The sequence below is a fragment of the Hibiscus syriacus genome, unplaced genomic scaffold, assembly GCF_006381635.1.
Source record: "Hibiscus syriacus cultivar Baekdansim isolate YM2019G1 unplaced genomic scaffold, ASM638163v2 tig00111569_pilon, whole genome shotgun sequence".
In the NCBI taxonomy this organism is placed as follows: Eukaryota; Viridiplantae; Streptophyta; class Magnoliopsida; order Malvales; family Malvaceae; genus Hibiscus; species Hibiscus syriacus.
The window spans coordinates 544,299-616,387 of NW_024063123.1; the positions used below are offsets into that span (position 1 = coordinate 544,299).

Below are 72,089 nucleotides of genomic sequence, written 5' to 3' on the forward strand. Positions count from 1 at the left end.
CCTTACTTTAAAACTCCTTTGCCATCTTTTTTTCTCCGCATCGGATCTAAAGTTGTCAGTTTCGAACGACCTGATTTCCTCAGAATAGGCGATTGTTTGAGAATGAGGTTGTGGTTGAGAAGAGGTGGGTTGAGAAGAGGTGGGTTGAGAAGAGCTTTGAGACCCCGCTTCTGACGGTGACGTTTTAGGGCCATTTTGGGTGTGGATGTTGTTACATTGGAACAAAAACACATTAAGGAAAAAGAGACCAATATGTAAATCAAACAAACCCTAATTTATGGTAAAATATCGAAAAATCTACCTGAATATCTGATCGTAACAGTTATGAATGTTGGTATTCGTCGGAGTCTATGAGTTCTCTTCTTCCTTTAGGTTTAGGGTTTTCCGATTTGGAGTTTGTATCATATAAATAATGAATGAAAAAAACGAGTAATTTAAATGGTATCGACACAAGTTAATAATGTGTCGATACATTATGGTGACCTGTTTTCAAATTAAACTGGTATATTTATACCAGTTACATTGCAAAATGACCTATTACATTAAAATTTTGGGTTTCGATGTTCTTAGGATCGATACTTGTTATAAATGTATCGACACTTTTTCTTGCACTTGGTTTTTAAAATACACTCTGGACAAAAAGTATCGACACTTGTTGGATTTGTGTCGATACTTTATGTATACCTGTTTTCTCATAAACCGGTATATTAAGACCGGTTACATTGTTAATTTACCTATTACATTATAATTATGGGTTTCGATGTTTTTGGGATCGACACTTATTATAAATGTATTGACACTTTTCCGTGCACTTGGTTTATAAATACATTCTGGACCAAAAGTATCGACAATTGTTTTATTTGTGTCGATACTTTTTGTACACTTGTTCTCTCAAAAACCGATATATTTAGACTGGTTACATTGCTAATTTACTTATTACATTCTAATTATGGGTTTCGATGTTTTTGGGATCGATACTTTTTATAAATGTATTGACACTTTTCCGTGCACTTGGTTTGGAAAATACATTCTGGACCAAAAGTATCGACATTTGTTTTATTTGTGTCGATACTTTTTGTACACATGTTTTCTCAAAAACTGGTATATTTAGATCGGTTACATTGTTAATTTATCTATTACATTATAATTATGGGTTTCGATGTTTTTGGGATCGACACTTGTTATAAATGTATCGACATTTTTTAGTGCACTTGGTTTTGAAATACATTATGGACCAAAAGTATCGACACTTGTTTTATTTGTGTCGATACTTGTTGTACACCTATTTTCTCAAAAACTGGTACATTTAGACCGTTTACATTGTTAATTTACCTATTTCGATGTTTTTGGGATCGACACTTGTTATAAATGTATCAACACTTTTTAGTGCACTTGGTTTTGAAATACATTCTGGACCAAAAGTATCGACACTTGTTTTATTTGTGTCAATACTTGTTGTACACCTATTTTCTAAAAAACTGGTACATTTAGACCGTTTACATTGTTAATTTACCTATTACATTATAAATATGTGTTTCAATGTTTTTGGGATCGACACTTGTTATAAATGTATCGACACTTTTTAGTGCACTTGGTTTTGAAATACATTCTGGACCAAAAGTATCGACACTTGTTTTATTTGTGTCGATACTTTTTGTACACCTGTTTTCTAAAAAACCGGTATATTTAGATATGTTACATTGTTAATTTACCTATTACATTATAATTATGGGTTTCGATGTTTTTGGGATCGATACTTGTTATAAATGTATCGACACATAAGTTTACCTATTCTCTCATTAAACCGGTATATTTTACCTATTAAGTTTAGGAACCATACTTGGACAAAATGTTGGAATCAAATCTTTGTGTTTATTAATTTTATCATTATTATATTTTATTTTTACCACATACATTGTAAATTTACCTATTACTTTAAAGTTATTACATTTTGTAGTTATTGAACATACCTAAATATGGAATGGCCATTCAGTCCTGCAAATGATGACAATTATGTTAGTGACATTTGGAATAATGCAGACAACGATCTCCATATATCGTAACTATTAACATGACTCCTACTGTGTATAAGAAACATGTACAAAAAACATTTGGATAACTTTTCTCATCTCATACATAATTACATTCACATACAAAATTATAAATCGTATACAAAATTATAAATCTTATACAAAATTAACCCTACATTTACATCATCCCTTTCTTTTGTTATTCTTGTGTAGCATGGCAGCTTTTGTCATCTTCTCTTTTAGTTGATTTTGATTGTGGCTTACGAGAACGTTTAATATTCGCATACGATCTCATTCTCCAACAACCTATATTCAAATTGTCAGTACGTTAAGTATTGTAGACCACATCATTCAATCTATGACTTTTAACAATTTAACCGCAAACTAATTTTTAATTCTACTTACAAAATCACTAGTAGTCCCTCTAGAACTGATCGATTCAATCCACATCATCACATAAATGCCGCAATTATATCTATTCGATTGCTCGTTCATCTTATGCTCCGCGAATTTGAATCTTTGCAAGGGGAAATTTCGTAGAGATCCACATGCTTCTACCCAAATGCGTTTCTTATTATAATTATATAATATTTTCATCTGCATTAAAAAATATGAAGTTATGATCCAAACAAATTATGCATTATAATTTACATAATTTCCTTTCATACATACCAATCTCTTAGCATCATTTATTCTCTGTTTAGCTGCTTCAGATGTAAACAGACTATCATATACAGTTGCAACACGGTCTACCATATCCAACACCAACAGATACCGATGTGAATTATTGTGGTTTATTGTGATCATGATCTGCAACAAATTTCATACCCAATTTGACAAAATTCAACATTATATATCCAAAAACATCATTTATGCCTATTCGTATGGTGTCTTACCTTCTCACAGTTGGTGAATTTCACATAGTTATGCAATATAGAACCCCAAAAACTCACAATACCCTCAACATTACAGATGTTGTCCAACGCATGTTGTTGCAATTACGTGACAATCATTATTAATTTACAGTCTATAACATTACTTTTCAACATTTATTAATTTAACTCACCGCTAAGTGGTATGGAATGTACCCAATCATCCGGCCTGACTTTTTAGAATCGTAGCATACTGTCCAGGCGATCAAATCAATAACCTAACAAAATTAATTTCACAATCAGAATATATTCAATAGGTTTTAACTTTTAATCGATTTCTACTTACCACACCACCAACTCATTCACTAGGCTTCAACGTTGCAACGTCGGATACACTAATGTATTGATTTCCCATTGAGATTACAGAATATATGTATGAATCATTAGGATTAATATATTGCCATGAAATATTTAAATATCACTCGCAAAGAAATATATTTAACTTACCCCGATTCTAACCCTTATTCCATAAATAATCACAAATTGTAGCTTCGACCGGTTCAATTCCGCTTGGAATAACCACTTTTTCAACCTACATTTTTGCATACAAATTTTTGTCACAACAACATGATAAAAATCAAATTAAGTTTTCTTTTATTCAACTTACCTTCTGCTTCTTCTTCTGGGGTGCAGGACATTTCGAATCCAAATCTGCATCTATAACACTCTCTGGTGTATAGATGTTAGTGACATCCTTTCTCCCCATTTCCTCCATCTTTTGTACTTCTTCCATATTCTCTTCTTCAAAAAATTTCAGTTCATCATGTTTTTGCTCTACATAGCTCTTCATCTCTTTTATTTCACCCTTTATTTTTTCCCCTTCATCCAAGTTTTTCTCAACTACCTCCTTCACCCCCGTAAGTTAACTCCTCAATTCCACAACCTCCTTGACAACTACATCAATTTTTCCACCTGTCAACAAATTAAGTTCCCTCAACACCTCAACTTCATTCACCACTACATCTATCTTTCTTTCCACTTCCCCCTTATGCCTCTCAAGTGTCTCTTCGACTCTTGATTGTCTTTGATGATTATCAAAAAGGATTTTTTAATAATATCCACCAATTCAGACATCAAAATGTCGAATTTACTCTTTTTTCCCTCACCGTAATCCCCCTGACCATCATCCACCCCTCCAACCATCTCTTCTTTATTCTCCACTGCCTCCTCTGCTTCCTCTGCCTCCTCGGCAATAACCTTCAAAATTAAATTTGTATTAAGGCATTGATTATATTCTTAATATTATTTAATTACATTTATTACCATTTCTAGCTTCCTCGGTCTATCCAACTTCAACTTCGCCATCACTCTAATCACATCTTCCTTCCCCCATGCACGGATGCGTGCCACTCCGTTTCTTTCATAAGCCGACAAACTATCATAGCCCGACCAAAAATTGAACAGTGCAACCTGCATTTATAATAATAGTTATCATTTTATATAATAACTATACTATCATTTTATATAAAAAAAACAAAAACATTCTTCAACTCAGTTACCTCTAAGATTGCTATACACCCTTTTAGGTATCTCTGGTTGCCCTTTTGAAAGGTGATTATTGATTCAATCAATCTCGAATGGACATATTCAGCCTAATTGAATTCACCCTTCAAGCCTTCATCGCAAATGAGCTTCATATTGTCCTTGTTCGTTGACGTATCACCCATTGGAAAAAGAAATATCCCGACAAGGTACAATAGAACTCGGGCCTTCAGGTCATCCTCCCCGTAAGATCCACTTTTGATATCCTCTTCAACTTTAGCATATGTCACATTCTGATTCAAACCATATTTGGAGGCAAGTGCTTTCCAGTTCTTACTCCTACAGACTTCTACAACACTTTTGCATTTGTTTTGTACCCCCAAGACGGCTGCAACAGTCGATACCCCCATAAGGAATGAATAATCACCATATTTAGCAATACATTGTTTGACATCAAATTGCTCCATCAAAGATCGACACAATTCCCTCCGAATTGGTCGATCCCCTACTCCTATCAACGATCCAAACCCTATTTCCCTCAGCACATTCAACTAATCCTTCTCTTTAAGGTGTTCAATTAATGAATTCACCCTTTTTATACTGCACCTTGTCGACACTTCCTACATTTTTTAACAATATATAATGTTATTGTTCTTATATATCTTGTATCAACGTATTTACAAGTTTAATGAATACCTTCTTTTCATGTGCTTTCATCCGTTCTTTGTATTCTTTACTATCATTCATTGATTGTGTGATGTAAGGTTCCTTTTCAGCATCACTCATCGAATTCCATTTCAACCTCACATCTTTTTGTCACCTAATATTAAGCATAAATGTTTCTTAAATCAATACATTAACGCTAAACAATACTCAATGTCAATTTCATTTTACATACCGAACCGCTGTGTGTGTCATCTTCCTTCATCCTTTTTGCATTCGGCCATACTGTCAACATTTAAAATTTGTAATCAATTTAAAGTTCTTAATTACTTTAATTCAATTACCATTTCAACAATAATAACAAAAAGACATTGATACTTACTAGAAGTACATATATCTACCCTTTGGTTGCTTTCCACCCATTGACTTCATTTTTCCTTCATATATCAGTTTGCGCAAATCAAATCAAATACTGCTTACATATACTTTATTCAATATACAAAAATCAATAACCACTCTTTGTGGTAAAACGATTGGTCTTCAAAAGAATTTGAATGACCACTACAATAAGTGTCGGCACATTTATACAACATAAAATATCATTTTCTACCTATAATATTAAATAAAAGTATCGATATTTATCATCTACCTAGAATATCACTTTCTACATGTAATCGGTCTCAAATGTTTCTTTACTTAAAAAACCCCAAACAACAACACATAAAAACCCATTTCCGATTACTGTAATAATAAAAAAATTAGGATTTCAACAACGTACCTTTCGATTCGATTGCAACAACAAACAAACAAAACTTCGCCGTAGAAACGCCTTCTGAAATGCAACAACAATTACGCTTCGATTTCAAAACATCTATCTATTTTCAGAAGAAATTTAGCTATGCCTTTATATTTACACCGGATATGTTATTTATATTTAATCGATACAACTACCTAAGTGTCGATACTTTTATGTCAAGTGTCGATACTTTTCGATAGGATATTTACCTATTTCTTTGAAATTATCAATAATTTATTACGCATACTTATTAAAGTATCGACACTTTCAACATATCCGGTAGCGTTTTACCGGTTTTGTCATTTTGAGATCGGTTTTATCATATTTTTACATGTTATATTGTTATGGATCGATATATTTTTTAAAAGTATCGACACTTTATAGGCGTTATAACTTCTTCTCTTTTAAATTCCAAAAATGTCGATACTTATATTAAATTATCGACACTTTTAACATATCCGATATAGTTTTACCGGTTTTGTCATTTTTGAAACATGTTTTGTCATATTTTTACCTGTTATATTATTATAGATTAATACATTTTTTAAAAGTATCGACACTTTATAGGTGCTATAAATTCTTCTCTTTTAAATTCCAAAAGTGTCGATACTTATATTAAAGTATCGACACTTTCAACATATTCGGTAGCGCTTTACCGGTTTTGTCATTTTGAGACCAGTTTTGTCATATTTTTAGCTGTTATATTGTTATGGATCGATACATTTTCATAGAGTGTCGACACTTTTTAGGCACTATAACTTATTCTCTTTTAAATTACAAAAGTGTCGATACTTATATTAAGTTATCGACACTTTCAACATATCTGGTAGTTATTTACCTGTTTTGTCATTTTGAGACCGGTTTTATCAAATTTTTAGCTGTTATATTATTATGGATCGATACATTTTCATAAAGTGTCGACACTTTTTAGGCGCTATACCTTCTCTTTTAAATTCAGAAAGTGTCGATACTTATATTCAATTATCGACACTTTCAACATATACGGTAACATTTTACCGGTTTTGTTATTTCGAGACCCGTTTTGTCATATTTTTACCTGTAATATTGCTATGGAGCGATACATTTTTCATTTGTATCGACACAAATCGACAAACTAAGTTTACCGGTTGTCAAATTTTTTAATATTTCTTTATGATTTAGACCTACTATATTAATATTACTCAATATTTCCAGTAACGCTAAACTAAATTTATTAAATATATTATAATGTATCCGATAACACCGTATATTAGATGTATATTAGCCTGCGTTTCCTACAATCCCCATTCGCACGACCTTCGTTCTTCTTCCCGTTCTCCCATATCTTTCAATTTCTCTGTATTTTCCAAAATTCAAATCCCACTGATCTTATCCATCCCCAAAAGGAAAACCTTCCTAAATGAAATTTTGGCTGCAGGATAACCCAATTTGCCAACGCCACCCTTCATCTCCCATGGAATCTTCATCCTCTATCGAAATTTCGCCATTGCCGTCCCCAATGACACGGTCACGGGTCATCATCGCCGTCTCCTCTATCCTGAACAGAATCCTCGTGATATCCCCTAATTCAAGGTCACAAGCTACCTATTTTTGACTAAGAATCTAAAATAGTCGCCATTAATGAAGGCTAATCAACCATATCAATCGATGAACACCCAAAACGGCACCATTCGTTGGCTTCAGGACTTCATCAAAAAATAAAGATTGCGACTTTCACGACCAATAAGGTTTAACTCATAATCATAGAGCTGGAAAGGGGAGAATCGAATGACGCGATCTCCATATTTAACTATAAGAGAGAGAGGGTTTCACATGTCTGATTGAAATGGCAAGCCCAAAATGCTTAGATGCACTTTCTCTCGACACTGGTATGTTTAAATTTTGGAATGGCTCCTTGCTGGCATCGGCTAAGAACCCGAATCCACTTGTTTGTCTTACTGAAACCGTCAATCTCTGTGAAGATAAACATCGATGCAGGGTTTTCCCATGCAAATAAAAAGGCAAGATCAAGAGTAGTCATAGAAGACAGCACGAGTGAAATATTTGGGGCCTATTGGAGGATTACTTACCGGATCGAGTGGGCTTTTGAGACAGAAGCACTGGCCGCGATCCATGGCCTCCAGTTTGCCCTCGATATGGATCTTCCAAAGTCATTCTGGAAAGTGACTCCTTTTAAGACAAAAAAATCATGCTTAAATGTGAAACTCTTCACTGAACAATACAATGACACCATGGGGAGATCATTCAACCAAAAACAGAGTTTCATAGCTGCAAGATGTTAAGCCTGCGTTTAAAATTGGTGATAATCGGGGCAGGCAATGGCGATGATTCTGCTTCAGATATATTTTTTTTATAAGAAAGGAATGTCTGATTATAAAAACCCTTCATAACCGTCAAAATACAAGAGTATATTGATGGACATTGGTGGAAAACTCAGATATTCTCACGTCCGATAAAAGAACACTCAACCAAGTGGCACTCGTAACATAAATTGGTGGATAAACAGCGTATATGGTAAATATACAATTAATTTCAAAGGGTATCCATATTGCTAATTAAAATACACATTTCGCCGATAATTTGCTTAACTATAAAAAGGGTATCACGAGGAATCTTCGAAACTAGATCACCTGCAAAGCTCAAACTATACCTGACCCAATAAAGAATGCTTTTGGCTTGTATTTCACGGGTAGGTTGGATAATTCTTTCATCTTTGATCATGCAGGTAACTGAACAGAGATGACGATTGCTCGCTGGAAACAGAATCTAGCCCAAATTCAACCCGATACCACTGATACGTGGTGATATCATACCGCAACAGAGGTTAAAGAACTTCACTTCCCGAGATCCAAACATCCATCAGATATTCTACTGCCTGCACGTTCTTGCAATGCCTTAGCATTAAGTTCTCTCCCATGTCTCCAGACATAATTAAGGCCAACAAGAATCTCAATGATTGCTGCTTCCGTCTTTTCCCGATTTGCAAAGTAGAGTGTCTGCACCAGAAGCATATTAGTTCGGGAAACAAAGTTCTGCTGCTCAAAACTCCGTTCAGATTGCCATCTAATCATGTTATGAGCTAGTGGTGCCAACCACTCTAATATGGAAGACATTGCGTCAGTCCATTCTCCAGCAAGCTCCATATCATAAACCGATGACGCTAAGCTCTTTGCATATGGCTTTAGTCTCACCCTCAGAGCCGCTCTTGCACTTGCTGGTAACATGTTGTACAGATCCTCTCGTGCATCATGACCAATCAAATGAGGAGATGCTGCTAACTTCTCGATTACAATGATAACATTCGCATAGTGCAATGCTAAAGCAGAAGCACCGAGAGTTTCAGCAGGAGCATCCAACAACCGGCATTGAGATCTGAACACCGATGAACTACTCTGAGCAGCATTTCTTTCAGTAAGATTAAGATTTCCATCTTTGGTTCCATTCAGAATTCCCGAATGAATGCCATTTGAACTTACATAACAATTTCCAATGGCACCACTGTCAACAGCTACCATGCATCCTTTAAAAGGTCCCACTTGAGTCAATCTATTGTTTTTCAAATGCGATTTCCTTCTGATAGCAGCAGCCGAGTGGCTATTAGTCTGCCAAATCTGGCTTAATTTATTCATTCCAAAAAGTTGTCCAGACCTTCCTGCAGGCCTCCCAAGCGGACCTGAATGGAAGTTGAAATTTCCATTCTTTCCAGAAATAGAGCCTGATTTTGTGGTTGAGCCACCAAGAGGTCCCAAATGGAAATAATTTGTTTTATTTGGTGTTGGTATCGGTCCTGATTTAGTGCTATAAGTCCCTAAAGGGCCTGAAGAAAATCTAGGAAGGCCAGTGTTTTCCATTGGATGAACCAAAGAATGCATTACGGCAGAAACTGATTGGCTGCGATGCATAAAATCCGAACTCATCACCTTCGAATCCCCAACATCTACACTGTGTTCAACTCCGAAGACATGTTTGATCCTGCCGAATATTGTGAATATTGATCTTGCTAAAAGGCAAATCGTATAATCATAAGTCTTGTTCCAAAGAGAGTTCGCCCGTAGGTTCTTCACTTCGTGCTGCTTCCACATAACCTTCCTCTGAAATTCGAGCAAATTCTCCGGTGCTGAATCACTGCTTTTCATCCTCCTTAGTGTTTGCTCAAGATCCGCAAGCAGTTCCATCTCTTGATACAAAGTTGCATTCACTGAAATGAAGCGTTCCATCTTCTTAACCTTCTTGTCCATCTTCTTTGACGAAAATATCCAACCGTAAGGGTCGACACACATCTGGACCAACTCGGTGAAGACAAGTTCAAAACTCTTCAACCCCGGTTCACGACATTTCTTCGCAAGCCTAGATACAGACTTCGACACATGAGTAATATTTTCAACCATTTCCGCACATATCAGGCGTCCGATATATTCCTCGTCTTCGGACACAAGCTTTTTAATCCCCACAGAATTTGTTATTTCCTCTCTCAACCTAACAACCTGTTTATCACTCAAACACTGCCAGAGATGCACAAGCTTAGACATCAAGCTCGCAACTTCGAATGCTAATACTCCGATTTCGACTTTCTCGGAAATTCCCTCATGCCTCCGCGGAATTTTCCAAATACTACGAAACCAAGACTCTGCCACCATCTTTTAGTCCCAAAAGAATCTATCATAAAAACACAATTGAATATCAGAATTACCAAAAAAACACTAGAAATTCAACATTTTCATAGATTTTTTGTTCTTTAAATTCTCAAACCAACTAAAGCTCAAACAATCAGATTAGAAACTAATCAAACTAAATCATCAACGTGAAAATTGAAAAAAAAATCACATTAATTTTTAATGGTTTAATAGCTAGATAGAGCCCTAAAAAGCTACAAATTTCGATCTAAACAGCTGAATTGAACAATGTTATTACTCTCTACAGAGAAATTTCAAGAAATTTCATTTCGAATATAAAAGGTAATAAGCTCAAAAAGGGGTTTATAATGATTAATTAAACAACAAAAATTAAAATAAGATTCAAGATCAACCAAGCTAAACAAAGAAAGAAAATAAAAAAATTATACAATCCAAAGAAAAAAAATAGCAACACAAGACACCCATAGATTCCAACCATCAAAGCACAGTAACAAAGAATTCCAAAACCCAGAAAGAAAATCCAACAAAAATCCAAAACCTTCAAGTAAAAAATGTTGCAAAAAATAAACACTTACCGATCACATGAAGAGGAAAAGACAGCACTCGATTTCAGAAGCTGTCGAAAGGGGAAAAAATAAAGAAAAAAATGGGAAATTATGAAGAGATGAGATGCTGTTGCAAGGAAGTTGCAGTGAAGGGTAAAGAAGCCCAATGCCTTCACTTCAATTGGCTTTTCTGATTAATAAATGTAGTTGGAAACAAATATAAAAACAAAACCGAGTGAACATTAAAGCTCATAATTTTCCTTTTCTTGATAACCCTTTACTTTTTCATATTTATTCTAAAGGCCCCAATATTTACACGTTTTCTGACTTCTACTCCTCCAGATAGTGGAATTTTGGTTGCAATTCAAACTACTTTACAAACTTCCTAATTATGACTTCTCTTTTTGCATTTTTGTCTACTTAGTATTTTCACCTTTATTTTTCAAAAGTAATTATGAGGATAAATAAGTAGGAGTATTATTCATTCCGTCCTTAATTAATAATACAAATTACCTTAAAATTTTTGTAACAATTAAAGTTTTCACTATACTAATATTTGTGTAACTAGATGAAAAATATTAAATGTATAACCTTGTCTATTTCTGTTGTTTAAAATATTTTGTATTTAATCCATTATTTTTACCTAATTTAGGAATCGGTACCACTTTTTACTATCACCTTGATAAAAATATAATTAAAAGTTTTAGAATAAAAGATTCTGTATATATAATTGAAATCCAAATGTAAAAATTTTCAATTTTATACTGAATTGAAATCATTAAATGAATGAAAATAAACTATCATGATTAACTTCTTGAATTTTTTCAATAATTATTTTCTTATTTTGTATCGTTAATTTCAACAGTGTATTTGAATACTCAAAGAGAAAGATATCAAAGGATTGGATAGTCGTCCATCTGCTTGCTCGTCGCAACCGAGATCATTCTAATGCAGCAGATGCATACCCGTTTATGAGATTTTGGTGGCCCGGACAAATTTAAAAATGTGACCTCTAATAATAAATATTAAAAAAAAATTAAGAGTATACAAAAATTTATTTAAAGCTCCCTTTGTAATTGTACTAATTTTTTAGTTCATTTTTTTCACTATAGAAAGCATGTTTTCACTATCTTAGTCCTCGTTGTTGAATTTTACCTCGCTTTTAAATAAATTAACCGACGATGTAATTCACTCTCGCCTACATTTCATAGTTAACAAAAAATAAAAAAAAATATAATTGACAAGTATAAACAGTGTTTTTCCCGAAAAATCATCGATGACCGGTATATTTATCGATCTAACACTGGTCAGACTATATTTCTCGATCTAACACCCTTAGTAGTAAAGCGCGCCCCTGCACCATGCTATATGCTGATTTGGCGCCACGTGAGGTAAGGCGCGCCCCCTGAAGCGCGCCTTATGCTGACATGGATACACGTGTGTAAAGCGCGGCTCCTGGGGCGCGCCTTACGCCACGTAGGGGTATAGCGCGAGGCAGGGGCCGCGCCTTACCTTTAATTCTGATTTATATATAACGAGGGTGAGGGGCCGCGCCATACCTCTAACTGATATAATTATATAAGGCGCAGTGCAGGTACCGCGCCTTGTAACTTTTCCCGGCTATAAATACCCTTCTCCCCAATTAAGTTCCTCACATCTCCTAATATCTCTCCTCTCAACTTATATATTAATACAACAATTCCGTCAACGAGTCAATAATTCTGACAATTTTCTCTTATTTTATTAAGAAGTTCGTTCGATTTTTCGTTATAAGGTAATTTTGTGATAATTTTTTTATTATATTTATTGTTTATTATGATTATTTAAAAAAATATTATACTAATTGTTGTCAATTAATTTATGTGTTTGTAAAATTAGAAAGCGAGAATATACGTCGAAATAGGTTTGCGGTACATGTAATAATATAAAATTATATTATTTAAATTATTTACGTTTATGTGTAAAAAATTTATTCTGTTATATTTTCGTTCATATATTATTTATTTAATCAACATTGTTTCAGTTGTTTTTTTGCAGATATAATATTGTCGCACTTTTAAACTCAAAGAATAATGCGACTTTCAGCTATTGTTTATTATGATGGTGAAATTCGAGAAGATGAAACCGATATTGTTTTCCTATCAAATGAGCATGTTAAAATATCATTGAAGAGAAACAAAACTCTTGAGGAGCTGATAACGAAGATTTCGAGGAAGATTCATGTTGGAAATAGTAGAAGAATGTCGTCGTTACAATACAGATTTCCAACATCATTGTTGTCATTAACTTATACAGCGTTCGAACTTTTGAACAATGATGATGTTGAAATGATGGTTGAAGCTCAAAGTAATTATTCAGACGCCGATATTGAGATGTATGCAAATTTTATTCAAGTGCGTGCCGTTCGGGGTTAATCATTAAGCTCCTACTATGGGATGGCTGAACAAGTTGACATCCCGACGACAGTAATGTGTAATGATTTTAATGCCATAATGGGGAGACATTCATCCGCAACTCCTTACGATATGTACCGAGGTGGGTTGATGAGCAATCCGTATGGCAACATCGCGTCCAGTTCAAGGGGAAGGCATTCATTTGCAAATCCGTTTGACCTTAATATGGAGATATCATCGACGCAACCATCTGTGCAGTTTCTATTTGACACGATGGCTTCAAGCTCCAGAGAGAGGCATTCGACTTCCAGTTCAAAGGGAAGGTGTGCAAGTAATAGGTTCTTCGACCTAAATATGGATAGCATGGAGGAACCATCATCTCCACCAGAAGAACCGTTTCGTGAGCCTGGTGCGGATGGTGCTGAGACTGGACTATTCATTCACCCAGAATCACCGCAATTCAACTCCGATGATGATGATGATGTGGATGAAGTTCCAGCAAATGTGACACAAACTGACCCTCCAGCACACATGTATGAAACTGATTATGGTGCAATGTATGGGCCAGAATTTGCGGATATGCCTCATCTCGGTGACTATAGATATTACTCATCAATAAATAATGGTGAGTTATATTTAGGCATGGAGTTTTCAAGCAAAGAAGAAGCGATGATGGCTATAAAAAAATTACAATATCCGTAATTCAGTTCAATCGAGAGTCGGTTGCTCCACGACAGAAAAATATGTATGCTATTGTGCCCGACGTGAAAACGGATGTAATTGGATGGTTCACGTATCGAAAAGGAAGAGGAAAAACAACAGATGGGAACTAATATCTGTCAGTTGTCCAAGATGACAATCGCAACATTCTTTCAGTTGCTTTTGCTCTTGTAGAAGGAGAATATACAGATTCTTGGGCTTTTTTCTTCCGAAATTTACATGCACATGTTATCACGAGGGAAAACATCTGTGTCATTTCAGATCGCGGAGCTGGGATCAAAGCAGTAATGGAGTCTTTGGGTCCAATGTGACAACCACCCTTTGTCCAACATAGGTATTGTCTCAGACACATTGTTGACAACTACCATGGAAAGTACAAGAAGAATGATGAGCGTCAATTAATTGTGCGCATGGGTAAGTGAAACTGATGTAGTTTGTTTTCTTTCGATCGTTTTAATTTTGCAAAGAAAGCAAGTTAGTAAGTTATACATTTTTTGATCAGGTTACGAACTACTTCCTCGAACGTTTGAATCAATGCTTCAAGATTTGCGGGCAAATGAGAAAGGATACGATTACATCAGCCTCATCGATAAAGAAATATGGACGAACGCATATGATGGTGGATATCGATATGGACATATGACGACCAACTTGGCAGAGGCAATCAATTCGACCTTAAAGGGTGCACGTCACTTACCAGTAGCGACTTTGGTAAAGACTACATATTTTCGTTTGGGGGCACTTTTTGTGAAGCTCGGGGGACAAGCTCAAACCTGGATGCAAGGTGGTCATGTCTATCACCCTAGATTAGTTACAGATATACAGAAAAAAGTTTCTGCATCAAATGGAATGTTTGTAACAAGCTTCTCTAGAAGGAATGAAATGTTTCGTGTCACAGAGTTGCCGCGACCTCTTCAAGGGATTGAAGTTGTGTCGTTAAGAGTAAATCTAAGGGACAGAACGTGCGACTGCGGGTTTTTTCAAGCTCTGAAGTATCCATGCTCTCATGTGACATCAGCTTGCTCTCATTTGAGAGCAGCTTGCTCTCATGTGATAGCAGCTTGCTCGCATATACGTCAAGACTATAACCATTTTGTGGATCTCGTATACCTACTATCTGAAGTTTTTAAGGTATACGAATTTGAGTTTTCCCCCATAGGTAATGATAAAGACCCTGATGAGGTTCAAGATTGGCTTCCGATTGTACCAAATCCGAGTTTATTGAGAGAGCGTGGTCGTCCAAAATCCAATCGAATTCATTGCGATATGGACATTTGAGAAAGATCTAGACAAGACAGAAGATGTGGGCATTGTAGAAACCCAGGACACACTAGAAAAACATGTCCACTTCTGTTGCCATCAAGTAACAATTGATGAGGAAATGATATATTTGTTTATCAAATAATAATTCTTGTACTTCAATTTACATTTACTTCAAGTTAATGTCATTCGATAATCACTGATGAAGATTAAAAAAACGATACAATAATACGAGATTGAACGTTTGCATTATATGTGATTATAATAAAAGAGATAATAAGTGACAAACTTAAGAAAGTTATCAAACACAATCATTATATTTTATCAAACTGATAACAATTTGGTATTTCAAAATAATTTTAAATACAACAAACTTACAATAAGTATTAAATGGTAAATGATAACCAAATTACAATAACTGATATTAAATGATAATAATAAAAATTAACTGAAATACATTAAAAAAAGTCCAACAAATTTAACAAAATAAAGTAAGTATTGAATCAGAAATAATAAAAAATTACAATTAAAAAGTCCAATAAACTAAATACAAATATAATAAAAAATAAAATCTATCGATGCCTACGACGCGAATGTGTTCCGTAGGGCGGTGGCTGTCGGTCTTGAGGAGGATTTCTTCGTATCACTGGTTGTGACTCATCGCTGTCATCATTATCACCATCGTCGTCGTCGTTGTCGTCGTCGTCGTCCTGAGTAGGTACATGAGGAGCTGATGAAGATGAAACACCTCCATAGAATAAGGACCCTGGAGGTGTATGACTGACTATCCCACCGGCCTACGAAAACTGGAAAAACTCATAAAACCCAGACATCGCTGAGTGTGAAAACTGTACAGGAAGTGTCTGTGCTGCGGCCATGGGTGATGAAGTTGAACCCGCCAAATATCCAACATATAAACCCCAAGTCAGATCTGCAAACATAGACCCATAATAGCCTCCAAGAGGGGTCATCTGTGACGGTGGCGGCGGCGACATCAGGTAAGGGAATGGCGACGGTGGTATCTGGTAATGAAAAGGCGGTGGCGGCATCATATATGACTGCGGTGGCTGCTGTGAAGGTCCTGCTGGTGCAGTTGAGGATGAACCGAAAGCACCTGCTCTCCGTCCACGAGTCGGGGGATGATGGTGTTGTGTCGGTGAATGTCTCTGTCGATGTCGCGGAAAGGTCTTCCCTCGTGCATCCTCGGGAAGCAGAAACGGTTTCCCGTTACTATTGAACCACTCGTAATAACCCTCAGCAACCATCAAGAGGTTATCAAAAATGAGCTCTCTACGTGAAAGGCGCCGATGTCGATCATCCCACACACGACCCACGCATGATGCCTCACCAGCCAATCTGTATCTGTCTTGTCGCGTCTATCTGTGCTATGTAACTCGTCCATATTATGAGGTGCTTCCAGAATTTGTTGAAAAAAAACCAAATTGCCGGAGCACACGATCAGTGGAGTGACACTCGATAGTCGCATAACAGATCAAGGGGACCATCGCCATCCAAACATCTGATGAGCCCCTCAACTCAGGTGGGATCACCGCCCTCACATCATCAGTAGAATATGACACCCATTCAAACTAAAATAAATATATATAATTTTTATTAAAATAATAATCTAATTATATAACTATAATCTAAAATCGATTTTTAAACATTAAAATTCATACCTGTGTGTCAGTCTGCTGATCGATGAGCACCATAATTTTTTTCTAAATCATCAGGTAGCTCTTGATGATTTTTCCTATCAGTAGACCACCTATTTGAGGAAAAAAAATATTATACGTTGTATAAAATGATTAATATACGAAATTAGTTTTACAATTACCTCAATAGTAGTGAAAATACGAATGGGTTCTTGACAACGGGACATAAAAGGGCAATCGATACCATGCCCAAGACTGCAGCAGCAGGAGACATCCGCCAATAGCATTACGCCTGTAGTTAGTGGCTCGACACATCTCTCTATACAGGAAAGCCAAAACTGTCGAGCCCCAACTGAGTGATCTGACCAGATGAAAGTTGCCAAGGTGTCGCAACCACATGCAGTGAACTTGGTTGTGCTATTTGTCCGACATCAACAACCCTCCTATCAGTTGCAGTATGCATGCTCGTGCATACATTTTAACTTCATCCTCAGACGCGTCATCGCTCAAATGACGAAAATTGACATCTAACCAATTTAACGGTATCCGACCACCGTTAAAATTTTCTAGGACACGTCCTAGATTATCCCGACACAAAGTAGTCCAGAAACCATGCGTGATCCCCGATATCACATCTCCATCCACCGGAAGCCCCAGGTGCATAGAAACATCATCAAGTGTAATCGTGCACTCTCCACACGGAAGATGGAATGTATGGGTCTCCGGCCTCCACCGCTCTACTAAGGCAGAAATCAGGTCTGACTCTATCTTACAGTGACCCTGATATCTACCTATGTAACTGAATCCAGCCTCTACTAAATACGGCAAGATATGGCTAGGTATCACTAACTTAAGATTCCTAATAAAAGGATCTAATACACGGTCCTTCTCCTAAAATTAAATAATTACAAAAATTAATTCTTAATCTAATAATCATGCATTAAATAAATCAACAAATTATTACTAATAATTTAAATTAAATTAAAACGTTAAAATGTTACCGTATCAGCAAAGTGTCGAGATATATGATTTGCATCCAAGCGAAGTAGATCATCTGCCATTTTATATCTGCAAAAATAAATAAATAAGTAAAAATATTAAATAAATTAAATACTTAAATAAATTAAATACAAAATATTAAAAATATAATAAAATATACCTTAGAAGAGATTATAAGAGTATTTGAGAGAAGTTGAGAGAATTTGGTGTGATGAAAGTGATTGAGGATGGAGGTATTTATAGGGAGGTTTTGGGGTATTGAAGTCGGGGTAGTTGTGTAATTACACCTAAGGCGCGCCGCAGGGGGCGCGCCTTCCTGATGCGTGTCAGATTCACAGGGAAGGCGCAGCCCCTGTCCCGCACCTTAGGTGTAATTACACACCTACCCCGTGCTTTATCCACGTGTATCCATGTCAGCATAAGGCGCGCTTCAGGGGCGCCTTACCCCACGTGGCGCCAAATCAGCATATAGCTCAGTGCAGGGGGCGCGCTTTACTACTAAGGGTGTTAGATCGGGAAATATAATCTGACCGGTGTTAGATCGGTAAATATACCGGTCATCAGTGATTTTTCGAGAAAAACGCCAGTATAAACATAACAAAAAATTCATAATATACATAAATAAAATCAAAACACAATCATAAATTAATAAAATATATTTAATTTAGTTTGAGTGGATTTTAATTTTTGTATCTTAATTGACCACCACATTTCAATCCTAATATAAGAAAATACCAAAAAGAGAATTGCCATCTTTAAAAAATATATAATCTAAACAAAATAATTATTTTGGAGAACATACTACTCATTACATAAACAGAAGGAAAAACAACCGATGAACATAAACATGGTTTATTGGTTACATCAAAAGGAGCAAAGGAAAACTAAGGCAATAATCCATTAATAATGGCTCTCTTAAATAAAACAAAATTTTGAATTAATATTCATTTTTAAAATTTTACTGCTGTTATTCTTGATCTTAAATAAAAACAAATCAGGTGGGCGAGTGAAGGTTTGAAAACCAAACGGGAGATTCGCTAAATTAGTCATACCAGCCGGTACTGTATATTGTCATATTTATCATATTTTTTTTCATGTTAATCGTGTTGTTATTACGGGTACGAACTAGACTAACATAAAATTTTACGTTAAAACGGGATAAACTTGGGAATAGATTCATAAAATTTCAATAGACAAAAATATGTTATCAATTGAAAATTATATATATATATATATATATATATATATATATATGTGACCAACCCGTCTCCTTCTGTCCATCTTGGGTACAAAGATAAATCTTCTAAATAAAGATGACCTGTAAATAGGGTCATTGATACTAGGATAGTTCTGCGGTGCGACGGCTTAGTATACTGTTAAAATAAGATGCTACCGATTTTATTATTATTTTAAATAAAAAAATTAGTAAAAATGATCGAAAACATCATTATTTTGACCGGTTATAATTACCTATATAGGTAAATGCGGTAAAAAAAATCCTTTCTACCACGTTTACCTATATAAGTAATTATAACCAGTCAAAATAATGATGCTTTAAATCATTCTTTACCGATTTTATTATTTAAAATAATAATAAAATCGGTAGCGCCTTATTTTAGCCGTATACTAAGACGCCGCACGTGACCATTTCCCTTGATACTGGAAAAATTACAATAGTATATTTGTAATATTAAAAGATGGCATAATTGGAGAATCGAACTATTATTGCCATATCCAACGTTAAAACCACATAAAAGTCTTAAAGAAAGACGAGGCTGCAACTAAGCTAATAATAATCTATGAAACCACTAAACCATACCTCTCTTAAAAATTACGATAGTCGAACCCATCAAGTAGTTTCAGTCGTTAATGGAAGTGTTATTCTCCCATTGAATCTTGGGTTCGAACAATTGTGTTTGCTAGCTGTATGAACGTTGTGTATGGTTAAGAAAAATTCTTAATAGATACTGCCCTCGTAATCATCTCAAACTAAGAAAAAAAACTACGATACTCAGACTAACCACTTCAGGCACATAAAATTATAGTCTAACAGTGCATCAAATATTAACCCTTTATACACGCTACGTCTATTCACTCACCGACCACTCCTCTCTTTTTTGGCTTCAAGAGCATCCACGTCTTCATTCGATAAAACATCAAGAACGGGTTTATAATTGTCCCACTCCTTTCTTTTCATGAAACGGCAGAAACAAATGGCTAACCATAAGCATCTTTCTTTACAAGTTTTCTGAAGTGACAGAGCAAGCAACTAAGAGATCAAACAACAAGTGTAATTATAACATAAAGAGCATTTATCAAACGAATATAGAAACTAGAAATGCAACAGAAGGTTACATCGATGCTTTCAAATTGATAAAAGGTTTCAATGGTTAGGTTGAGATTTCAATCAATCTGCCAAGAACACAACTCAATTACTTTACATTCCTAGGAGATATGGTATAATGGAAGGCATAATTTGAATGTTTCAACAAGGTGGACTTTATCTTTTAGGTCTTTTAATGGAACCATTAATGATAGTGCCATCCATAAGCACGAGTGGAAGACGAGAGTTCGACAAAAGGTGATGTTAATGTTACACTTCAATTTAAAAAGTTCATTACCTTATTTTGAAGAAACTCAATTCAAAAGTGTTTATTCACGGTATTAGATGCTCAAAATACAGAGTATGATTTCACTCAAGACATGGAGGTGTCATGCAACATAAACTACCATGCCAGCAGAATCTAGGGTTTGGGTTTGGCAGCCTAAATATATGAATTCTTTAATCTGGATTCAAGTTCAATATTTTAACTAATCTAAAATATGTGATGTTTTCTAAATTCTAATATGGGAACACGTAAGAGAGTCATGTTTGTGCTGACTTTTAAAAGTACATAGCACAAGAAGTATTTTGAAATCCTATTGGACCTTTTAAATTTGACCTAAATCCAAATAAAACCATTTACAAACAATGAATTTGGATCTAGACATCCAAACCTCACCCCTTGAATACGGTTTCCAAATGGACCATAACAATTTTTCAAGGCTCAATAGAGAATTTTTTTTCTGCATGAGAATTGATCTAGAGGGCATACCGAATAACACTTGATCTGAAACTGAATAACTTCATCAGGTCCAATGCAGCACCACTAGCTTTACTGTGAGAGAATGAAAACAGAGTGTAATTTCATCAACATGCACACAACATTGAGGCTTGATGACTATATTGAAAGGAAACAACACAAAAACCTGATAGGGAAATGTTCAGCTGCCCGGCGACCCTTTTTGTTTATTCTGTTCTCTCTTGCTGAAGCTACATTTTGAATCGCAATCTAAAATACAAACCATTACAACGATTTAAGAACAGCCAGATCATACAATACGTAACATCAATGACTAGGATAAGTTAGAAACCTTGATACCTACCTCGTAAAGTTGCTCCCTGATTGCTAAGGCGATTGCATGCTGCAAAGAATAAAGATATTGTATACATAAGAAATGTTTTGAAGGCAGAAAAATAGAATGAAACAGGGTAGATGAATATTTGATAAGCCCAGAAGATCATGTCGGACCCCGAGACCCAACTCACACTATATAGACTGATGTCCATGTCGGAAGCCAAGCCATTTATTCTACTTTAGCCTCATTTCTTTTTATTGCATTGACTGGTTTAATATTTGCTGGTTTACTTTTGTTTTAGGGCAGTTACTAGCACGACTGTAATTCATGGGTAGTGGGTGGATGAGTCTCCTACAGACTCGGACACCATTAGCTTCATTTCAGTTGTTTCTTTGATGTATACATTTGGAAAGAAGACATTGGAAAAAAGGGAGATGAGAAGTTAATGGATTTGTGGTTCATTCTCACTCAAAGAGAATTCTTTCTTATGGTTGTTGTGCTTGTACTGGTTGGGACCTATCATTGGTATCAGAGCCAGGTTCATGACAACAAACAAAGAACTGATCGAGCGTCTAGAGGAGGGGCTTGGAGGAGTTCAACCAGGAATGCAGCGCATGGAGGTGAGAATCACCGACAAGAACCAACGATTAGAAGACACTATTGCAAAACTATCGGGAGCATTCTCCGCAAGCAGCGGATCACCTAGCCATAATAATTATCAGAATGAAGGAGCCCACCGAACCAACCGAGATACCGGCGATAACATCCGGCCATTTTCTTCCAAGATTGCAAAGTTGGAATTCCCAAGATTTTCTGGAGATGACCCGACAGAATGGCTCAATCGTGTGGACCAGTTCTTCGAGTTTCAAGAGATAGACGCTGATCAAAAGGTGCATCTAGCTTCGTTCCACCTTGAAGGCGAGGCGAATCAATGGTGATAGTGGTTTCGAAAAGCATTCACTGACGGACAGGGGAACATCTCGTGGGAAGCCTTCGAAGATGAAGTGAGGGCTCGATTTGGACCCCCTGATTCTGAAGACTTCGACGAAGCACTATCCCGAGTGAGACAAACGGGAACATTGCAAGACTATCAACGGGAATTTGAACGGCTTGGGAATCGAGTTCGTGGATGGACCCAAAAGGCTCTAGTGGGTAAGTTCATGGGGGGCTTAAAACCAGAGGTGGCTGATGGAATAAGAATGTTCAAGCCTCAATCTGTGAAGGAGGCAATTAGCTTGGCGAAAATAAAGGACGATCAGCTTACGAGACAGAGTTGATTCGCACGGCTAGGTGCCTTACGAGCTTCTTTTCCTGTAAATAACACCAGTCCTCCCAAGGGTTCCACACAAGTGGCAATCAAAAGGCTGTCATGGGATAAGATGCAGAAACGTAGAGCTCAAGGATTATGTTCTAACTGCAATGATAGGTTCACCCCTAGACACAAGTGTCAAGCACCATAGTTGATGCTCCTTGAGGGTTGTATACAGGAAGATGAAACACTAGAAGAAATGGTAGGGGTAAACATGATAAGGGAAATGTCTGAGATTGAGGAAGATGACAACGGAAATGAGCCCGAGATCACCCTACATGCACTAACTGGATGGACTGTACCGAGAACAATACGAATTAAGGCAATTATTGGAGCACATGAGGTGGTTGCTTTAATCGATAGTGGATCCACTCATAATTTCATCAGTGATCGAGTAGCCGAAATGCTTCGTTTGCCCGTGAAGCCCACAACATCGTTTACTGTCCGAGTTTCCAATGGGGAAAGATTTGTAAAGGGAAATATGAGAAGCTCATGGTTCATTTACAAGGTAATGAGTTCCACCTTGACTTCTTTTCTCTGCCCTTAAATGGTTTGGATATGGTGCTAGGAATTTAGTGGTTAGAGACATTGGGTTCAGTAATTTGTGATTGGAAAAAACGAACCATGGACTTCATTTGGGAGCAACAGCCTAAGAAACTCCAGGGGATTGAAATTCCACCAATCCAAGACACCACATTGCAAGGCTTCACCAAGGACTTTCGACAACGACAAGCGGTGTTTGCTTTATATTTTCAGCTCGAAGGACAGCAAAACAATGAGGAACTCTCATCAGATATGCAGGCATTGCTGGAGTAATATTCAGATGTCTTTACTGCGCCTACCAGCTTACCACCAGCACGTGAAATTGATCATAAAATACTACTCCAAGATGGAACTAAAGCTATTAATGTGTGGCCATATAGGTATGCATATTTCCAAAAATCTGAGATTGAAAATCAGGTTCAAGACATGCTCAGTGCAGGGTTGATTCAACCAAGCACCAGCCCCTTTTCCTCTCCAGTACTGCTAGTGAAGAAAAAAGATGGCACATGGCGATTCTGCACAGACTATCGAGCATTAAACGCTGCCACCGTAAAAGATCGTTTCCAATTCCAACAGTATATAATATGCTTGATGAGTTACACGGAGCTGCTTTTTTTTTACTAAGTTGGATCTCAAGGCAGGATACCACCAAATACGAGTTAGCACCCCTGATATTCCTAAGACTGCTTTCCGCACTCACAATGGCCACTATGAGTACTTGGTTATGCCATTTGGGCTATGCAATGCACCATCTACCTTCCAAGCAATAATGAACTCGATTTTTCGACCGTATTTGCGGAAGTTTATCTTGGTGTTTTTTGATGACATTTTAATTTACAGTCCGACATGGGAGCAGCACTTGGAGCATGTCAAACTTGCATTCTCCATCATTCGGCAACATCATTTCTATGTCAAGATGAGTAAATGTGCATTCGGCAAACAAGAGCTAGAGACCATATTTACTTGGCCGCAAATTATACATCATAATCGATCAATGCAGCCTCAAATTTTTCTTAGATCAGCGTGTTTCAACTCCAGAACATCAAAAATGGGTGGCCAGATTATTGGGGTACGATTATGAAATCATCTTCCGACCGGGTCGTGACAACTCTACAGTAGATGCTTTATCTAGGCGGCAAGAAAGCCCATTATTGCCTGCTCTTCATTTTTCAGATGTGGATATTTGGAAACATATCCACGAGGCCTCTAAATCAGATTCTTATGTGTAGTTTTTGGGTAAAAAGGCTGGTGACCCTCCTCGTGACAACTTGACTTGGCGTGATGGATTTTTGCTTTACAAAGGAAAGGTTCTGGTGCCTGCTGATCACTCCTTACGGGATAAACTGTTGTATGAAGTTTATGATTCTAAAGTTGGAGGGCACTCAGGGATCCTTCGAACTTATAGAAGATTGCAACAATAATTTTATTGGCCAAAGATGCATAAATCTGTTCAGGAGTATGTCAACGCATTAAGCCAGAGACCAAGGCACCAACGGGATTATTACAGCCATTACCAATTCCTGCACAGGTTTGGGAGGACATCACTCTCGACTTCATTGAAGGGTTGCCCAATTCTCATGGCAAAGACACAATTCTGGTGGTCGTCGATAGGCTCAGTAAGTTTGCCCACTTTATTCCCTTAACTCACCCATTTACGGCCAAAGTTGTTGCAGAAAAATTTATTGAGAGAGTTGTCAAACTACATGGGATGACACGCTCCATCATCAGTGATCACGACCCAATCTTCATCAGCAAATTCTGGCAAGAATTCTTCAAACTATCCGGCTCCAAACTCATGCTCAGTTCAGCTTACCATCCCCAAACAGATGGCCAAACTGAAGTTGTTAATCATTGTGTTGAACAATATTTGCGTTGCTTCGTTCACCAATGGTCGCGCGAATGGAGTAATTATATCACTTGGGCAGAGTATTGGTACAATACCACCTACCACGCCTCAATAAAAATGACACCGTACCAAGCTCTTTATGGCCGCCTTCCACCACTTCTCCCCGCCTATCCAGAGGGTCTTTCCCCAGTTCATGAAGTGGATCAAATGCTCCTGCATCATGACGAGCTGCTCCACCAACTCAAGACAAATTTAGAGATTTCCATGAACCGAATGAGGCAACAAGCTGACTCCAACCGAAGAGATATCCAATTCAAAGTTGGTGATCGAGTCCTATTAAAGCTCCATCCATATCGCTAGCAAACAGTCTTCAAACGGGCTCGTTAAAAATTATCCAGCCGCTACTATGGACCCTATCCTATTTTGGAGAAAATTGGAGCAGTAGCATACCGCCTACAATTGCCACCTACAGCTCGAATTCACCCCGTGTTTCTTGTCTCTTTGTTTAAACCATACAATGACACTCCAGCTGTCACTCCACTTGACTTACCTCCACTTGTAGATGATAGCGTCATAACCCTTGAACCTTAACAAATACTTGATACATGATGGATTAAGCGTGGTGACACCTTCATGGAAGAAAGCTTGGAGCATTGGAAGCATCTACCCCACGAAGAAGCCACCTGGGAGTCCACGGATACTATTTGCCACCAGTTTCCTCATTTGATGCTTGAGGACAAGCATCCTCTTCATGGGGTGGGCAATGATAAGCCCAGAAGATCTTGTCAGACCCCGAGACCCAAATCACGCTATATAGACTGATGTCCATGTCGGAAGCCAAGCCATTTATTCTACTTCAGCCTCATTTCTTTTTATTGCATTGACTGGTTTAATATTTGCTGGTTTACTTTTGTTTTAGGGCAGTTACTAGCACGACTGCAATTCATGGGTAGTGGGTGGATGAGTCTCCTACAGACTCGGACACCATTAGCTTCATTTCAGTTGTTTCTTTGATGTATAAATTTGGAAAGAAGACATCGGAAAAAAAGGAGATGAGAAGTTAATGAATTTGTGGTTTATTCTCACCCAAAGAGAATACTTTCTTGTGGTTTCTGTGCTTGAACTGGTTGGGACCTATCAATATTTTATGAGTTTCCTTCTAAAATGAATTGTTTACCCTAACTGCAGGGTCTTCAATGCCTAAATCTTTGTAGAGAGTTCTAGCAAATTCTTCAGGCCATCAAAGTTGTTAAAGTCCTACAACAAATTAAGATAATAGATTCAAACACCTCATTGAGAAATAATTACAAAGTTCATAAAAGATAAATGATGAGCAAGCATGCGAAAACTCAAAAACATGTATATGATAATGATATGATATAAAATCATTTTTTAATTCTCACATGTCGGAACCGCTTTTCGGGTGGGCCCAGAATTGGGTTTCGACTTAAATAAATGGGTTAGAGTCTCCACCGATCTTTTATTTTAAAACATATCGGTAGATCGGATACCTTATTCCTTACCTGGTCTGCATCTTACCAATGATATGTCGGATTTGGGAGTCGCTTACAGCCAAGGAAGGGTTAGCACCCTTGAACTGCCCTTTCGATGCTACGCAATTTCCAGTTGTCTTTAATTAAGAAAATTTTAATTTTAAATTAAAATGTAAAATTTGATCCGAATTACTTACCTCAGATTATTTTAGAACATCCTTAAAAAGCCAGGACAAGGGTTAGTTTAAAAAAATAGTAAAAATAAATAAAAGGAAAAAGGAAAACAAGATACATAAAATGTGTAAAAAAAGAAATATAATAATAAATATAAAGAAATATATATATATATATATATATATATATATATATATATATATAAAATAAAATATATATAAATAATAGTAATGATGAGGACTTGGAAAACGATATAGTAGAAATAAAAAAAATGTAATGTAATAGCAATAAATGAAAAAAATAGAAAAATAATAAATAATTAAATATATATGTATACATATAAAAATGATAAAAGGAATATATGTTAGAATATAATACTAAAAAATAATAGTAAATGGAATTAAAAAAAGGAAAATAATAATAAAGAAATAATTAAATGTATATACATATATAAATACTAATGAAAAATTAGAAAAACAAAAAAAATGTAATATTTAAATAGACAAAAATAAGAAATTAAAAAAATTACCTGTAAGGGGATTAAATTGAAAGAAAGATAAATTGAGTGTCAAAATTACAAGCATTTCGAAGCAAAAATCGGGTTTTTGGGGCAAAAATGAGTAAATTGTAACTCAAAGGGACTAAAAACACAGTTTACCCTATTTACATTTAAAAACACGTGGATCTTCATGCGGGGAATGGATCGGGCCACGGGTCGTACGGGTTTAGTATTTAAATCAATTTTTTAAAAGTTATCATTTCTTTTCTTCTCGCTCGAAATCCCCTCCTATCTCTTTCATTTTCTCTCAAGTGTTCTTGAGATATCAAGAATGCGACCGTGGATTCCAGAATCTGGCCATCGTGCCGCCTCATCTGCCACCGTTGAACGGCACCAGCCACCGTTCATCGGTGATGATATTAAAAAAATATTTTTTGAAAGCTCTTTGGATTCTCTTTTTAAAACTCAAAACCATTTTTCAAAAACCGCTCTAGAAAGGCATAAATCTGGAAAAAAGAGTTTCGAATAATGAAGGCCTCGCTTCGTTCATCGGCCAAAAGAACTTGTTTGGGATTTTTTCGGAAACTCAAACACAGAGAACAGAAAAGAAAACGTATTCAAGCCTTGAAACTGAAACGAAAAAAGGTGAGATTTTTACCCTTATACTTCTTCTTTAATAATCGCAAAAATGCTTCGAATATTACAGATTCTTTGTGGAAATTTTGTGATTGTCGAATGCACTGCTTGAAGATTTGTGTAGAATAATTGTAAAAGTTTATTTGTATTTCATCCGAAATCGTGTGTTACAAATGAATGGATTACATGCTTATTTATACTCCAAAAAATGCTATTTTTAGTTCCGAAAATCTTGAGTCCTAAGCAGATTGTTACTCTTATTTTGTTGGTTGTTGTGTTTCATATATGCACGTCGTTGGTGATGGCCGAGAAATTCGGTGCTGTTGAAAGGCGTGTGGCTGTGGGATCTCTCGTTGAAGGAGAGAACGGTGTCGTGGAGCAAAGGTTGAAACCCTAAGGTGGGGTCTACTGTGGACTGTTGGATCACATCCCGATCCAACGGTCGAGGCACTTAGCGGCTGGGGGAAGAAGATGAGAGAAGATATATCTAGGGTTTCATATAAACCCTAATCCAGTTGGGTTGCATTTGGGCCACTACTGGGTCATGTCGTTTTGTAACTTGTTCATTGGGCCTGTATTATACATAAATAAATGAATGAATATGTATTTTATATAATAATAAGAAATATATTATATAAAATAATATCCACGGTCGAAATTTGATGTCTTCAGCTGCCCCTCTTTGCTCATTATCGTGTAACGACAATAGAACAAAGATTAAAGACACAAATTTCGTCAAATGTAATGGTTGATCTGTCAATTCAAATTGAATAAAAAAATGACTCCCTTATCGTGAGGTTGAGTTGAAATGAAAGTTTTTGAGCACGATATCCCTCGTTGTGAAGTTGAAATTGAACTCAAAGCTCTTAGTGAGCGGCCTCTGAATCGTCTTCTGACTCCAGATACTTCGTCGTGAAGGTGAAACTTGGCCTTAAGACTTTGGTGTTGTTGTGTTACAGATGACTCCTTTGTTGTGAAGTTGGGTCAATCTGTTTATGAATTTGGGGTTGTATAGCCCCTTCATCATGAAGTTGAGCCCCTGAATTAGATATCCTTCATCGCGAAGTTGAAATCTAATGTAAGTTACGTTGTTTCGAGGCCAATATCATTCGTTGTGAAGTTGAAATTGACTCTGAAACTATAACGTTTATTGACAGACACTCCTTCTTTGAGTTGAATAGCATTCGTCGTGAAGTTGAAATCAAATTCGAAGATGGATGTTGTTTGTGTGCACGATTCCCTTCGTCGTGAAGTTGAAACCACGGGTGGCCCTTTCGTCGTGAAGTTGAGCCTAGTAATTGGATATCCTTCGTCGTGAAGTTGAAATTGGCTATGGAACTGGGAAATTGTTTATTGACAGCCAGTCACCCCTTCGCTGTGAAGTTGAGCTTGTGTTGTCTCGAGTCTAATATCCTTCGCTGTGAAGTTGAAATTAACTCTGATAAAATTGAAAAGTTATTTGTTGACAATCAGTCGCCCCTTCGTCGTGAAGTTGAGCTTGTGTTGTCTTGGGTCCAATATCATTCACTGTGAAGTTGAAATTGGCTCTGAAATTAGGGAGCCCCTTCGTCGTGAAGTTGAGCCTCGAACGGCATGATATCCTCTGTCGTGGAGTTGAAATCGTGGATGTGTGGGTACGATATCCTTCGTTGTGGAGTTAAAATCACGGATGGCCCCTTCATCGTGAAGTTGAGCCTTGACTTGAATATCCTTCGTCGTGAAGTTGAAATCCAAGTATCGTATGTTGCTGGTAAACATGATTCTCTTCGTTGTGAAGTTAAACCCGTGGATGACCCATTTGTTGTAAAGTTTGGCTTCGTGTCAGATATCCTTCGTCGTGAAGTTGAAATCTACTCGCGAGCAAATTGTGTCGGATTTTAGTCCAATATCCTTCGCTGCGAAGTTAAAATTGGCTGTAGATAAAACCTACAAAGATATGCATATATGCGATGTTATGGATGCAATGCTCTTAGGTATGCCTAAAATACATATGCAACATATGTTATTATGGGTTCTGGAGAGAAATCTCGATCTCCGGTTGCATGTATGAAATCTTGACTCTTGATTTTGGAATCTTGAAGTTTTGATCCTTGATCTTGAATTCTTCAAATGTTCAAATCTGATGTGCACATTCTATTTGTTTTTTGATTTGAAAAATGCTTCTCGACCATTTCAAGTATGTGCCTGAGCCTTGATCGGCTTCCGGGTACCTGTATTTTTCAAAGAATCTTTGTACAGTAATATGCGATTATCTTTTACAGAAGTAAACAAATGAATGTCTTTACATTCAAGATGAAATGAATGTCTTAGATCTCGATAATGTACAATAATATTCAATCCAAGATGCTCAAAAAGGAATTGATTTAGAGAAAAAAGATTGTCTTTATTTATAAGGGAAAAAGAACAAATAGTACATGACAAACACTTTGGAGAATGAATACATGGTGAAGTATGAAATGAATATCTTAGATCTCGATAATGTTGGCACTTCTAAGTTGAAAAGCCATTAGGTGGTCTTCAACGCAACCCTTGCCAAGAGATATTCGAAAAATGCGACAACATTCTGGAGAGTGCAATATTTCTCCGATTTGTTCAGTTTGTAGAAGATTCATATGTCGGGATGCTTCCACTATCTGGATTTCTTGAGTCAATATCCAAATCACCCTTTCGGGTTTTCAACTTGGACCCATCCTTGGTTGCAAAACGCCATTTGCGGGTTTTCATCTTGAACCCTCCTTATTTTTCTTCTCTTTTTTCTTTTGTTCTTTTTCTCTTTTCCTCTTTTTTCTTTTTCTTTTTTTAATTTAGGGCACCCTTTCGGGTTTTCACCCTAAACGTTTTTCTCTTTTTTGTTTTTTTGTTCTTTTTTCTTTTTCCGACTTAGGACGCCCTTTCGGGTTTTTATCCTAAGCGACGTATTTCTTGACTGCATTCGAGTTGACATGTTGTGACATTTTAGGTCCGTCCATTTCAGCTATGACAAGGGCTCCTCTGGAGAATTTCTTTTTCACGACATAAAGTCCTTCCCAATTTGGTGTCCATTTTCCTCGGAAATCTTTATGGACTGGCCAAATTCTTTTTAGCACCAGATCTCCTTCGCAGAATATTCTTGGGTGCACCTTTTTGTCATATGCTCGGATCATTCGTTTCTGATAGATTTGACCATGATGAATGGCTTTCAGTCTCTTTTCATCTATCAGATTAAGTTGATCATATCTGGATTGTACCCATTTTGCATCATCCAATTTGACTTCTATCAACACTTGGAGTGACGGAATCTCTACTTCAATGGGTACCACTGCTTCCATTCCAAAAGCTAGTGAAAATGGAGTTGCCCCAGTCGATGTTCGTACTGAGGTTCGATAAGCGAACAAAGCAAAAGGAAACTTCTCATGACAGTCTTTGTTTGTTTCAGTCATTTTCCCCACTATCTTCTTAATGTTTTTGTTTGCTGCTTCTACTTCTCCATTCATCTTTGGTCTGTAAGCAATGAAATTGTGATGTTTTATGTTGAACTATTCACAAGCAGCATTCATCATCTTGTTGTTCAAGTTTGTAGCATTATCGGTAATGATCCTTTCAGGTAGACCATACCGACATATAATCTCTTTCTTTAGAAACTTACAAATAGTGGATTGAGTAACACTGACATATGATGTAGCCTCTACCCATTTCGTGAAGTAATCAATTGCCACGAGAATGAAACAGTGACCATTGGAAGCCTTTGGATGGATTTGCCCGATAACGTCCATGCCCCACTTAGAGAAAGGTCAGGTCGATGTCATTACATGAAGTGGATGACGTGGAACATTGATTTTATCTCCGTAAATCTGACATTTATGACATCTCCTAGCATAGTTGATGCAATCACTTTCCAGTGTGGACCAAAAATATTCGCATCTCATTATTTGTCTTGACATCATATTTCCATTTGCATGTGCTCCACAAACTCCATCATGTACTTCTTCCACTATCATTTTTGCCTCTTCAGTATCAATTTACCTTAACAGGACTTGATTATGGCTTTTCTTATATAAAACCTCTCCGTCAAGGACGTATCCAACACCATCCTTCTAAGGGTTCTCTTATCGGTTTCGGTGGCTTCTTCTTGATAACTCTGATGCTTGATATACTGCAGAATGTCATAGTACAAAGGCTTAGTGTCTTTTACTTCTTCAATTTGATAACAATGAGTCGAGTACTCATACGACTGCATGTTAATTGACATCATTTCAGAATCCCCGCCAGCCTTGAATGCGGCTGCCAAGGTAGCTAAAGCGTCAGCCATTTGATTTTCTTCTCTAGGCACGTAGTGGAAGGTGACTTCATCGAATTCTTCGAGCAGATCCAGATTTAGTCTCCGGTATTCCATCAGCTTTGTATCCTTGGTTTCCTATTCTCTACGAAGCTGATAGATTACTAATGCTGAATCTCCGTATATCTGCAAGGTCTTTATGCTTTGCCCCAGTGCAGCTCGAATTCCCAAGATATATACTTCATACTCTTCTATGTTATTGGTACAATCGAAGTTCAGTCTGCTGGTAAATGGGTAGTGATTCCCTTCTGGAGAGATCAGGATTGCCCCGATACCATGTCCTAATGCATTTGATGCACCATCGAAATGCATTCTCCAGGAGCTGTCCATTGAAGTACTTACTTCTTCTAAGGATATAACCATCAAGTCTTCATCTGAAAAATCAAAGTCCAATGGCTCATAATTATCATCGGTTCTACTAGCCAAGAACTCCGATATGACACTTCTTTTGATTGCTTTTTGGCTCACGTACTCGATGTCAAATTCAGATAAGAGTATCTGTCATCGGGCTAACCTTCCAGAATAGCAGGTACACCCATCATGTACTTCAGGGGATCTAACTTGGAAATCAGCCACGTAGTGTGGTACAACATATATTGTCGAAGTCTTTTTGTAGCCCAGACTAAATCACAACAAATCTTCTCAATAGGAGGATATCTGACCTCGCAATCGGTGAACTTCTTGCTTAAATAGTAGATATCTCTTTCATTCTTCCCGTATTCATCATGTTGACCTAGGACACACCCCATAGAGTTCTCGAATATGGAGAGATACAAGAACAGAGTTTTTCCCGGGATAGGGGATATCAGGACATGAGAGTGAGAAAAATACTCTTTTACTTTCTCGAATGCAATCTGACATTTTTCATCCCATGCTCCAACGTTGTTCTTTCGGAGAAGATGGAAGATTGGGTCACACTTGTCGGTTAACTAAGATATGAACTGTGCTATGTAGTTCAATCTGCTCAGAAAACCTCTGACCTCTTTTTGTGTTCGTGGTGGAGGTAGACTTTGAATAGCCTAAACTTTATCGGGATCGACCTTGATGTCTTTTCTACTGACCACAAAGCCTAATAGTTTTCCGGATATTACCCCGAAGGTGCACTTGCTAGGGTTCAATCTCAGTTTGAACTTTCTCAATCTCTGGAAGAGCTTCTTCAAATTCTCGACATGTTCATTCTCGGTTTGTGCCTTGATAATCAAGTCATCGATATAAACTTCAATTTCTTTGTGAATCATGTCGTGGAATAAGGTCACTATAGCTCTCTGATATGTTACCCCGGTAATCTTCAATCCGAAGGGCATCACCTTATAGCAGAAGGTTCCCCACATTGTGACAAATATGGTTTTCTCCATGTATTTAGGATGCATCTTGATCTGGTTATATCCCGAAAATCCATCTATGAATGAAAAGAAAGTGTTCCCGCCTGTATTATCTACCAACCTGTCAATGTGAGACAGAGGAAAGTTGTCTTTAGGGCTCGCCTTATTAAGATCCCAGTAATCGACGCACATGCGAACCTTCCCGTCTTTCTTCGGAACTGGCACTATGTTGGCCACCCACTCTAGATACTTGGCCACTTGAAGGAAACTGGTATCGAATTGTTTCTTGACTTATTCTTTAATTTTAAGGAGCATCTCAGGTCGCATCATTCTCAGTTTCTGTTGCACGGGTTTGCACTCTGGCTTGATTGGCAGTTTATAAACTACCATATCTGTGTCTAGCCCCGGCATGTCTTGATACGACTAGGTAAACACATCTATGTATTCCTGAAGTAAGGATATCAGGTTTTGCCTTGCTTCAGCTGAAAGAGTTGTGCCAATTTTAACCTCCTTTCTATCCACTTCAATACCTATATTCAAGACTTCGTTTGTCTCCTCATGTGGCAGTATTTGTTTATCTTCTCTTTCTACCATTCTCAATAATTCGGCGGGTAAGTTGCACTCCTCTTCAGTGTCGCATTCATCAAATTCCCCGAGACAAATGGTCGATTCAAAATCCACTTTCGGGTCAGGATCATCAGTGCCTACATTATTGTTATCTGCGGTCCTGAAGGAACAAATAATATATGTGTGTGTGAGAGGAAATATCCCACACGAAACAGTCAAAGAATTAAATTTGAAAGAGAATAGAATAGAGTACTGGAATGAAGAAAATAAATAATGAATTCAAAAAGAAATAAAAATAAGGAAACTTGTTTGTCATGGACAGGAAAAAATGCATCTTTTAATGAACTTAAACAAAATGTTTATTCACCCTTACAAAAGAACACCTATTACCCCAGGTATAGGCAAATAAGGATAGTTCAAATATTACTCTGAAAGACTCTTGTAAACAACATGTAGTTCTTCCACCGACCAACTGCTAGGCACGAACCCATGTGGCAGAGGGCATATCTTGGATCTATCTTCGTTGTTAATATCTTCTGTGGTCACAACATTAATGTTCAGATCTTCCAGAGCCGCTTCTAGATCGAATGAGGTGGTCTCGAACACATAACCACCCGACTTGAATGTATTGTAAAGAGGCGGGAATACTATGGGTTCCCGTTGAAGTTCACCTCCAGTTAACCTGGCTAGTCTTCTTTCTCGGTTCTTCTGGACTTCCTTCCTCTTTTTATGGTAACTGAGCTGAAAACCGAGCCCAAACTGATCTAACTTCAAAACAGGAAGGATTGGATTTATCATTCATTGTAGAAACTTCCCAAACCCTCTTCCGGTCTTGACGTCTCGTCCCAAGGTTTGCTTGATCTCCATCTTGGTATACTGGGAGAGTCGGGGTTTAGGAATCCTTCTTCCTTCTGCCACGAATGTGGCATTCACGAATTCTAAGGAGCGGAATGAGCACTCCATCGCTTCCTCATATACTTCGACGTATGGGGCCTCCGTGGTCACACTTGCCACGATATCTTCCTCAGCATTGATAATGACTAAGGCCCCATCAATAACAAATTTAACTTTTTGGTGCAGCGTGGAGGGTACTACACATGCTTGATGAATCCATGGCCTTCCCAAAAGACAGCTATAGGACGACATGATATCCATCACAAGGAACTCAATATCATAGGTGGTTGGTATGATGATTAACGGTATCTCGATCTTACCGACTACCTCTCTTTTGGTCCCGTCAAATGCTCGGACCACGTTCTGACATACTCTCATATGAGAGGTATTTATTGGCAGCCTCTTCAATGTCACCAAAGGCATCACATTTAAGGCCGAGCCGTTTTTAATTAATACACTCGGTAAAGCGTGCCCCTTGCAATACGTAGTGATATGCAGTGCCCTTGTTCGGCCTCTTCCTCCGGATGAAATATCATCATATGAAAACGAGATGAGATTATCAGCTGGAATATTATTCACCAGTCAATCCATCTTGCTGACTGGTATGTCTTGTGGCACGAACGTTTGATTAAGGACTTTCAACAGTGCTTCTCGGTATGCCTCCGAGTTTAAAAATAGTGATAGCATTGAAGTACGCGTAGGTAAACTGTAGAGCTATTTTACAATGTTGTACTTGTCGTTCTTCAAGATCTTGAGGAACTCTTTAGCTTCTTCCTCCTTTATAGGTTCATTGATAACTAGCACATCTTCTTTGAATGGCTCAAGTGGTCTTTGCCCCACTTTGCTATCACATCCTTTGGAAGTTCTCACCTGGCATTCGTACTTCCATGGTACTTGCCGATTGTCCTTGTATTGAAAAGGTCAAGGTGCTATGATCACCACCTTGGCTGGTATTGTTACTGTCATATTTGCCTTAGGGGTAATTATCAAAGGACTACCTCTACCGAATCTTTTGTCTTATGATTCTCCGGTGGCATAAACATCTGCTTCCAAAGAGTCTTGAATTTCTTCGTAAAATTCCAGCTCTTTCCGGTCCATCATGGGCAGGACTATCGATCTGAATTCTGGGAACTCTTTTACATTATGCCCTTTTTCGTTGTGGTAACAACAATGGTTGTCATCTTCAATCCTTGTTGCACGTGAATGGGGTGTAAGAAGCCCCGCCTTTACCATTTGGCTCCATACCCAAGCCAAATGAGTGTTAACTTCTGAAATACAAGTTTTGATTTTTCTGCCATTCTTGGTGGTGATTGTGTTGATTCCTGTCTCTTGATGATTGGGCAAGGGATTCTGGGCGACGTTCGGTGTTCCAGAGTTGAAATGGATCCAGTTCTTGTTCCGCATTCGTTGTACAAGCCTCTTGAATGCGAGACAATTTTCGATTGAATGCCCCTGCACACCGCCATGATATTCACAGTGGGAGTTCTCCTTAAACCATTTCGAATATGGGGGTTTTATCGGATCTATAGGATAGGGTGACACTGCGTGAGTGTCGAAAAACTGCTGATATAACTCTTTATATGTCATGGGAATGGGATCGAATTGCTCCATTTCCCTTTCTTTCCTGGGTTCTCTCTGAGATTGGTTAGAAGTGCCAGATGGTATAGCTGCAATTGCTTTTGAACTTGAGACCGTAACACCTTTGTTGGTGCTGTAGGTATTGACATTGTTTATCTCTCGCTCTTTGTTCTTCATGGGAGGCTTTCTACTGGAATCGCATCCCTCAATCTTTCATTGTTTTATGGCCAGTTCGACCATTTCTCCAGCCATAACCAGATATGAGAAACTTCCCGATGTGATTTCCACCAGGTACCCGAAGTAAGGTGTCTTCATGGTTTATACAAGCAGTTTTCTAGTTTTTTTTTTCATCAAAGGGTGGATGAACTTGCACAGATAAATCCCTCAATCTCTGTGCGTACTGTCAAAAACTTTTGTTATGCTTTTTCTCCAGGCTTTGTAGCATAACCCAGTCTGATCTCATATCATTGATATGCTTGTACTGTTCTAAGAAATACTTGGCTAAGTCTTTTCACATCTTGATATGAGTTCGGCTGAGCTGGTCATACCACCGGATAACTGAACTGGACAGGCTCTCCTGAAAGCATTGGATCAGGAGTTGGTCATTTCCCCCATATCCTGTCATCTTCCCACAAAACATAGTGATATGGGCCGAAGGGCAGCTGTTCCCGTCGAACTTCTCGAACTCCGGGACCTTAAACTTTGGTGGCTCAAGTCCATTGCGTCCACTCCATAATAATCATGGTCTCATTTGACCATCTTCATCTGATCTTCCAGCATTCTGATCTTTTCTTCCACCTTTTTTGCCTTGTCCTCCTCATCAAAATCCGGGATAGGGCAGTCGTCTGGATGACTGTCAAGATTTGCTGCAGAAGTCTGTAAATTTACAACAGCTTTCCCTTTGGTGGCAGATGAGTCACCTTGTAGTCCAGGTAAGATCCCGGATGAGACAACCACATGTGGGGTCAGTGGTATGGTTATCCCCTCAGATGCACTTGCTTGTTGTTGTAAGCCAGATAACTTAGCCACGATCTGGTCGACTAAGGACTCCGTGCTTTTCTTGATGGAATCCATGGTACTTTGATTGTTCTGAGCCATTTTGTCCTCCAATTCTTTCTGTAACCTTGCCATGTTCTCCTCAATCTTATCAACTATGGCTTCCATTTGTCTATTCTTTGCACGAGTGTTGTGAGAGTGATGTGTGTCTTGAGCTCACGGCGGTATACTTGGTGTTTGCTCTTTTTCTTTCTGAGACATGTTCTGTTGGTTAATATGAATGTAAAAACATAGAAAATATAAAAATAACATGAAATATAAAATGCAAAGTATGCAATGTATGATGTATGCAATTTGGAGGCATTGATCCAGAAAAAGTGTTCATTATTATAAATAATCCTTATTTAGACAAAATGTTTTATCTTTTAAGAGACATAAAAACAATCAAAGGTACATTCAGACTAAATCCTCTAGACCCCGAACAACTTCTAGAAGGTTGACAAGTCTTCTGCCTTCATCTATCACTGGTTGAATGCCTTGTCGAACCACTCCAACTTCCCTTGCCAGGCCGTGAAGATGACGGGCTGCCTTCTGTACTTGATCCAGGAAATCTCAGATGGTTGTGTCTCTGGCCCTCACCCTTTGCGGTGCTTGCTCCCAACAGAAACGCCACTGTAAACCTATGTCGAATGGCACTATCTGAAGCTCGTTCGCTTGCTTCTTGAACCCATCTACAATAGCTTCTAACTCAACTATTATATTGTCATCTATCTCATGTTATTTCTCTAAGTCAGTCACCCGGATTCTCAAGCGTTGGTTCTGATGTTGACTTTCTGCCAAGCGCCTTTGAGCAGTCTTTATTTGTTCCTTCCAAGCTCTTTCATCAGGCCCCTTGAACTTCCTTTTTAGACTATGAGCTTCGTCTTTCCAGTATTCAGAGGCTACTTTCAACTTGGAGTTATCATTGACTTTATCTTGATACCCCTTTCTCAAATCTTCGAGCTCAAAACGGACTCTTTTCTGTTCTCTTTCTAGTTTGTCTGCTCTATCTTTCTGAGAGCCGGCATCTAGCTTCCATCGATAACGTTCAGCTTCAAGTTCCTTAATCCTCTGCTTCAGCTCATTATTCATAGCTTCAAACTCTGCTTTGGCTATCTCAAGTTTCGAAGGGACAGGCATGAGATGTTCCTCCATGGTTCGGGTGTCTTCATAGTCTGGCACTGGGATGTTATTATTCTTTCTTAGCCTTCACCACTCCACATAATCAGGAGTAAGCATGTCTCTGACAACTACAACATCCATCCGGAATACTTTCTTCCACGAATCAGCTGCTTCCTTGATCATTTTCTTATAACTGTCACCATAATACACAAACTCTGATCTAGCTAGCCCGCATTTTACCGGGACAAATTGACGTGCCTCATACTGTCTAAGTGCTAGCAACGGAGCATACCCAACTGCACCCCAAAGTCCAAGTAAGGTCATAGTGTCAGAATCCCCACACCGAAAAAGAACATCACCGAGGAACAACCAAGGGGCTCTCTAGGTAATATCTCGATCCTGAAGATGTGTAAAGACTTTCATCCACTTTTCTTTTGAAGCACCTTGTAACACCCTCAGACCGATGCGGGTAACCCAATCAGATCTGTAGTGTCACATTAGGGCCACCGGAGCAACCCACTATAAAAATAACGGAAAAATTAAAACTTTTATTAAAACATGTAACTTATAAAATGATTTATCAGTATGCAGAGATAAAACAAATTTTTAGACTTGTATATAAAACAAAATACAATTACATGCCCCCTAATCACATGTACCATACTCTGCAACAACGCCAGAAGAACTCCCTTACTGAAGTCGATAGCTGCACTGGTACAATTCTTTTAGCCTGAAAAGATGAGTAACAGGGTGAGCTTTGAAAAGCTCAGTAATACAGAACTACCAGATGATGCTGATGAACGTGCAGATACAGATAATTATATATTTTCTTATTGTTTCCGAACATTTACAGATTTTTATGCTGAGCAGAGATCCTAATGATATTTCAGGTGGTAACGGACAATGAGCTTTCAGTTCAAAGAAATATTCCGGATGACTGAGTTCAGGAGATAAGAATAGGTTATCTAGTGTGTTCCCAAAAACCATGTAACTTTCCATATCTTTTTAAAACATATATATATATATATACCCCCATCCCATCCCAACACAACATAATGTGTAGGTTCCCCAGAACCATACACCCAACTCACACAACTTGTAAGGCCCTGAGCACAAAGCCAAGGAACCTGCGGAAAAACTTCCTTCAACAATACCCCCCAATTAAAATATTTTTCCGTCATTAAACGGAGATATCAGAAATCAAAACAGAATTCAGAACATGTATCAGAACAGAATCCATATCAGAAATCAGAACATAATTCAGGCCATGTATCAGAACAGAATTCAAGTCGAAAATCAGATAAAATATTTATATGAGTAGGGAACACACCAGAGTTTACAGATATTATTCAGAGATATTGGATAATCTTATCGGGTAAAGAGACACGAATCTTCAGTTTACCGATAGAATGTCGAAAGTTAGAATCACTATTTGAAAAGTTCATTAACTGACAGAATCATCAGTTATTCATGATATGATTTGAGCTGGTAAGGAAGAAATAAAGGTTCAGGACACTTACGATTTGTGTTGATCTATCAGAATATCAAACAACTCCCAGAATTGATGATTGTTGAATGGTCAATTCATTGTCCTTCTAGGGTATTTACTTTTTAATACCAAAAATACTTATCCATAGATCATCTTCGGAATCATCGCTGAATAGATCTTACGGAACTAACAGATATTACAATGCTCTTTATTTCATTTCCACGCTTCCACGATATCATGAAATGGTGACGTGCTTGATTTGTAGTTCATATCCTATAAGAACATTACATCATGTATGTTCATTAACGTTTCCAGACCCATTCAAATCACTTATTTAATCCTCAGTCATTGAGGTTGCTTAATTCATTTAGCAGTCAAGTGTATCCCAGTTACTTCAGAGTTTTCCAAAGTAATTCAGACGTTTTTGAATTTCGGATATGTATTGTACTTCCGTTCAGTTCAATTTGGTCTTCTTGGTTGATTTATCTAACGAATATCCACTTCTTAGTACCGAATACGATCCAGAGTTGAGTTGAGCTAGTTACTTCCAAAATTATCATCGATCCTAACTTAATGAGACTAACCAACATTCAAGTGGTACTTATATCATTCATATAATGATACAACACTAGCATTGGTTGACAGCTTAAGCTGTGTTCCATAACTTTTAAGAGCAGTACAACATCCATGCTTATTTGGATTTCTTAATTAATCCAAGACATTTACTTAGTATAGGCCATAAGGGTATTTTGGTCATTTTGGTGTTCAGTTTTATTCCAATCATTACAGAGCTCGAGGATATCCCATTATTCCTGAGCTTGGTGATATTCTTGGGTCATTTCCATTATAGGGGTATTCTGATCATTTTACAGATCCAGTGTATTTCAATCTTTTCTTTCCGTCCGATCTTATTATTAAATTCAAACTTATCATTTATTTCAGTTCATTCGAATAATTATTACAAAAGAATACCCTCGATAAATTGTTCTTCAAGTATTTACTCATAACTCGGATTTTTTCGAGTCAATTGCCTTCTCAGAAATTTTCAAAAACGAAAGTGACAATCTTCATTTACCTTGACCAAGTTTAGGGCACTTGGCGAACCTCCAATAATGAAATAGTTTTCTTCATGATGAATGCTGGCAGTGGATTATTGAGTTAGCATTTTTCTCTTAGCAAATCGCAGCTAATCGTTTCGTTTCTGTTTGCTTTCTTTTTTCTTCTGTGAGCTCTATAGTTTGGTTGCTATTTCGATTGGGGTTTTGTTCTTCCATGAGCTCCATAGTTTTTATTTATTTGAAGTCCAGAAGCTATGCGGTAAAAGAGATGAAGCTCATGAAACACACAATTTCAAGGGCAGCAACGAGCTTGATCTTCGGTAAATAATAAAGTCTTCAATCATTCAACCAAAGGAAGTTTCCTGAAAATATATATATATATAAAAATTGAATCAAACTTAATTATTACACACTCTCCATCTCTTTCATAATTGAGGAGTGGTTGGCTTTGGGTCTATATACAATAATGGCATTAACAGGTGGCCATCATAATTGCTACGGGCCAAAACAGGTAGCCTTAATAATTACAATAATTAGGGTGTTACACACCTTCATGACATTTACTAGTGATGAATTCTCCCAAAGGTGAATAGGTAGTGCTGAATCGGCGATAGGCCACCCCATTAGTCTTCCAAAAGTGTATGTGAATCCAGACTTGAAGGAGCAGAGTACACCCAACGAACCTTCCTCCGCCAGTTCTTCTACAATGATTGAGAGATCGAAAGGTTTCGGCTAAGATGGCCGGTGCTGGGTTGACTCGCTTCGAGAGTTGTTCAAACGGCTCTACCACAACAGCATTAATTTAACCCAAAGTCTTCGAGAAATATAATCAGACCATACAGACCCAATGCAAACATGTCTATTGCCTTCCACACATCGGGATGGTTCTTCATCAGTTGCTTGATATGAAGCCAATTAATTCCTTCCCTACTGCTTTTACATCGAGCCCGGTCAGTTACCCATTTTTCGTCAACCTTGGCTAGTGCATTCTTGAAAGGCTGGCTTTTGATGTGTTTAAGGTAGGCCCTCTCTAGTTTGATACTTTCACAGTGCAACAGTGTAGTGTACTCTTCAATAGTGGACACCATGTCCTCCTGGTTAAAAGTGAAGCAACTGTATCTCGGGTTCCAGAATTGAACCAAGGCTCTGATTAAGGGCTCATCAGTCTTGACATGAAGCAAAAGTGCAATATCACCGTACCGTTGGTTGAACTTCTGTTTCTGATCATTCTTCCAACTGTCTCAGATGTATCGAAGTTCTTGCACATCGTTCTGCTTTAGGCTGATAGAGGCGTAGTTAACCGACTCTGACACATAGCTCCCTTGAAGACTGTCTCCCTTTTCCTTCTGAGTCTTCTCGGAGCATAGTCGTATCTCGGGGTTTTTAATCTCTTGTATTACAACACCTTTGTCCATTAGTTCAGATTATTTTGTGTGTAACAAACACTTTTTTAGGGATCAATGGCCTCTTGTTATGATGCAAATGCTAAAAAAACAAAGTCAAAAAGTTAGTATAATAAAAATAAATAAATATAAAATGACGAAAGGGAAAAAAATAAAAAAGAAACATGGTTAGGGTAAAAATATCCTAGGTTTTGGAATATGGTTTCGGGATAGGCTCTAATTCTCTATAGTCTCCCGGTTTATGTTCTAAAAATGGTACCCGATTTCTCCTTGCGGCGCCCCCTTGGGCTTACCAGACCCTTAGTCCTAAACCCATCACAGGCTTGTGTGGACTAAAGTTAAACTCGAGAGGACACATTCCCTTATGTCTATGCGGAGAATAAATTCACACGAAGACATAAGGTATATGAATCCCGAAGGTTACTTGCTAGGCCTATGCGGTGAATAAATTCACACGAATGCATCGCTTTCACCCCCACTTAAAAACGGGTTCGGAGCTCGGGTTTAGAGCCTTAAGTGAAAAACGAATTTTGATGGCTGAAATCATTAGAAAACGATTAGTACAACTATTTACTCGAAAATATAATCAAAAGTAAGCAAAAAGGATCGAAATGTTACCTTAAAATTTAAACTTACCATTTTCGTTAAAAAGACAACTGGAAATTACCTTAGTCTGACTCACTTACCTGTGTCCCCAGCAGAGTCACCAAGCTGTCGGAACCGCCTTTCGGGTGGGCCCAGAATTGGGCTTCTACTTAAATAAATAGGTTAGAGTCACCACCGATCTTTTATTTTAAAACAAATAGGTAGATCGGATACCTTATTCCTTACCTGGTCTACATCATACCAGTGATATGTCGGATTCGGGAGTCGGTTACAGCCAATGAATGGTTAGCACCTTTGAACTGTCTTTTCGATACTACGCAATTTCCAGTTGTCTTTAATTAAGCAAAATTGTAATTTTAAATAAAAAGGTAAAATTTAAATCGAATTACTTACCTCATATTATTTTGGAACATCCTTAAAATGCCAGGACAAGGGTTAGTTTAAAAAATAGTAAAAAAAAAAAGGAAAACAAGATACATAAAATGTGTAAGAAAAAAAAGAAATATAATAATAAATATAAAGAAATATATATAATAAAATATATATAAATAATAGTAATGATGAGGACTTGGAAAACGATATAGTAGAAATAAAAATAGTGTAATGTAATAGCAATAAATGAAAAAAATAGAAAAATAATTAAATATATATGTATACATATAAAAATGATAAAAGGAATATATGTTAGAATAGAATACTAAAAAATAATAGTAAATGGAATTAAAAAAAGGAAAATAATAATAAAGAAATAATTAAATGTGTATATATATATATATATATATATATATAAATACTAATGAAAAATTAGAAAAAAACAAAAATATAGTATTTAAATAGACAAAAATAAGAAATTAAAAAAACTAACCTGTGAGGGGATTAAATTAAAAGAAAGATAAATTGGGTGTCAAAATTACAAGCATTTAGAAGCAAAAATCAGGTTTTTGAGGCAAAAATGAGTAAATTGTAACTCAAAGGGACTAAAAACACAATTTACCCCATTTGCATTTAAAAACACGCGGATCTTCATGTGGGGAATGGATCGAGCCGCGGGTCGCACGGGTCTAGTATTTAAATCAATTTTTTTTTTAAATTATCATTTATTCTCTTCTCGCCCGAAATCCCCTCATCTCTTTCATTTTCTCTCAAGTGTTCTTGAGATATCAAGAACACGACCATGGATTCCAGAATCCGGCCATCGTGCCGTCTCGCCATATTAAAAAAATTATTTTTTTGAAAGCTCTTTGGATTCTCTTTTTAAAACTCAAAACCATTTTTCAAAAATCGCTCTAGAAAGGCATAGATCTGGTAAAAAAGAGTTTCGAATAATGAAGGCCTCGCTTCGTTCATAGGCCAAAAGAACTTGTTTGAGATTTTTTCGGAAACTCAAACACAGAGAACGGAAAAGAAAACGCATGCAAGCCTTGAAACTGAAACGAAAAAAGGTGAGATTTTTACCCTTATGCTTCTTCTATAATAATCGATTGCCGAATGCGCTGCTTGAAGATTTGTGTAGAATAATTGCAAAAGTTTATTTGTATTTCCTCCGAAATCGTGTGTTACAAACGAATGGATTACCTGCTTATTTATACTCTAAAAAATGCTATTTTTAGTTCCGAAAATCTTGAGTCCTAAGTAGATTGTGACTCTTATTTTGTTGGTTGTTGTGTTTCACATATGCACGTCATTGGTGATAGCCGAGAAATTCGGTGCTGTTGAGAGGCATGTGGCTGTGGGATCTCTCGTTGAAGGAGAGAATGACGTCGTGGAGCAAAGGTTGAAACCCTAAGGTGGGGTATGCTGTGGACCGTTGGATAACATCCCGATCCAACGATCGAGGCACTTGACGACTGGGGGCAGAAGATGAGAGAAGATATAGCTAGGGTTTCATACAAACCCTAATCCAATTTGGTTGCATTTGGGCCACTACTGGGTCATGTCGTTTTGTAACTTGTTCATTGGGCATGTATTATAAATAAATGAATGAATGAATATGTATTTTATATAATAATAAGAAATATATTATATAAAATAATATCCACGATCGAAAATTGAAGTCTTCATCACCCATAAAAACTGATCCCGAATAACGGTATAATTGACTCGAAGATGAAGCTGATGAAGTTCAAGTGATGGATAAGTAGGTGTTAGAAAGTCATTAAAGGAAAAAGGTAATATTTATATAAATCTTGTTGGTAGTTTATTTATGAAAGAAACCTTAATTGGAACAATCTTGTCACCAACATTCATGTCCTGGCCTTCATATGATCGAAAGGTAGCAAGCTGTGACAAACAAATAGTACGCAAAGTGAAGAATAGGATAAGGTCAAGCAAAACAACAAATCGGCTTTAAAGTGCAACTTTTTTTTTCTTTTGAAGATTGAAATTAGAGGAAGAAAACGGTTATAGTTACCTGAATGGACTGAACGATTTGCGGAAGGAAACCAGGGGAAAGCTTCAAGTCTTTTACAGTCCTTTTTGCAAACATCACCACCTCTGAATCAGGATCTTTTAGAAACAAACATGAGAATTAGTCGAGTAGTGAATTAAATTAAGGTGGCGTTTAAGAACTCAGATTTCAAGTAATAAATTTGAATTAAAAAAATACTATAATCATGTAATAGAACGCAAGAAAATGTAATAAATATTTATGAATTTGAAATTTACTTTCGAATATTTTAACTGATTCATACATAATGTATGCATTTTCCCACAGTTCACATAACAAACGAAATCTAAATCCAAATTTCCAAATTAATGTTTTTCAAGCACGGCATAAGAAGTTCCTCGAAATTTCTAGCGTTCATGAGAAACGATACTTGATAAGATCTGACGCATACCATAAGGGTTCCAGGTGAAAGCGTCTTTATACCGCTGCCCGTCGACTTCGATGTCCAGCCTAATGGGTATCAAATTCTCAGATGTCGGCCTTCAATTTTGGATCAAAATTAGCAAATCAAGCGTTTAATCCCGAGAAACAAAGACTCGAAGCCTAAAATCCTAGTCACAAAGAAGAAGTAAGAGCACGGTGCTTACATCCTGAACTTCAGAGGGGCTTTCCATGAGGCTGAAGCAAGCGATTTCATATTGATTCACGTAAGACAAACTTTCCCTCCTTACTTTTCGACCTCCATAAACAAAATATGATAAAGAATTCGAGTCTCTAAAGCATAAGCTAGTCCAGTGTTGCAAGCCAAATTCGTAATGAGAACAGAACAGAAAGAAACTAAGAAGGGTAGAAAATATCGATATAAATTCAAAAAGTGGGAGAAATGGAGAAATATTCAGTTGATATTTTAACAGAAATTACAAGCATATCACTAATTAATTACTTAAAACGCAGCATCTCATTATCTTTCTAAGATGTCAGAACCAGAAGAACCCTAATGTTCCGGCCCCAATTCAAACAATATTTGAACCATACGGTCATGGATCTCAATCCTGGCCCAAACCACAATCACGGTAAAGAGGTTTAATAAAAATTGAAACTAAATCCCCCATTGTTAGGGATTAAAGGTGTGCTTGTTTCATTAATTTCATTTCACAATTTTTTATATAATTTTCTAATGTTTGGCTGGAAAAAAAAAAGAGTTAGTCGAAAAGAATTGATTTTTTCTTGAACTAACGGAAAAATATGTTTATTTTTCATAAAAAAAATTACGAATTGAAATTCGACAAGTTGTTTACACCATGCTTCCCTCCTCACGTTTCCAATAAATTGATAGCTGAAATTAATACATGACCCAACACCATCAATGATCATCGGCCACGATAACAGTGTTTGTATCTTCTATTCATCCATCCTATAAATCATTTTCAGTTCCTTAATCTTTTCCTTAACCAAATCTTGTGAGAACCCCTCGTTTACTTTCAATACGTTTGAAGAAAAAGAACTTGCATAAGTATAATTAAGTTCATCCAAAATCAAGCCAATTCTCTCTGCATGCTTATAAGACCGATTATATGTGCTTTAAGACATCTGTACCCAAGTTCATCCAAAGAGAAGTTTGAATGGAACTCCCAAATATAAAACTCTTTCGACTATTACCAAAGGAAATCCGAAATCCAACAGTTCCTAACCGCAAACTACGTAAACAAAACATCAAAATATAACTGGTAAACTACAAAATAATACCAACATCTCGATACGAGTTCAATCCAAACTGAAAATGAGATTTCTCAGAAAATGGGTCTCTCAACAGAAGAAGCCAAGTACTTTTCCACCAACATTCTTTCTTCTGGCTTCTTCGTGGTCCATGATTCCAGCAGATGTGGTGAGCACAATATATCCAAACTGCAACAGCGGACGCATAAAAATCTCATACATAATCAAGCTTTTTCTAAAATTTTAATCAGTAACCAAAAATCTCAAGCCAAACTCAAAACTCGAGCTTGACCAAAAATGATCAAACTCAAAATCTCATACATAATCAAGCTCTTGCTTTAAAAGTGAGTGTCAAATTTCCAATCAAGCTTGATCTTCTTAAATTCAAGTGAACTTGATTACAAATTACGACCACAGATGACACGTACTAATAAAACCAAATAATAATATTCATAAATCAAAGTACATTTCTTTCTTCCAACTAAAATTTCTCAAACTCAAAACATTTCCATCAAAAGCTAAACAAAAAAGTTTAAGGCCATATGAAGTTTATTAACTGACCTGTCTGGAAGGAAGTAACCGAGCAGTCCAACCCTCAATCTCCTTCACTCCGATATCAAAACGAGGACTGATAACCCCACACTTGTTCAGCCTTCAATTTAGTTCAAGCACGATTTTACCAGCTCTATGATCATCTACATGCTCAAACTCTCCAATGTAACCTGCAATACAAATCAAAACCCATGTATCTACATTCTGCAGCTTTCATAGCATATAAGTCGGATTAAAACCTATGTTGCTCCTCATACAACTCCCCAACATGAATATGAACATGTACGGCTCTAAATATGTGAAAAAACTTGCAAAAGTTTAACTTATCCATGTATGACATTTCCTTGAATCTGACACACCTAAATCCGAGTAACTGTAGAGTTAAACTAGAATGAATGCTAAACGGCAAAGATTGTAGGAGAAACAAACCATGCTTCTGCATGACCAAAAGGAACTTGATGATAACTTTAGAGGACGGCCTGATCATCACTTGCCGTTTTCCCCTCTTCTCTGCATTGTACATGCTCTTGAGTGCATCGTTCAGAACGCTCACCCTCACCATTTTTTAAAATACAAGCTGCTCCTGCTTCTGATTTCTTTACACGAAATAAGTAACAATTATTGCATCAATTTCTAAACCATATTCAAATCAAAACATGTCTTCTCCCAACAGATTACATGACCATAAGCAATTCAAAATTCAAAACATATAAACCGTTTCAACCAAACCCTGATTTTCTTTTTCTTGGCTAACATAGAGGAAAATGGTTAAGGGGACTCATTTAGGAACATCGGAAACAATGGGTAACGGACCCTTCACTTTCCTATAAGCCCACAACAAATCATTAGAGTTTTAGGGTTTTTTTTTTTTTTGGAATGGAATACAAGATCAATAACAAACATTCAATTAGAAGCATAGGAAAAGTTTCAAGATCTACAAGCTGAAAAGAAGAAGAATAAGAAGAAGAGTTTTAGCTTACCTGTAAACAAAAAAGAAATGGCAGCTGCATCAAGGTTGCTTGAAGAGAGTGAAGAGAGGAAGGGACTCTTGGGGTTTCTGGTCTTTAAAGGGGCGGTTGCAATGATAGTAATGAATTCGTAGGGCTTAGGGTTTTCTGCAGTCCCGCTGGAATGATGCGGGAAATTTAGAAGAGCATCGACCAGTCAAGTAAAATCGTTAAATCTTTATTTTTTAAAAATAATATATGAATTAAATTATTTGGACGCTCAAGAAGATGATTGTTATAGGTAAAAGTCTTACGTTTGAATTTATCATCTACAAAAACGATGGAACCTTCATGTCAAAAAGTTAAAAATCTTTCGAACAAGTATGCTGTATAATATATTATGGTAAATTACAAATTTTATCATTATTCATTTGTTTTCCTCAATTTTGACCTGTAGTTTTTACATTTATTTCATTTTAACCCATATTATATTATACATGTTTATGTACGTAATATGTATGTGTGCATACATTATAGTTTTGGTTAAATTAATATATAATTATATGTAGTTATTATATATATTTAAATATTATACATATATTCAACACATAAAGGGGTTTATGTGGTCAATGAGTGTTATTCTGCAGGGTAAGTGTATAATTTCCATAGTTAAGAAAGATTATAAACAAAAATTGTTTTATAATCACCTTAGACTAATTGAATATATATATGTGTATGTATAATTATATAGTTATAAAATCGATTAATAAAATACAAATAATAAAATCAATTCAACGTCTTCTCGTGATAGGATTTACAAGGTCGTTTCTTAAATTGTAGGCGTGTGATCCGGAGGATCGATCGAACAAATAGATATCCTTTTATTTAAATTATTTTTAATTTTATTATTTTAATTTTCTAATATATAGTATGATCTCATTACATTGATCTAATTGTTCCATCAAGTCAAGTCCTGATTTTTGGGGGAGTTCTACGATACATCAGCTTAATATACAGTTAAGGAAAAGCGCGACAAAAAAATGTTATAAACAATATAACATTTTAAGTTGCGCGCAACTTAAAATATTACGAAGAATGTTTGCATCCGAAAAATATTAAGAAAAAATAACATTTTAAATTGTGCACAACCGAAAATATTATTTTTGTTTATAACATATTGGATCGTGCATTTCCTTAGTCTTGTATTAAGCTATTGTACCATAGAACTACCTGATTTTTGTTTCTAAAATAACACAATGTTGTTTCTTTTGTGTGTAAGATTAATTTTTGAATGAGAATAAATAAAAGGGGAAAAAGTGAAATCTCATTTAGTAAAAAGTATGAAAGTCACTACTTATATAGAAAATCTTGTTTGAAGAAAAAATTTGATGCTTCGAATTCTGAGTTAATAGTTTCGGATTAGCCTGCGATGATTAGGTAAGCTCATTAGCCTTGTAGGAAAGCTTGGTCCAATTAAATGTTGGTTTGGACTATATTTTAGGCCCAATGGATATTAAAAATGACATTTTTAATCCTATAACAAAAGAGGAATGACTAATGGAACAATGCCTCATCTTTAAAAACAAAAGCTGAAATCCTTTTAATGTTGGTGATGTAATAAGTTGAAATCTCTCTTCTTTATCTCCATCAATTTTGTCTCATTATTTCTCCTTCATCTTTTCCCCTTTCTGTTTAAAGACTAAGCAAAGATTAAAACTTTATAATTTTATAAGCTTTTAAAACTTTATAATTTTATAAGCTCTGTCCGGATTTACAAAGGTAAAAGTTGTCATCTCCATTTTTAGAGCTAGTCGAGTTCATTCATCCTTCATATTTTGAGGCTGACAAGTCAACGGTGTTTGTTGCTTAATAAATTTTTTTAAATTTTTTAATTTTTTATAAGTTTTTAACCGATGTTGGAAATTTTGTTATCACTATATTTTAATTTACAAAATAATTTATATATTTGATTATTTAAATAATATTATTTATATCAACACCAGAACTCTGAGAAATTACAACATCAAGAGTGAAGAGAGCTTTAGTTGCATAAGAAAATTTTTACCACTAATAATCAGTGACAGATTTAAAAATATTTTTAAGGCAGGTGCACAAATGCTAATAACATAAAAATTTTAAATAAGTTAGATGTAAACAAAATTTCAAGATGGACATTATCAATAGAATAGATAATTAACTAAAAAAATCATATTTCATGATAGACAAATGTTTGTCACGATAACAAACTACAGCCAACTCTAAAGACAACAGAGGTCAAGGTCAAGAGATTAACCTTGATTCTCTCAGCTTGATCTTTGTTCGCTTAAAATGACAATATTCCCCTACAGTCACATGTTATAGAGTATTTAAGTTTGGACCAAAGGAATACTTATCAAAAGTTCAAATTTTTTATAATGTATTATTCCCTTATTTTCCCTCTCATTTTGTAAAATGTCGTCTCCAAGAGAATAAGATTATGAGTCTTTTTATTCCCTTATTTTCCCTCTCATTTTGTTGCCACGTTTATGTGATAATCTCGTAATATTCAAACCTTCATCATCAATATTGTTATTATTTCCTGCATGATTTCTAAGGATTTATCGCTAACTAATCTATTCTTTTTTATTATTTCCGATTACTTAATTTATATTTTCTATAATATATAAGAGAATTTAAATTATATTAAGAAATATTCTAAAAAGATTTTTTTGCCCATTTAGTAATAAAATGTCACATTTTTAAAATAATATAATTAATAGGTTAATGATAATTATTTAGAGTCTTCATTAAAACTCCATGCACCTATAAATATACTCATCCACACACCACCACCATCATTTCTCTCAACGTACTCCCAAAACCAATTCTGTCAAGCTTTGTTTTTGCTCATTTATTGCTTTGTCAATTTCTTAAATACTTACTAAAATGATCTTTTACATTTTTATTGTTGTGTTTATTTTGATTATGTTTCGTTTTATTTCCATTTCATTACATCGATTGTCAGCAGACCAAGAAGAGTATTCTATGCATACTCTTTGTGAACCTTCCAATGGTATTACATGTGACAACAACAATTGATTTATCGTCGGAATCAGAATTAGAACATGGTATTCAAGCTGAAAATGATCAATTATCAATTCCAACATTGGAAGTTGTTGGGAATCACAATCTTTCCTGCTTCGTGAAGTTAAGATATACACTTAGAGATTAAAGATAGTAAAGAGAGCACAAGAGTATAATTCTCTAATTTGGAGATTCTTCCACTATACAAAAGAATAGTAGGATTACAAGGATGTGTTCACAAAATTTGACTCACACTTGGTGGCTCACTCAAGCTTGAGGATAAAGACTTCCCAAGCTATCTCTCTTCTCTCTCAAAGAGGCTCTCTAACTCTCTTAGTATTTTTGGATTTCTTGGATTTTGGATTGTTAGGAATGAAGTCTCTCACCCCTATTTATACTACTCCACCTCCACAATGAATTGTGAAGATTACTTACATCCAAGGGTAGAGATTAATTATCTAGAATGCTCCACACACTCTAGGAAGTTCTACACTCATTCACTCCCTTCCATATTTCTTCCATACTCTTCCATAAGGCTCCAGAATATTCCAGAGGATTCCACACTCTTCCACAAGCTTCTAGAGAGTTCTACACTTCTCTAGAGTTCTCCGGAATGTTCTAGAAAATTCTACACTTCTCCAGAAAGCTCTAGAATTTTTTAGAACCTCTCCAATTAAGGAGAGATCCAACAGAAGTTGAGATATCACAGCATTCCTCGGAACTAGAATCGGAATATGTTAGCCAAGCCGAAGATGATCAATCATCAATTCTCACATTAGAAGTTGAGATATCAGAGCATTCTCCGGAATCAGAATCGGAACTTGTTATCGAAGCCGAAGATGATCAATCATCAATACTAATGGCGGAAGTTGAGTTATCACAGCATTTCCAACCTCAAAAACTACGGAGGTTACGTAGTTTTAACTCGATATTTTTTAACATGAAGGTATGATTTATGAGATTTAAAGTACTTTGAATATAAAATTGAAGTTTATTATAATCATTTAATTTATTGCAGACTATCACTAAAATGGTACTATACGCCATTAATTTCTTATTGGAGCAAACTTTACCTGACTTGCCTGGAAAAGCTTCTCCCGTCCTTATTATTTGCTCTCTTGTGGCTCTATTGATATGCTTGTATGAGCATGCTCAAAAAGTGAAAGAGGTTAACGGTATATTTCAGTTTCGGAGGTGGCCACGGTTGATGTTGAGTGGATTGTATTACCGACTCGATACATCTTTAACATACGAAATACCTGTCTATTCTCTGTTGGATCATATTATCTTAGCTATAGCAATATTCCAGTTTTCTTATATTACTTATGTTTCCTGCACCGTGACTCGTTTTAGTTCTAGTTTTATGTATACTTTCATGGTGGTTCTTTCACTTCAATGTAGGCAGTTACTGGTTATTTTTAATGATGAACTTCTAGAATATCGACGTGGTTTAGGATTTAGAATATAGTTAATTTTATTTTCAAGTTATAAACAATGTAATAGAACCCATTACGATTGTATATATTATTTTGTAATATATTTAGGGTAAATTATAGTAATGGTCTCTGAACTTTTCTAAAGCTTTCATTTAGGTCCCCCAACTTTTAAAACTTGCAATATAGTCCCCCAACATTTAGTTTGTTTACAATATGGTCCCCCAACATTTAGTCCATTTGCAATATGGTCCTCGACGTAACTGTTGGGGGACCATATTGCAAACAGAATAAATGTTGGAGGATTGTATTATAAGTTTTAAAAGTTAGGGGACCTAAATGAAAGCTTTAGAAAAGTTCAGTGACCATTACTATACTTTAACCTTTTTTTATTAGTTTGAAAAAAATATAAAATAATAATTTTTGAAAATGTTTTTTAATTATTTGAGAACGTGTATACAAATATTCCTCCATTTATAGGCCTATAAATGAACTAAACATTCAGCGAACCGTTCGTGAATCGTGCGGCGGGAAGTTCGTTTATGTGCATTTATTTATTAAATGAATGAACATGAACAAGCTATATTCCTTAAAGAACGAACATGAACAAAAAAAATTTGTTCGTTTATGTTCGTGTTCGTTTATGTTCATTTATTTATTAAATGAACGAACATGAGCATACCTCCGTTCGTGTGCGTTCGGTTCGTTTACAGGCCTATCCATTTATAGTAATTAAACTCGAGATATATAAGGATAATAATCATTCTTTTAATCACTAATATCGTTTGGTTTATTCATTATATTAAGTTTTTAAATATAAATTTGGTTTCGAGATTCAAATATAGATTCAATTCTTAAATTTTAAAAATATTATTTTTTAAATTTAACCCCTCAACTTCATATATTGTTCAATTTGGTCCTCCGGTTGCAATTATTTGTAATTTCTTTTTTCATCAATTTATCAAGTCCTTATACTCCCATTAATTATTTGTCCTCAAAACCACTTATTTAAAAAATAACATTATAAATATGTAATACATTTATAAATGATATTAAATTAAATATCATTGCAAATCTTACTTGCAAATGTGAAAAAAATATGAAGAAATATATATGTATATCGACTATACTTTAAAAATTCATTTAAATTAGAATCAACCAATTTCATAACTTTATAAATAATTACATTTAAATTTGAATAAAATCTTAATTTTCCGTTAAAAGTTTAGCATTTATGACCAAAACATTAATATCCTGAAAGATGAATGACTAAATTAACTGGATTTTATTGAGTGACCAAAACGTTAATACTTTGAAAATTGAGTGAGCATTTAGGCAGTTTACTCTTAATATGTTTTATACAGATATAATTTATGGCTTTTAATGTTGACATTAAAAGCCATAAAAATATAAAATTGTTTTTAATGTTGACATTAGTTGTTGTTTTTGCATAGAAAATAAAAATATACATAGAATATTAAATTATTAAAATTGTAAAAATAAAAAAAAAAATATTAAAACAGTAAATTTTGTTATAAAAATATAAAATTATTAACATCAACCTAATAAGTCTGTTATTTTTTTTCATCAGTTAGTTTAATTTAATAAAAGAAGTTTTATAATCAAAAGAAACAAACAAATGAAGGGCTAAAATTACTTTTTCTTAATAAAATTTTGTCACTATGCCTTGAAAATAATATATTCCAAGTGTATATCTACAAGTTATATGTATGGATGTGCATTTGAGCCAAACCTCTGGGTTATGATCCGATCTAATAGGTTCAATTTTTTTGTTTGTTTGAAAATTTAAGGTTAGATTAAGTTATTTTAACGATAAGATCGAGTAAGATTCATATTTAAGATGAAAAATAATCGATTCGATTTGATTTGAACTAAAAATAATAGTACAATTACTATTTATATGTTTAAGAATAATTGCTATAATACTTCTCTATTTAATTTTATTTTCAATTAGATTTATATTTTACGTGATAAAAGGATACCTCTCCCTATATATTAAAACTCAAAACAAAACAAAGGGGAAGACATGAAACAATACAAAACACGATCTATGATCTGAACTGGAAAAGACGAATCTTTTTCAGTGTAGGGGTGGGGACCAAAATTGAAGTTTGGTCCACCACATCCCCTGGCCATGAAACCAAGAAGGTCCAAAAAGGGCTACGTACTGATTGCAGATTACTATAAGATATAGGAATACGACAACATGGTATTAATTTGTGGTAATATTGCATGCTTCATAGGTTTCTACAAGGGGAAACCATCTTTTAGTCCTTAAACTTTTGTTTGGTATGCATTAGGTTGAATTTATATTTCTTATTATTTTTGATGATGCGATACTCTTGGATTATACAATATATAACGATATTAGGGAAAATATTGTTTTATAAAATTAATATATTTGAGCTATTATTTTATCAAATTTTACAATGTTAAGATATAATTTTTAATGCATTTTTTTATTAACTATGACAAGTACAATATAAGAATTGTTCAAAGATTCTCAATCATTTAAGATCAAACGCTCACACCTTTGACATTCTTAATCTCGAACCATTGATCTTAAAGAATAACAACTATTCATTTACCATCGATGTCGCTTAGTTAATGCTTAAATATATACACTTTTAAATATAAATTTATTGAGTTATTGAAGGCAAGATTAATATAAGTGTGCCATCGCTATCGTTTGAACTCGTGCTTGTGTAAATACATATTTTCAGCACACACATTTATTCTTTTTGAAAAAATTATATAAACTTTCAAATATTTTAACTCATTATTTTTTTCATTTTAATTTAACATGTGATCATACTCTTACAAATGTACCACCGCATATATAAGGAAGAACATATAAATTTATGCAAGGAGATACATATTTAATGTTAAGGGAAACGAAGTTATAAAATTTAGAGAATGTAAAATTAAATAAATAATAAATAATATAAAATCTAAATATAAAAAAATTTAAAAATTTTAAAATATACGAGCATATCTCATGATATCCCCTCGATCCATCTTTACATGTGTACAAATAATATGATTTGCAAGATAGGCTTTTAAAGACACATATGATGCGTCGTCTCTCTATTTTACGTGACATAAAATTATCAATTTAGAAAGTAATTTAAAATAAATATTAATCTTGTAAATAATATTTAGGTTAAAGTATAGTAATGGTCACTAAACTTTTCTAAAACTTTTATGTTGGTCTCCCAACATTTAGTCCGTTTGTAATATTGTACCCAACGTAACTGTTGGAGACCATATTGCAAACGAAATAAATATTGGGAGACTGTATTGTAAGATTTAAAAGGTTAGTAACCTAAATGAAATATTTAGAAAAGTTCAGTGACCATTAGTATACTTTACCCTAATATTTATTACTGTATTGCTCTTTTTAATTATGTACGTGTAATTATTATTTTTGTCTCCCTCCGCCGTCCTACCATCTGCTGCACCTCAAGCCTGTAACCACGCGGAAATTAGAGGAGGAAGATAGCATCCAGCAGCCAAAAAAGACGGAGCACCAACGAAATCAAAGAAAAAACGGTTAGACAGGGGAAATTTCGAAAAAATCAGAGAGAGGGAGAGCAAATTTTTGGGGTTTCCTTCGGTGAGTACAGAACCGAGCGAGCGAGAGAGAGGGAGGACGGTTACCAGTACCGTTGAAGATCGCCGGGTCTTGAACAACCGCCAAAGAGAGGTGTAATCCAAAAAGATCTTCTTTGATCTAGGGTGTATGGGGCTGTTGGGCGATCGAAGCCCGGATCTAGATTCAGGGCGTTGAGTGGCTCCGATCTATGGTCGATTATCCCTTCTCCGTCACCGGTAAAAGGCGGCCGGCATGGCGGATCTTCGCCAATTTCTAAAAATAGAATCATCGGCGGAGAAGAGAGGGTTTCAGAGAGAGCCCTGTTTTCCTTTCTGGTTTTGGAAGCAAAATGAAATTAATTAAAGAAAGGGTAAACTACACACGTGGTCACTTATCTTTGAGTAAGATTTTATTTTATCCACTAAAGTTTCAAAAATAACAAATTAATCATTAATATTATCGATTTGTAATAAATCGATCATTCAATATTATTCGACGTCACTTAGATAACATAATGATGATGATGTGGACTGTTAAATAAGCTGATTTCAAACAAACCCATTTCGTATGGTAATTCGCCATAATTTTACGAAAAGAAAATGCCTCTATACATCCGACTCTCACTCAAAAAGAGAGAATTTTTTATCATTAAATCAAAGCTTTGATTTGATAAAATGTGTCTCCAAGAGAATAAGATTATGAGTCTTTTTATTCCCTTAATTTCCCTCTTATTTTGTTGCTACGTTTATGTGACAATCTCGTAATATTCAAACCTTCATCATCAATATTGTTATTACGTTTATGTGACAATCTCGTAATATTCAAACCTTCATCATCAATATTGTTATTATTTCCTGCATGATTTCTAAGGATTTATCGCTAATTAATCTATGCATTTTTTTATTATTTAATTTCATTTCGATGTTCTGGTAAATTGCATTTTTCTATTGGTTATCTCGTGTAGATTATCCAGAGAATACAAATAGAAGAACAAAATATCAGTACTTAATGTAACGGCCTTTTGTCCATTTTCATTTTCATGTCATTGCCTTCGATAACGTGTTTTGTTCATTGCTTATCCTCTGATTATTTTGATTTCAAATCTCTGCCACAAATTTATGCACTCTCTTTACTTGTAATTACAGAGTTAGATATGAAGTTCAGCTGAAGCAGGGTGGTTGATTTTCTCTGGAGGAAGATTTTTGGAGCTCTTTTATTGTTGATGCATATTGGACACAGGTTTTACGGGAGAATTTGTTAATGAAATGAGTTTGTTTGGAATCGATGGGGTTTGAAGATTGAGTCATGGGTTTTGGGGGATTGAAGCGGTAAAGAAGAAGGAGACGACGACGACAATGTTGAATGGGATTTGACTGATTATTTTGACCATTGGACAACAAGTTACCTTATTTAACTGTCCACCTCATCATTTCATTACTTTAGTAACGTTAAGTGACCATTTGTGTAGTTTACCCTTAAAGAAACGGTGACACGTCTATGTGACCCGCACAGGTTTTTTTATTTAATGGGATATTCTCACTTTTGGTCCTTGTTCCTTCGTACATTTCGTTCGTTTATTTTTCATCTTTATTTATTGTTTCACCCTTTTAAGTTTTTTATTTATTTCAAGATCATCCTTAAATTTCGTTATTTATTTAATTTTGTGTGATTTTCATTTATGCCCTTTACTTACTGTTTTTACATTTCTTCCTTTAACTTTATGCTATTTATTTTTCTGCCCAATTATTTTTCATATTTATCTATTCACGCACTGTGATTTACATTTTGTTTAGTCCTGTTTTAATAATGGTTGCATTATTTGAGTTCCGGTACTTTTATTTTATATTATTTACATTTCAGCACCCTTTATTTCTGCAATTTATGTTTCAGTATTTCAAATTCCAGCCTTATATTTAGCATTTAACTCACTTTGTTCCTTGGTTATTCATTTGTGTTCCTCAATTTTGACCTGCAGTTTTTACATTTATTTCATTTTAACCCATATTATATTATACATGTTTATGTACGTAATATGTATGTGTGCATACATTATAGTTTTGGTTAAATTAATATATAATTATATGTAGTTATTATATATTTTTAAATATTATGCATATATATATAGTTTTGGTTTTTTTTGTTAAGGAGAGTGTTGTTATGCAGGGTAAGTGTATAATTTCCATAGTTAAAAAATATTGTAAACAAAAATTACTTTATAATCACCCTAGACTAATTGAATATATATATATATGTGTGTAATTATATAGTTATAAAATCGATTAATAAAATACAAATAATAAAATCAATTCAATGTCTTCTCGTGATAGGATTTACAAGGTCGTGTCTTAAATTGTAGGCGTGTGATCCGGATGATCAATCGAACGAATAGATATCATTTTATTTAAATTATTTTTATTTTTATTATTTTAATTTTCTAATATATAATATGATCTCGTTACATTTATCTAATTGTTCCATTAATTCAACTCCTTATTTTTGGGGAGTTCTGCTGTACATCAGCTTAATATACATTTAAGGAAAAACGCGACCGAAAAATATTATAAACAACATAACATTTTATCTTGCGCGCAACCTAAAATATTACGAAGAAGGTTTACATCCGAAAAATATTAAGAAAAAATAACATTTTAAATTACGCACAACCGAAAATATTATTTTTGTTTATAACATATTGGATCGTGCATTTCCTTAGTCTTGTATTAAGCTATTGTACCATAGAACTACCTGATTTTGTTTCTAAAATAATACAATGTTGTTTCTTTTGTGTGTAAGATTAATTTTTGAGTGAGAATAAACAAAAGGGAAAAAAAGGTGAAATCCCATTTAGTAAAAAGTATAAAAGTCACTACTTATATGGAAAATCTTGTTTGAAGAAAAAATTTGACGCTTCGAATTATGGGTTAATTGTTTCGGGTTAACCTGCGACGATTAGATAAGCTCGTTAGTCTTGTAGGAAAGCTTGGTCCAAATAAATGTTGGTTTGGACTTGATTTTAGGCCCAATAGATATTTAAAAATGACATTTTTAATCGTAGAACAAAAGAGGAATGACTAATGGAGCAATGCCTCATTTTTAAAACAAAAGATGAAATCCTTTTAATGTTGATGATGTAATAGGTTGAAATCTTTCATCTTTATCTCCCTCAATTTTGTCTCGTTCTTTTTCCTTTACCTTTTCCCCTTTCTCTTTAAAGACTAAGCAAAGATTAATGCTTTATAATTTTATAAGCTTTGTCCGGATTTACAAAGGTAAGAGTTGTCATCTCCGTCTTTAGAGCTAATGAAGTTCGTTCATCCTTCATATTTTGAGGTTGGCAAGTCAGTGGTGTTTGTTGCTTGCCGAAGTAATTTGCTGCATCCAAAATATTTACGTCAATTAAAATTATTTCAATTAATAAATATTTTTATATTTTATATAAGTTTTTAATCGAGGTTGGAAATTTTGTTATCACTATATTTTAATTTACAAAATAATTTATATGTTTAATTATTTAAATTATATTATTTATATCAATACCAGAACTCCGAGAAATTATAACATCAAGAATGAAGAGAGCTTTAGTTGCATAAGAAAATCTTTACCACTAATAATTAGTGATAGATTTAAAAATATTTTTAAGGTATGTACACAAATGCTAATAACATAAAAATTTTAAATAAGTTAGATGTTAACAAAATTTCAAGATGGACATTATCAATAAAATAGACAATTAACCAAAAAAATTATATTTCAAGATAGATAAATGTCCATCACAAGAACAAACTACACCCAACTCTGAAGACAATAGAGGTCAAGGTCAAGAGATTAACCTTGATTCTCTCAGCTTGATCTTTGTTCGCTTAAAATGGCAATATTCCCCTACAGGCACAAGTTATAGACAATACATGGTCGTATTTAACTTTGGACAGAAGGAATACTTATCAAAAGTTCAGAATTTTTATAATGTATTATACTCATAAAAAATAGATTTTATTAGTTATAGGATCTAATTATTTTTAAAACATATTATTAAAGATTTAATTTTTCATAATTATTCATTATTATGGGCTAAATTTCCAAACCAAAGAAAGGTACAATTTCCAAAGTTAAACCTGAAGATACTATTTTTTTTACCCATTTTATTTATTTATTTATTATTATTATAATAATTATTATTATTAATTATTATATATTATTATATATATTATTATTATTATTAAAAAAAATAATTACAAACCGGCCCAAACCCTAGCTCCCAGCCGCCTCTGCCATGTGCCTCATCCAGCCTCCACGTTGACGATTCAGCTTCCAGCCGCCTCACCAGAAACCTCCACTCTGCTCCATCGTTGCCACGACACCAAACGAGAATTCCAGAACACCAGATGGCATCCCACGACCATCCCTACGGTGAGTCACCAGCCTAGCTTTGGTGACTCACCGAGGCTTACATTCTTTAACCAGTTCGAAGAGGAGCACCAAGGTGGCTATAAAAGCCACCGTTCCCTGCAAGAAAAAAGGACCCTAAAAGCCACGGAGAGAAGGAGACAGAGAGGAAAAAGAGTAGACCAACAACCAGCAAACCAAGAAACATAAAATAAACGAGAGAACGGGAAGAGACTTACCAACATCGTCGAAGCCTCCACTCGCCACCATACGCCTCTTAAGCACTCGAAAATCGGAGGTATAAACTGTAGATTTGCTCCGATTAGGAGCTTTTTAAAGAAAACAGAGACTATATTCGGCCTTAGGAGGTCGAGATTTGTAATCTAGGATAATTTGGGAATTTTCGGCCACCGGTGGTGGTGGCCGGCGGTGGAGCTCGTGGCGGCGTATGGCTGCCGGCGGCTCCCAGAATTCCCTCAGACGAGGGAAATATAGAGGGAGATGAGAGAATTCTCTCATAAGAGAGAGAATTAAAAAGAAAGAAAAAGAGAGAAATGGCCTTTGAAGGCTGGTTTTAGGGTATTTGTACCCTCATCGAAACGACACTGTTTTGATGAGGGGCCTGGGCGTAATTTCACTAATGGCTAAACCACACGCGCAGTCATCCTAGTTTGTAATCTTTTCAATTTAGTCCCTAGAATCATTTTTCTGAACATTTTAATTTGGGCTTCTAATTTTATTCTATTATATTTTAGTCATTACTAGCTTATATTTATATTTAAGGTAAAATAACCTTTTTAGCCCATATTAATTTTAAATTTTATTTTTATCCATTATAATTAAATAGGTTAAATTATACTATTATACATAGTAGTTTATTAATTCGAATTATGCCCCTTAATTTTAATTTTACTATAATTTAGTCACCAATTATAAATATTTTTATATAGTTCTAATTGTATTTTTATTGTTTTAATTTTACTTGTTTATATATTTAAATATTTTATGTAGTCATAAATATATATAATAATTTATTTTTTTCAATAAATTATTTTAATATTTATTTTTCAATATCGAAGAAAAGGGCAGTCTTAATACAACTGGATGTCCTATTCTGGTATTTTAAAATTAAATATTATAAAAAATTATTATTTAATTTTATTCAAATTAATATTTATTAATATCAAAGAAAAGAGTTGTCTTAAGGCACCTAGAAGTCATTTTCCGATATTTTTAAATATTTTTTATATAATTTTGAAATAATAGGATTATAAATTAAATATATTTTGAATTTTTAAATTTTTAATAATAGAGACAATTTATAATTAAAAAGTACCAATTTTGGGCGTTGTAGGGGTGCTAATCCTTCCCTAAACGTAACCGACCACGAATCCCTTTTTATTATTAAAAAGAACGAATTTTTGGTTAAAACGCAGATCAGTTTATCTTTTAATTGATGTTTTCTTAAAAACTCTTTTAAAAGTTATTTTTTAGGTATTCGACCTACCTGACCCAAAAGGCCGATGGCGACTCTCAAATTATTTTCAAAACCATTTATTCACATCACTTTTCCCGCCAAATAAATATTTCGTGCCCGGACGAAAACCGGTTACGACAGCTTGGCGACTCCGCTGGGGATGGTCAAACTTTTAAAATCAATTATAAATTGTCTCTATTAATTATAAATTATAAATTCATATATTTAATTTATAATTCTTTCTTTTCAAAATTTTTTATTATACTTATTATTATAGTATTTATATTTTATTACAATTATTTTATTCCATTATTTATTTTTTCTGTCAAAGGTTTGAACATTTCTCCTCACACACAACACTTGCATTACATAACATAAAGCTCTATAATTGAGTTTGTCCCTTTTAAGTGGGAGTGAAAGCGACGTTTTCATGAGAATTTATTCTCCGTGTTAGACCTAGCAAGTAACTTTCGGGGTTCATATGCTCTATGTCTTCGTGAGAATTTATTCTCCGTGTCAGTCACAGAGAAATGTGTCCCCTCGAATTGAACTCGATCCACTTTAGTCTGTGATGGACTAGGATAGAGGGTTAGCAGCCCAAGGGGGCGCTAACAAGGACAATTCGGGTACCTTTACTCCTAGAAATGAAACCCTGCATATAATAAACCATAGAAACTCTCTCGATCTGAAACCATGCCAGTAGGTATACACAAAGGAGAAATAAGCTCTAGCTTTTAATTTATTTTATTTCCTTTTCTTTTTCCTGAATAAAAGCATGAAACTAGAAAGCATGAGGTTAAGATTTATACCTTGATAGATATATTTTTTTTCATTAGTTGGTACTAATTATTCTATTTTTTGTTTTCTTATTTTTCCATGCATGTTACATTGCTCTAATTTGTTTATATTCTTTTGTCTGCATTACATGATCATGACATAATCAGAAGGTGTTGACTTGAAAGACTGTTCATCAAATTGGAAAGAAATCGTAAATGGACAAAAAGTTTTATGATCAAACAAAATATAATGCGGCCAAGGAAAGACATCCTGAAGAAACTCTGAAGATAGAAATGAGCAATGCACACAGAGATCCTATTATATTAATACCAAAAGTACTCCACAAAGATTCTGCCAGATTGATACCAAAAGCAGTCTATGGTAAGAGCATCAGTCAGGGCATTCAGAGTGGAGGAGGTTTTTATGAAGCTCAAGCATGTTATTTGAAGGACTTGAACGACCAAAATAAGAAATTGAGCACAGAAATGAAAACCATGCATGAAGATTTTCAGAAGATCAGTCAAACCTTTCAGAATGCTGGCCTAGGAAGCACCCCAGAAGAGTGGATCACAGGGGTCACCAAGCTGAAAAAGAGCTGCAACATATATGAAGATCTTGTTCAAGAACTTCTTGGACAGAAAGGTTCCCTTACAAGGAAAAATGAGCAACTCCGAGAAGTGACACAGAAAATGAAAGGGAATGTCATGGAAGAAGTTGCAGTCCAGACAAGCAATATATCCCTTAAGTTGATAGACTAATTTGGCTTTGGAGAAGTTAGGAATGAAATATCCCTATATGTAAAGTTTTGTTTGATGTACCGAAACTTTTGCGTTCAATGAAATCTGTTCTAAGATGATCACTCTTGAGTAACACCTTTTCATACATGCATTTGTATTTTGCATTTGTACATTTTTACGTTTGTATTTACATTTACATTTTTAAATTTACATCATGCATTAAAACATATTTAATTAAATAATAATGTTTATTTATTTTCAATATCAAAGAAAAGGGCTGTCTTAATATAACTGGATGTCCTATTCTGGTATTTTAAATAATTTACATTTACATTTTTACATTTGCATATTTACATCTGGCATCTTTGCATTTGTATTTTTATGTTTTCTTTTGTATTTCAATTTGTATTCTTATTATTACATTCACATATTTACATTTGCATTTGGCATCTTTGCATTTTTTATGTCATAATACATTAAAACATTCATTCATTAAAATAAGGATTTCAAACGAAGTGATTTTGGTTTTTCCTTGAAGCAAGAGCGCTCAGCACGACACAAGAAAAATGTCTAAAGAAACTGAGGATAGGCTAGCCAAATTTGAGATAGAGCATAAAGAAATACAAGAGGAATTAAGGAGCAAGTTGGCACAAATTGAAGCTAATATCACAAATTCTCATATCGATCTACTGAACAATATGAAAGAAATGATTGAGAAGCACCAGACAGCTGGAAAGAGTCTTGTTGAAAACCCCACAAATTCTTTGGGTGTTACACCTGTTCATATTCCTAAGTTCACCTCTGTACCCCAAGAAATTCAATCACCGATTTACTTCGTTGTTAAGAACTCACCATATCAAGCTGGAGCATCGTTCCCCACTGATTGTCCTACTACTTCTGAGTTGAAGCCTGATGAATTTTGTATTAGTAATGAGGTCCTTGACCTAAACAAATCAGTTGAGAAGGAAAAATTCACTCAACTACTGGAAAATATAGAAGAGGTGATAAAATCTATAGAGAGAGTTGAGTCATTTTATGGGTTTGATGCCAAAGAACTAAGTTTGGTCCCTGGCCTGGTTATTCCACCAAAGTTCAAGGTTCTAGATTTTGAGAAGTATAATGGGACCACATGCCCTTCATATCATATCACTGTGTATTGTCGTCGTATGACTGGCTATGTAGAGAATGAAAATTGTTGATCCACTGTTTCTAAGACAGTTTATCTGGGTCTGCATCCAGATGGTATAATCAGCTAAAACGTACTCAAATACGTTCTTGGAGGGATTTAGCTCAAGCTTTTTTTGGTCAATACAAGCACATGACTGATATGGCCCCTGATCGAACAATGTTGCAAAGCATGAATATGAAGTGCAATGAAAGCTTTCGACAATATTCACAACGATGGAAAGACATTGCTTCTCAAGTATATCCACCATTGACTGAAAAAGAGTTCACTACTTTGTTCATCAGCACATTAAAATTTCCTTATGTTAATCACATGATAGGGGTTGTCCCTAGTAATTTCTCTGACATCATCATAAGTGGAGAAATCATCGAAATGGCTATCAAGAATGGCAAGATAAGAGGCTCTGACAGTACTAAAGTCAATAAAGAAGCTGGGGTTAATACAATGAGGTCTTATTCAGTTAAACATGGTGCCAAACCTTATAGAGTGATCAAGAAGAAAAAGAATGTGCAGTTGTGACATCATACAAAAGTTTTAAACACTGTGCAAAGAATTTTCTTGACCAGCAATCCAAGCAGAAGCCACATGAGATGATGAATGTGTTGTCAAATGTTTTACGAACCAGTGATTATGGTGTTGAACCAGTGTTGTTTTCATATGGTTTTCCTTTATTGATCCAAAATAAAGCATGTCTTCTTCAACCCCAAGGTTATAAATAAGATATGATGAAGATTTCTTTCCACATAAGGGAAGCAAAAATTTTAACAACAAGAAACTAGAGCCGACTAAGGTTGAATGACAAATTGTTGTTAAGCATCTCGACATGATATGGTTCAAGTTGCCTTGTTCGAGAACCAATTATATATGGAGACATGAAAGGATTGAGATAAATTCTCCTAATGATGTGTTTCAAGAGTCAAATCAAAACAGACTCTACTCTCCTAATTAATCCTTGCTGAGTCAGGCATATCTACATCTACATTTTTCAAAGATGATAGATTTCCTTTTTAAAGATGGCAGATTCTCTTTTCAAAGATGAAAGCTTTATCAGATTTCTACACAAGTCCAAACAAGTAAAGTTGGTTTTATCCAAGACAAAATGGGGCATTAAGGTCATAATTCTGACTACGACAAGAGTTCCACAAATGAAACAATTCTTCTGAGACTTTCATGAAGCAAAGAATACATAAAGATACAAGTTGATCAGATGGTTCTTCAGAAATGCAAGCTTGATAGCATAAGTTGCTACACTGATATCCAGAGGTGACCCTGGCAATAAATGATGAAGTGGAGGAAAATCGAGTTCACCATTTTGAAGTCAAATGAAGATTGCATCAACATTCATGCATCATATTTAGACATTTGCAAAATAGGAGTATTTTTATTCATTTTATCCATGTTGAATATTTGACAGGAATTTCAAAAATTTTAGCAAAGATTCAAATCCATCACCTGATGGATCAGCTTTTCCAGAAAAAGTTCATAATGAGAAGAACTCATCTGAAGAAGGAAGAAGAAATTCATAATGAGAAGAATTTGTTCAACCTTTTGTTCAAATCCATCATCTGATGGATCAGCTTTTCCAGAAAAAGTTCATAATGAGAAGAACTCATCTGAAGAAGGAAGAAGAAATTCATAATGAGAAGAATTTGTTCAACCTTTTGTTCAAATCCATCATCTGATGGATCAGCTTTTCCAGAAAAAGTTCATAATAAGAAGAACTCATCTGAAGAAGGAAGAAGAAATTCATAATGAGAAGAATTTGTTCAACCTTTTGTTCAAATCCATCATCTGATGGATCAGCTTTTCCAGAAAAAGTTCATAATGAGAAGAACTCATCTGAAGAAGGAAGAAGAAATTCATAATGAGAAGAATTTGTTCAACCTTTTGCTCAAATACATCACTTGATGGATCAGCTTTTCCAGAAAAAGTTCATAATGAGAAGAACTCATCTGAAGAAGGAAGAAGAAATTCATAATGAGAAGAATTTGTTCAACCTTTTGCTCAAATCCATCTCTTGATGGATCAGCTTTTCCAGAAAAAGTTCATAATGAGAAGAACTCATCTGAAGAAAGAAGAAGAATTTATTCAACATTTTTTTCATCATTTGATGGATCAACATTGCCAGGTAAAGTTTATAATGAGAAGAACTCGTCATCTGAAGAAAGAAGAAGAAGTTCATAATAAGAAGAACTTGTTCAACTTTTCGCTAGAATTAATCACTCGATGGATCAACTTTTCCAAAGAGAATTCATCATGAGAAGAACTCATCTGAAGAAGAAGAAGTTCACAATGAGAAGAGCTTGTGCAACCTTTGCTAGATTACATCACAGAAGGAGATAAATTGTCATCCCCAGTGGAAAAGTTCATAATTAGAAGAACTAATCCCAAAGAAGAAATTATTCAACGTTACCATCAAAATCAAGTGAAGTCAAATGGATAAAAAATTTTATTATCTTTTCGTCTTTGCCCTATTCTTGTTAACACAAGAATGAGCAAAGAGGGGCAGCTGAAGATACTAATTTTTTACCCATTTTATTTATTTATTTATTATTATTATAATTATTATTATTATTATAATTATTATATATATTATTATATATATTATTATTATTATTAAAAATAATAATAATTACAAACCGGCCCAAACCCTAGCTCCCAGCCGCCTCTGCCATGTGCATCATCCAGCCTCCACGTTGACGATTCAGCTTCCAGCCGCCTCGCCAGAAACCTCCACTCTGCTCCATCGTTGCCACGACACCAAACGAGAATTCCAGAACACCAGATGGCATCCCACGACCATCCCTACGGTGAGTCACCAGCATAGCTTTGGTGACTCACTGAGGCTTACATTCTTTAACCAGTTCGAAGAGGAGCACCAAGGTGGCTATAAAAGCCATCGTTCCCTACAAGAAAAAAGGACCCCAACAGCCACGGAGAGAAGGAGACAGAGAGGAAAAAGAGTAGACCAACAACCAGCAAACCAAGAAACATAAAATAAACGAGAGAACGGGAAGAGACTTACCAACATCGTCGAAGCCTCCACTCGCCACCATACGCCTCTAAAGCACTCGAAAACCGGAGGTATAAACTGTAGATTTGCTCCGATTAGGAGCTTTTTAAAGAAAACATAGACTATATTCGGCCTTAGGAGGTCGAGATTTGTAATATAGGATAATTTGGGAATTTCCGGCCACCGGTGGTGGTGGCCGGCGGTGGAGCTCGTGGCGGCGTATGGCTGCCGGCGGCTCCTAGAATTCCCTCAGACGAGGGAAATATAGAGGGAGATGAGAGAATTCTCTCATAAGAGAGAGAATTAAAAAGAAAGAAAAAGAGAGAAATGGCCTTTGAAGGCCGGTTTTAGGGTATTTGTACCCTCATCGAAACGACACCGTTTTGATGAGGGGCCTGGGCGTAATTTCACTAATGGCTAAACCACACGCGCAGTCATCCTAGTTTGTAATCTTTTCAATTTAGTCCCCAGAATCATTTTTCTGAACATTTTAATTTGGGCTTCTAATTTTATTCTATTATATTTTAGTCATTACTAGCTTATATTTATATTTAAGGTAAAATAACCTTTTTAGCCCATATTAATTTTAAATTTTATTTTTATCCATTATAATTAAATAGGTTAAATTATACTATTATACATAGTAGTTTATTAATTCGAATTATGCCCCTTAATTTTAATTTTACTATAATTTAGTCACCAATTTTAAATATTTTTATATAGTTCTAATTGTATTTTTATTGTTTTAATTTTACTTGTTTATATATTTAAATATTTTATGTAGTCATAAATATATATAATAATTTATTTTTTTCAATAAATTATTTTAATATTTATTTTTCAATATCGAAGAAAAAGGCAGTCTTAATACAACTGGATGTCCTATTCTGGTATTTTAAAATTAAATATTATAAAAAATTATTATTTAATTTTATTCAAATTAATATTTATTAATATCAAAGAAAAGAGTTGTCTTAAGGCACCTAGAAGTCCTTTTCCGATATTTTTAAATATTTTTTATATAATTTTGAAATAATAGGATTATAAATTAAATATATTTTGAATTTTTAAATTTTTAATAATAGAGACAATTTATAATTAAAAAGTACCAATTTTGGGCGTTGTAGGGGTGCTAATCCTTCCCTAAACGTAACCGACCACGAATCCCTTTTTATTATTAAAAAGAACGAATTTTTGGTTAAAACGCATATCAGTTTATCTTTTAATTGATGTTTTCTTAAAAACTCTTTTAAAAGATATTTTTTAGGTATTCGACCTACCTGACCCAAAAGACCGATGGTGACTCTCAAATTATTTTCAAAACCATTTATTCACATCACTTTTCCCGTCAAATAAATATTTCGTGCCCGGACGAAAACCGGTTACGACAAAACCAATGAATAAATTCACACACACTGGGTTCTTTTTCCTATTCTAACCCACTAATTATAAAGTTGGTGTTCTTGCAATCAATGAATTTTTTATACGTGCTAATTTTATGGTTATGTATAACTATGCGGGGAAGCCCAAAATTGTTTTTAATAAATCATTACAAATTATCATTTTATTAAAAAATAATTTTTTTTAATATTTTGTTAGTACGAGAAAGACATTACCTACTTTCTAACAACCCATAAGAAAATAATGGAAAAAAATAGTCATAATAGTAAAGAATAAAAACAGAGAACAAGGTTGAAGAAGAAGAAAAATAATGTTTAGTGTGAAATGGAAACTTGGACTCACTATTCAAAGGGAAGGAGACAACATTTTACACATATTGTTTATAATTTGAGGGTACAGTGTACTAGAGGAAGAAGCATTGGAGCGATTATTTACCCAGAGCCTCTTCGTGAGGTGGAGAAGATGGTTTTGAGAGAGGTGAATCCCGTAGCATTGTCGGGGGAAAAATGCATATTCAAAGGAATCTTGACAATCTGATTCTGTTGACATTGACACATACTTTTTCCATTTATTTATTCATATTTTTATCATATTAGTAAAAGATATATATTGTGTTATACAGTTTAAATAAAATTTAACACGACTTAGTATTAAAACTTAGACCTTAAAACGTATTATTAAGTAAGGTTTAAGCTTTTTTTATAAAATATTAATATATAATTTATTAGTTAATTGATCTAAATCATATTTTTAAATATGTGATTAAATAATTTTTAAATAATAATTTTTTAAAATTTTATTATGTGCGAGTGTTATTTATCAATTAATCGAACTTAAGTTTAAATTGTTTCGATTGTGAGTCCATAAATTTACATTTATTTACGATACTTAATTTATATTTTCTATAATATATAAGAGAATTTAAATTATATTAAGAAATATTCTAAAAAGATTCTTTTTGCCCATTTAGATTAATTCTCAAAACACATATCACTCAAAAAATACTTTAAATTCCTATTGTGAGAAAAAGACTATAGTTTAAACACTTATTTTATATTTAAATCAAATTATTTTTAATAATTGGAATTAATAAGTATTATTTTATAGTTTAATTTTAATTTAATTTTTTAATCAAAGTTATGAAAATTGAATTAAATCAAATTAAATTGTTCGATTTTTTATACAAATTTAATTGTTTGACTTCACAGCAGAAAAGAAAATTAAGAGAAAGTAGTTCCCATTGCTTAAAATTATGGGTGAACAATTCCGGAAACTCTGACACATCTTATTATGTGCTGCGTTTCATCGGTAGGCACTAGTATACTTTGGAATGGAGATATGACTACTACCTTTAGGCCGTCTAAAGGACTCCGACAAGGCGACCCCTTCTCATGTGCACTGTTTGGAGATATTGACGCAAGCTATAAAAATGGAGGTGAATGCCGGCAGATGGAAACCTTTTAAAACGTCAAAATCAGCTCTCGGAATATCTCATAATGTTTGGCATAATTAAATTAACAAATAGGATGTTGGCTTTTGCTAATTACTCAAACTTTTAACTACTCTCTTTTCCATACTTGACAAAGGTGAAAATCACACTTTTTGATTTGTTTTAGACATCAATTATTCTTTTAAATACTATATTTAGGACAACACTGAAACACGTTTAGTTTTATGTCAAGTGAATGCTAATGTAAACGTTCCCCTCCTTTTGCATATATATTAATTATGTCACTCATTTAATATAGCTAGTAATTAAAAGAATTCAAAATGATAAGTTTAGAAAAACTAAATTATGATGTCATAACTTATTAAATTTTATTAAAATTGTTTTTAATTAAGTGGAAGAATGTTTGGAGTGTATTTTCTTTTAAATATACTAATTGCGTTTAAAATAAGATTGGTTTTTATAAAATTATATTATTCTTATCTTTAATATTTGTATATAAAAAATTAAAAAATATATATACACATCTTTAGATAAAATTTAAGGTATCATTTGGCT

The 72,089-nt window shown here is 35.0% G+C and overlaps 3 protein-coding genes and 1 pseudogene across 4 annotated transcripts; all 4 read right to left on the reverse strand.

Moving 5' to 3' along the window:
* Nucleotides 1-8,356: 8,356 nt before the first annotated feature.
* Nucleotides 8,357-11,258, reverse strand: LOC120165106 (protein PSK SIMULATOR 1-like). The gene is made up of 2 exons (XM_039174691.1): nt 11,113-11,258; nt 8,357-10,559 (listed from the first exon to the last, which is right to left on the reverse strand). Exon 2 carries the CDS (start codon nt 10,538-10,540, stop codon nt 8,738-8,740), a length of 1,803 nt encoding a protein of 600 aa, XP_039030622.1. The 5' UTR covers nt 10,541-10,559; nt 11,113-11,258; the 3' UTR covers nt 8,357-8,737.
* Nucleotides 11,259-20,019: 8,761 nt separating this feature from the next.
* LOC120165097 (chromatin structure-remodeling complex protein BSH-like) lies at nt 20,020-21,670 on the reverse strand (the record flags this gene model as incomplete). Its single annotated transcript, XM_039174682.1, has 4 exons — nt 20,020-20,304; nt 21,205-21,267; nt 21,359-21,441; nt 21,536-21,670. Coding segments are annotated over 4 exons (381 nt in total), but the record flags the coding sequence as incomplete, so codon positions are not given.
* A 23,812-nt stretch (nt 21,671-45,482) lies between these two features.
* On the reverse strand, nt 45,483-46,642 carry LOC120165082 (chromatin structure-remodeling complex protein BSH-like). 2 transcript variants are annotated; one of them, XM_039174670.1, is made up of 4 exons: nt 46,431-46,642; nt 46,235-46,323; nt 45,808-45,902; nt 45,483-45,683 (listed from the first exon to the last, which is right to left on the reverse strand). In XM_039174670.1, exons 1-4 carry the CDS (start codon nt 46,478-46,480, stop codon nt 45,573-45,575), a joined length of 345 nt encoding a protein of 114 aa, XP_039030601.1. In that variant the 5' UTR covers nt 46,481-46,642; the 3' UTR covers nt 45,483-45,572. The 2 variants fall into 2 exon arrangements, with proteins under 2 accessions (XP_039030601.1, XP_039030602.1); XM_039174671.1 differs by having other exon boundaries at nt 45,483-45,677; nt 46,431-46,641.
* An 828-nt stretch (nt 46,643-47,470) lies between these two features.
* LOC120165091 lies at nt 47,471-49,187 on the reverse strand (annotated as a pseudogene).
* Nucleotides 49,188-72,089: the final 22,902 nt, after the last annotated feature.

Coding starts and splice junctions, on each gene's coding strand:
- LOC120165106 (XM_039174691.1), bottom strand. CDS start 10,540: ATGGTGGCAGAGTCTTGGTTTCGTAGTATTTGGAAAATTCCGCGGAGG.
- LOC120165082 (XM_039174670.1), bottom strand. CDS start 46,480: ATGAAATCGCTTGCTTCAGCCTCATGGAAAGCCCCTCTGAAGTTCAGG. Junction 46,324..46,430: donor GCCCCTCTGAAGTTCAGGAT/GTAAGCACCGTG, acceptor CCAAAATTGAAG/GCCGACATCTGAGAATTTGA. Junction 45,684..45,807: donor AAATCGTTCAGTCCATTCAG/GTAACTATAACC, acceptor ACTATTTGTTTG/TCACAGCTTGCTACCTTTCG.